General features: G+C 41.6%; 3 protein-coding genes across 7 annotated transcripts in view; 2 read left to right on the top strand and 1 right to left on the bottom strand.

The window, feature by feature from the left end:
- LOC121704798 (alpha-tectorin-like) overlaps positions 1-24,602 on the top strand; it is a 27,939-nt gene extending 3,337 nt beyond the window's left edge. For 3 of the 4 annotated variants that reach the window (XM_042085290.1, XM_042085287.1, XM_042085288.1), the window contains 27 exons: positions 2,483-2,532; positions 3,945-4,176; positions 4,438-4,866; positions 4,968-5,063; positions 6,129-6,247; positions 6,825-7,103; positions 7,293-7,388; positions 10,117-10,270; positions 11,024-11,280; positions 11,387-11,533; positions 11,880-12,459; positions 12,548-13,131; positions 13,261-13,822; positions 13,905-14,503; positions 14,697-15,261; positions 15,364-15,560; positions 15,670-15,879; positions 15,999-16,187; positions 16,316-16,605; positions 16,877-17,145; positions 17,676-17,795; positions 18,001-18,185; positions 18,515-18,675; positions 18,828-19,073; positions 19,240-19,402; positions 23,293-23,395; positions 23,732-24,602. In XM_042085290.1, the coding sequence (XP_041941224.1) occupies positions 2,483-2,532; positions 3,945-4,176; positions 4,438-4,866; positions 4,968-5,063; positions 6,129-6,247; positions 6,825-7,103; positions 7,293-7,388; positions 10,117-10,270; positions 11,024-11,280; positions 11,387-11,533; positions 11,880-12,459; positions 12,548-13,131; positions 13,261-13,822; positions 13,905-14,503; positions 14,697-15,261; positions 15,364-15,560; positions 15,670-15,879; positions 15,999-16,187; positions 16,316-16,605; positions 16,877-17,145; positions 17,676-17,795; positions 18,001-18,185; positions 18,515-18,675; positions 18,828-19,073; positions 19,240-19,402; positions 23,293-23,395; positions 23,732-23,847 (6,998 nt within the window). In that variant the 3' untranslated portion in view covers positions 23,848-24,602. The remainder of the gene's footprint in view (positions 1-2,482; positions 2,533-3,944; positions 4,177-4,437; positions 4,867-4,967; positions 5,064-6,128; positions 6,248-6,824; positions 7,104-7,292; positions 7,389-10,116; positions 10,271-11,023; positions 11,281-11,386; positions 11,534-11,879; positions 12,460-12,547; positions 13,132-13,260; positions 13,823-13,904; positions 14,504-14,696; positions 15,262-15,363; positions 15,561-15,669; positions 15,880-15,998; positions 16,188-16,315; positions 16,606-16,876; positions 17,146-17,675; positions 17,796-18,000; positions 18,186-18,514; positions 18,676-18,827; positions 19,074-19,239; positions 19,403-23,292; positions 23,396-23,731) is intronic. The other variant, XM_042085291.1, reaches the window with a different exon arrangement.
- An 8,394-nt stretch (positions 24,603-32,996) lies between these two features.
- Positions 32,997-36,484, top strand: zgc:158320 (uncharacterized protein LOC780837 homolog). 2 transcript variants are annotated; one of them, XM_042087610.1, is made up of 6 exons: positions 32,997-33,543; positions 34,152-34,696; positions 34,818-35,004; positions 35,391-35,512; positions 35,678-35,906; positions 36,338-36,484. In XM_042087610.1, exons 1-3 carry the CDS (start codon positions 33,151-33,153, stop codon positions 34,945-34,947), a joined length of 1,068 nt encoding a protein of 355 aa, XP_041943544.1. In that variant the 5' UTR covers positions 32,997-33,150; the 3' UTR covers positions 34,948-35,004; positions 35,391-35,512; positions 35,678-35,906; positions 36,338-36,484. The 2 variants fall into 2 exon arrangements, with proteins under 2 accessions (XP_041943544.1, XP_041943543.1); XM_042087609.1 differs by having other exon boundaries at positions 34,149-34,696.
- A 15,466-nt stretch (positions 36,485-51,950) lies between these two features.
- Positions 51,951-56,393, bottom strand: LOC121705280 (kallikrein-7-like). Its single transcript, XM_042086178.1, has 5 exons — positions 56,297-56,393; positions 54,187-54,481; positions 53,761-54,032; positions 53,543-53,643; positions 51,951-52,184 (listed from the first exon to the last, which is right to left on the bottom strand). The coding sequence occupies exons 1-5, from the start codon at positions 56,340-56,342 to the stop codon at positions 52,017-52,019; spliced, it is 882 nt and encodes a 293-aa protein (XP_041942112.1). The 5' UTR covers positions 56,343-56,393; the 3' UTR covers positions 51,951-52,016.
- Positions 56,394-71,895: the final 15,502 nt, after the last annotated feature.

The raw sequence follows: 71,895 nt of genomic DNA, 5'->3' as shown, positions 1-71,895 counted from the left end.
AATTTCTATAATACCAATTGGCTATTGGTAACAGGTAATAAGTTTGATAGTACACCCAAAAACAGCCCCCCAAAATTAAGATTCTTTAGCACTTTTACTCAATCTGATCTTAGCAAAATTATAACTCAGGCAGGCTCCTCAACATGTGATTTAGATCCAATAGGGCTTATTCGCAAACACCGCCGCAGCCATATTGTTGATATGACATTCCAATTTTATAGGCTAGTATATTTGACAATCGCCTGCAGCGCGTAGATTTGAGGTGAGCATAGCACAGTAACCCAACAGCTTCATCTCGTCAATATCAAGAGTAGATAAACTTAATCGTTGTGGACCCATATCTAATAGACTCAAGGATTAAGTAAAGATCCGTCATTATTGTCAGCTGTAACTTCCCCCGATATTCATACTGTCTTGTTCATAGAATTCATTGAATTTCCCCTGGGGATCAATAAAGTATCTATCTATCTATACATCGGCACACATACGCAGCTGAAGGCGTTCAAGTCGCTTGAGTCAAGGTCGGCGAACTAAATATTTGTTCCACCAATGACGTTGTCTATAACATTGCAATGATCACAGAGAATAAAGCTGCATCTCATTGGACTGCAGTTGTATCTTGCATTTGCCTGTTGCTTAGAACCTACACCCAAGGACTTTGCTAAAGTAGTTTAAAGTGGGTTAGCCAGTGATCGTTCTTGTCTGATAACTTCTAGGCTACAGGAGGATCTATGCAATGTTCTGGAGTCAGAAAAGGCTAACATATTTCTCTACATTTCCAAAATCCAAGTGAACAAAACACTATACAAATCAGAATTATCTACTGATATTTTGCGTATTTAACTTAATATAGTATTAATAGCCTAATACAAATATAACTAGATGTACCGCAGAGCGGTACAAAATATGACCGCTGCCCAGTCCAGCACATGTTTTCCACAAAAATAAGTCACGCTGAAAGGCATATATGATTCTAACTGTCTCACTGAATTGCATTATGCACACTCAATTCTCACTGGTATCTGCTAGACAACAAGTACCAAAACATGATTAGTTCTTATATTTCACATGTAATATACATTTTATACAACCCCACCCCCATCTTGCCAGTTCATAATTCTGAGAAATTCTTGAATTGTGTGCATGTGTGCGTGTACATGTTTATGTGTGTGTGGGTGTGTGTGTGTGCGTGCATGTGCATGCATGCGTATATATGTCTACTGTGTGAGTATGTGTCATACGTAGGATTACTGTGAATGTATGTGTGTGCGTGTGTATCTGTTTATGCACATGTGTGCATGTGGAATGGGTTTACATGACCCCTGGAGGCAAACATACGCAAAAAATTGGTCAACCTAGGCCCTACGGTTCTCAAGATATTCACAGAAAACTGTGTCTGCCCTACCCTCCTTTCGGGGGGTCCAGTCCAGCGGGGGGCCTACAGATCAAAACAAAAAGCGATGGTTCCATGCTATCCATGTGGGGTTACATGCCCACCAAGTTTCGTGTACCCCGGTCTTGCAGTGTCCCGGGAATACTTGTTGGTGTACGGTCACTAAATGTACACATAAATTATTTCATTGTAAGGCCCCCCATGAACGAAAGTCCACGAAACTTGGCATGCATTCGGAGGGTGTCTTAATGATCCTAATTTCGTGCAGTTTTGACCATGTCAGCCAGAGATATTGTGATGAAAACTCCTAATGTGTTGCTTTTTAATTTTTAACTACTAGGTGGCGCTATACATGAAATAAGTGGTAATGGGATAGGTTGACATGCCCCCTTAAGACCAACATACAAAAAAAAGGTGGACCTCCTAGGCCCTACGGTTCTCGAGATATTCACAGAAAACTGTCTCCGGCCACCTACAGGCCAGTTGGTGTATAGTAACATAAATTAATTTATTGTGTGGCCCCCCATGAACGGAATTCCACGAAACTTGGCGTGCATTTAGCTCCCTTTATTCTCAAGATAATAAATACCTAATTAGAGACAGGTATATTTCCGACTGCTTTTTAAACTGCTGTTGTGAAACCTTTACTTAAAAAGTCAAATCTCGACCATACTATCCTGAGTAACTACAGGCCTATATCAAACCTACCTTTCCTGAGCAAAGTACTTTAAAAAGTTGGTTGTAATCAGCTAAATACCTTCTTCAACGAAAACAGTATCCTTGAAAAATTCCAATCAGGGTTTAGATCAAATCACAGCACAGAAACGGTCCTAATAAAAATAATCAATGATCTTAGACTGGCTACTGACTCAAACCAAGTCTCAATCCTTATTCAGGATCAAAATCAGGGGCAAAAAGACTATGAAAACAATAGAATTGAACAAAAATGTTTTACTGGTACCTAAACATTGTGTTGACAAACTTTGAGGAAAATCGGAATCGGTGCTGCAACCATTTTCCTGGATTTTGTCTGATTTGACACGGAATGGCCCAAGAGTATGCAACAATTTGCCATATGTACTTTTGTAGGTTTCTCAACGATTGCAACATCTCCAGAACCAACAACAACAGCAGCTGAAGTCAAGTCAAGTCAAGTCAAGTCAAGTTTATTTATATAGCACATTTCATACACAGAGGTCATTCAATGTGCTTTACATAAACAAAACCAAACGATAATAACAAATAAAAGCATAGAAGGGCAATATAGTCAAAGAATAGTTAAAAGGTAAAGATCATAATAAAAAGAAAACATAAAACACAAGGTAAAATCATTTAAAAATAAAGAATAATTAGTAAGCAAAAACAAAGGCAAAAGTAGTAAAAAAAAGTAATAAAAGACAAAGTAGAATAATTATCGAGGCAGATTCAGAATTTGTAACTCGGCACAGTTAGCAGAAAGCGTCTGAGAACAGTTTGGTCTTAAGTCTAGATTTAAAACTGGCTACAGTTGGGGCCTTTTTAATGTCATCCGAAAGTTGGTTCCACAGCTGAGCCGCATAGCAGCTAAAAGCTGCTTCACCATGTTTAGTTCTAACTGTAGGTTTTACTAGCAGGTTTTTCACCTGGGACCTGAGAGGACGAGAAGGTGTGTACTGCTGAAGCATGTCTGACAAGTATTTAGGTCCTGCTCCATTTACTGATTTATAAACAAGCAATAGTGCTTTAAAGTCAATTCTGTGACTTACTGGAAGCCAGTGCAAGGACTTAAGAATTGGAGTAATGTGGTCAGTTCTTTTAGTTTTTGTTAGAGTCCTAGCTGCTGCATTTTGTATCACCTGAAGCTGTTTAATAGTCTTTTTAGGAAGGCCTGTGAACAGTCCATTGCAGTAATCAACCCTGCTGGAGATAAATGCATGAATGAGTTTTTCTAAGTCATGTTTTGACATCAGCCCTCTGAGTTTGACAATATTTTTGAGGTGGTAAAAAGCTGATTTAGTTATCGCTTTCATGTGGCTGTTGAAATTTAGATCACTGTCAATTAATACACCAAGATTTTTAACAGTATCCTTTGCCTTCAACCCTTTTGTGTCAAGGAGAGTGGCAACCCTAAGTCTTTCCTCATTTTTACCAAATATAATTACTTCAGTTTTTTCTTTGTTCAGCTGAAGAAAATTTTGAGACATCCAGGTGTTGATTTGTTCTATACACTGACACATAGATTCAAGAGGACCATAGTTGTTTGGTGATAGAGCTAAGTAAATTTGTGTGTCATCTGCATAGCTATGATATGAAATCAAATTATTTTGAATGATTTGTCCAAGTGGGAGCATATAGAGGTTGAATAATAGTGGCCCCAAGATCGACCCCTGGGGAACACCACAGGTCAAGGACGTTGGTGTTGAGGTACAGTTTCCGATGGCAACAAAGAAGCTCCTTTCTTGTAGATATGATTTTAGCCAGCTGATAACTATGCCTGTAAATCCAACCCAGTGTTCTAGTCTGTGTAGTAAAATATTGTGATCAACAGTGTCAAATGCTGCACTAAGCTGAAGAGACAACAACTGCTTCTATGTCAAATGCAATAGTATCATCAACAACTGCAACATCTCCATCAACAACTGCAAGATCTCCAACAAGTACGGCAACATCTCCATCAAGTACAACGCTAACTACGGCAGCATTTCCTGAACCAACAACAACCGAGGCAATGACCACTTCAGCATCAACAGCAGTAATATCAACGACTGCAACATCTCCAATGACTACCTCTACTGGCATGCCTGGTAACAGAACCGATTTTCACATCTTGATTGTGTTCACATTTGTTTGCATATGATTTATTTGTTAATAAATTTGATAAGTTATTCTAAGAAAAATTAATACTACTAGTTACTCTGGTACTGCTAAGTGTAAGTAAGTGTTTGTTAGTGCATTTTTCATGGCCAAAGTGCGACACTAAGCATATGTCTTCCGGTTACAAAAAACAAATATTTACTTACATTAAAAACTTCTCTAATGACTATGTATGAATATTTCAAACACAGGTTCACAAAGTGTACCCCTGAGTCCTGCATTTGATCCTTGTCATGCCTACACGGTGCTGGATGACGAATGGAGGGCTGCTAACAATACAATCCACGATAACTACAACATCTTAAGGTGTGATACTCAGTTCAGCTGGCAAGGCTGGTATCGCATGTTTTACAGGGGAACTGATGCCCATATGCCAGAGTATTGTGTGAGAATGAACCGCTGTGGAGCCCATGCTCCTTTGTGGCTAAATGGAACGCACCCTCGAGTGGGAGAGGGTATTGTGACACGGCAGGTCTGTGGGCACTGGAAGTGGGGATCATCCAATCCAGATGACTGCTGTAAATTCGCCAACCCACCTGTTCGAATCAAAGCGTGCCCTGGAAATTACTATGTGTATGAATTTGTTAGACCATTCACCTGCTACCTGGCCTACTGCACAGGTGAGAGACTATTCACTAGTTGTTAACCCTTGAGATAGCCAGAGTCCGTTTACTGCAGTGCTTTTTCATTCATGTCCATGTTCAACTTTGACCTTTTCCAGATGTTGGTGATACTGATTTAAACAGGATAGCCCCAGATCCAACATTAGGACCAACCCCCCAACCCATCACTGGCACGACAGCAAGCCTCCCTGCAGGTAAGTCACATTAAGTGACAGACAGTGTAGAGCTGACTTCTTCAACAATGTTCTGACTCGAGTAGTATTGTGTCAAAAAAGTGAAATGATTTATTTCCACAAATCTTCCATGAATATTACAGTAACTATCCACCAAAACGGGAATAAAATACAACCCGAATTCCGAAAAAGTTGGCATGCTTTGTGAAATGTGAATAAAAAAATGCTATGATTTACAAATCATGTCAACCCTGTATTTATTTGAGAATAGTTCAAAGACAACATATCAACTGTTGAAGAGGAGAAATTTGCCCATGTCATAGAAAATAGAGCCACATTTTGAATTTGATACCAGCAACACATGTTGGGACAGGGCAACAAAAGGCTGGAAAATTGTGGAGGTGCATTAGTGCCTATGGCATGGGCATTTTGCACAACTGGCAAGGTAGAAGTAGATTCTTAATTATGTAGACAGGTTTTGAGCAATGTAAAAAACACAACACATTTTTTTTCTTCAACAGTTGATGTGTTGTATTTGAACTGCAGTCTATTTTATTCACATTTTACAAAGCGTCTCAACTTCGGAATTCGGGTTGTAGGAGTAGGGCCATAATTTGTTCTAACTATTCACCTAATTCAGGCGGCGGCCATTGAGTTAACCCATATGAGGCCACCGGGTACACTGACTATATCATTAATGCATTTTAGCCACCTACTGGCGAATGCATAGAACATACCAATCCCATGGTTTGTGTACCCTGTAGCCTCAGTTTGGTTTACAACCACAAAGGACAGAAAAGGTGTTGCTCCCATCTCCATGATGTCCCTCCTCTCTTCTTCACATTAGCTTTACTCAGCCCCTGTTACCTATTCCGCCTGATACTGCCCCCTATAGGCCTGAGGTTATTACAGCATTTTACAGCAACTTTAACCTGCCACTTACAGACAGTGTCAATAAAAGAGGTGGAAGAGTGGGGACAACTGAATTATCCTTCTAAATAAATGAGTCAATTTCGGTACCACACAGCTGCAAACAAGATGGTGAGCTGAGAAACCATGAATCTCTAACTTTCCAACTCCTTCCAGGTGTTTTTTACCCATTTGGAGCAGGGGATTCATATACCAGTCGTTCCGATGATGACTCTACATATGTTGGCATAGCACAATCATTCCACTATTTCAGGCAGACATTAAACCAGATATATGTAAGTAAATATGTTCAGTGATGAATTACTTCTCAAAACAGTTCTCAATTGTCCAGTTTCACTGTTCATCTTTTTTATTTTCAAGGGGTTTTATCATCAAGTGCCTTAGTTAAACTTAAATTGGTACTTTAAACTTAGCTAAACTGTCAGAAATATGTTTCTTGTCAGCCATTTTTAAGTGAAGATGTTTGTTATTCTAAATAAAATAAATTTGTTTAATACTGATGCAAAAGTGCCTCAACGGTACTCCTCTGTCTGTCATTGTGTAAAGCCCATAACCCCATATCACATATAACAGTGGTGATCAGCCCGGTCGATTTTTTGAATGAAGTTGGAGCCGAATTGAACTGCTAGAGCAGACGAAATCAGATCTCAGGTCTGCCTAGTTGCCAGATTAGGAATCCAAGGTGAAAATGCTTCCATGGAAATGTCAACCTATGAGTCTAGGCCTAGGACAATTAAGGTAGACCTATGAAAATCATTTGAAAAGAATCCAGAAAGGGCCAGCAAACCTTACAATTTTTCTATTGGACCTTATTTGAAATTTCCTCCACTGATGAATCAATTTTCACTTCAGGTCAATAACAACGGATTTCTCACTTTTGATTCTGGATGGCGAGGATGGAGTCCATACCAATTTCCTGCTTATGCACACCGCAACATCATTGCCCCATTCTGGACAGACATCGACAACACCCGCAGAGGCTACATATCCTACCAGCAGTACACCAGTGGCAGTGTTCTTCAGCAAGCCACTACAGACATTAACCAGTATTTCCCTGGGTTGAGCTTCTCAGCTTCCTGGGTCTTTGTTGCAACATGGGACAAAGTGGAATATTATGAGAAGTCAGGAACAGTTAGTATTTTTCCTGCACTTTTTTAGCCTATACATTGTGGTCTTCAAATGTCATCAGTTCATCATATGGGATAAAAGGGACATTAGGCCTACTTGTAAAAGAACTGTCTTTGAAATTATTTGAAAAATGTAATTACTTGATGATATCAATAACCTCTTCACCATCTTACTGTTGTCTCATTATCCAAGGAAACCTCATTCCAAGTGGTCCTTATCTCAGGAGGTCAACGTTCATTTGCTCTGATGAATTATGGTGCCATTGCTTCAACGCGCCATCTAGTTCAGGTGAGCAGACCACACATGCAAAAATGTCACAAAGATCAAAAAACCTCTAGAAAAGGCAAGACCTAGAACAGAAGTTACACACAGGGTCCACATAAGCATCAAATTCAATTAACTTTCCAGACCCAACTTTGTCATATTTAAGAGTGCAATTCGCCATACTTTGGAACATAAATCAAGGTTAATGATTAATGATGAATGTTAGAATGCAGGGGATTTCAGCTAACTATCAGGTAACCACTGAAAAAAGAGAGAAGCTTGAATATGTGAACACTTCCTAGCATTTGTCAACTGTGCTGTGATGTGATCTTTTGCCTTTTCTAACACCAATATCTAAATTCAAGCACTGTCAAATTCAAATATTTTCAAAACCTTTAAATGCCTCATTTATTTTTGTCATTTTCCCTATCAAATTCTAAGTGGTCAAGGATATAAAAGCGGTCCTCAAACACCGGGCCGCGGGACATTCCTAACCGGGCCGTAGCCTACGACATGAGTTTAAAAAGAAATGCATGCAAACTAAACTCAATTTAATTCGCAATAATGTCACGTTTTTACATGACATAGGCCTATATGCAGTTGTTTGATTGCACGCATGTTTGCATTTTGCAAGGCCTATTTTCTTACCTCTGTCTGTCCCGCCTTCAACACTTTACATATTGCCTTCAGCGCTGCGCAGCCTGGCGAACGGTAGTGTCACACGAAGTTAGCTAAACTGCTAGAATGAGCAACAAAAAACAAACAGGTCACTGGCCAGAGTGTTTGAGTTGCGAGAGCCGCTGCAGAGATTTCTTATTCTTATCATGGACGTGCACAGGGTGGTTGCTCAGGTTGCCCGGGCAACTGCCCACATGCCCTTCTTGACTCATGTTGCCCTTCCAATAGGGAAAATAAATCGTACAATGGATGCAGAATTTCGCGTAGGCCTAGATAAAAAAAAAAATCGCAAAGCCTCATTCAATTCCATTCGGGCACCGAAAGTGAAAGTCAGGGGAAGGGCAAACTCTGTGGCTGCAGCGCTGCACGCGACCGGCACCTGAGCTGAGCCTGCATAAGCGGCCCTATGGAGATTGTCGCGGTTGTCGTATGAGACGACTCAACGTTGTCGGAAAAGGTGAGTTTGTGATGTATAACAAACGAATGATCATCGTCATCAAGTTTTATGAAATTTATTAACATCTTCATAAATCCAGGCTGAGTTTGCCGCGTTTAGCCTAAATAATCAGACAGATAGCTTGCAGAGAAGCAGCCCGTTATCACATAGCCTATACTATTTTTTTGGTAGGCATTAGGCGAACTAAGCTACATGTCTGATGAGTTAGTTTCTCACATTTCGTTTTAGCAAGAAGAATGAATGATGGAAGTAATGCATCACATTGATTATTTTATTCAAAATGGTTAAATGCCTAAATCCTATCACTAGTATTTTGGGTATTGTTTGAAGCCAAGATGCCCACTGAAAAGAGTCAGATTCAGGAGAGGGAGAGACAATTCAGGGAGGCAGCAATCACTGCAGGGTTGGCTGCGAAAAAGCCAACCAGCAGGTGAGACAGAGACTTTGCACTGTGATAAAGATGACATGACACTGGGTAGACGAATTGATTAATTAATCACTCATATTTTAGCCTAGCCTACTAATGGCAATGTTTCATAATTACATTATACATTTAAGATGAGGAGCAGTCATAAGCCTCCAGACTACTGTATGTGAGGAAAATGTGGACCAGGAGGAGGCACAGAGGACAGTAAGGCCTAAGTGATGATCACGAGATGAGATGAGAGGACCATGCTAGAAAGTACAGGATTAAAGAGCTGCATGCTAAATAATTGTAATCTAAAAAAACATAGGCTATTTAAAAGGTCATTTCAAAGATCTTGCCTGAGCAGAACATAAATACCACTAGTGGGCATGAAAATAATAATGATAAGTTAAGGTGATTGAGTGATGTATCTCAGTGTTTTACTTCTTTGTGTATATATTTTAAAAAAGACGCTGTTATTCTCAGTCCTGCATATAGCCCGTGAGTTTTTTTTTTTTTTTTTTGGGGGGGGGGGGGGGGGGGTGCCCTTTTTTCAGGTCAGAGCAACTGCCCCTCAAAATTCCTGTGCACGTCCCTGATTCTTACAGAAAAAAAGTCACCGTTAGATGTACATTTTAGTGATGAGGACTGGGTGTCAAAACTCGCTTACCTGTGTGACATATTCGGGTTGTTTAATGACCTCAACCTGTCACTCCAGGGGAGAATGACGACTGTCTTTAAACTGGCAGATAAAGTCGCTGCATTTAAAGCCAAGCTTGATTTGTGGGGACGACGAGTGGACCGGGGTGTATTTGATATGTTCCAAACAGTAGTGGGGGTTTTGGGAGAGACTGAGGCAGGGCCCTTTCTCTCGCAGCTGGTGCGCGATCACCTTGTTGCGCTTTCAAATGAGTTTGAGTGTTACTTCCCATCCTCCAAAGATCCACGGCAAACCAATGAGTGGGTCCGCAACCCATTTGTCATAACTGGAGTTAGTTCTTTTCAAGTAATGCATGCACAACACATATGGAACATTGAACCCCCGAAACCCCCCCCCCCGCCGGTCCGTGAAAAAAAAATGGGAATCAAACCGGTCCATGGTACATAAAAGGTTGGGGACCCCTGCTATAAAAGACACATGAGAATCCTGAATAATAAAACGTTTAAATTGGTGTACTGTTCTCCTCATCTCTTTCCTTCTTGATGAACAGGCTGGCTATGACACCATCAACTCAGAACATCATTTCTCAATCCCTGGGTCCTTCAAGAGCAACATCACCAATCTAAGACACACTAGCAATGTCAACAGGCCAGGCCGCTGGGCCTTCCGTATTGATGATGGACCACAAGGCTGCCAATACAATGGTAATTTGAAAATCTATCATTGCAATCTAGCATTATTTTCACTGTGGATTTACCTATTCCAAACAGGAGCTTCACCTAAACAATAGTCATGCATTCATATCTAAAAACAAATAGCAAAAGCCAGTTGTTTTTTATGGGGTGCCAAGGTCTGGAAAAATGTTGGATGAGAATAAGCCAGTCAGAACTGTTCCATTAATGACATGAAGAAGGGAAGTTTGTTCAATTGGGGGCAGCCATGGCCTACTGGTTAGCGCTTCGGACTTGTAACCAGAGAATTGCCAGTTGCCAGAGTCACTGCGTCGGGATTAGTGTGTGCTTCACCTCACTGTGTGTTCACTGTGTGCTGAGTATGTTTCACTAATTCACGAATTGGGATAAATGCAGAGACCAAATTTCCCTCACGGGATCAAAAGAGTATATATACAGTACTTACTTATATACAATAAGACCACTTCAATTTTACCTACCTGGACCAAGTTTGCACTAACAACTGAAAAACGAAAGTGTGAAAGTTTGCTTCTGTCTCACAAGCTCAGGACCTGTTACTAAAATATCAAAGCAAAGCCATTGTGCAATATTGTGCCCACAACAAACAACACGCACACAAACAGGACACTTTGAACAGGTTTTTTCGAACAGAGTTGAAAACGATATTGTGATGTTATTGTTGTGTGGATCTTCCTTTTGGTATTTTGACCAACACAGAATACAAAATGAGACTCTTAACAAAACTAATGCAGAGACGTCTCTTAGGTTTACCTGTGCAGGTAGGGGACTCTTTCTGGAGAGATGCCACCTGTCAGCAGAGATGCACCTGCGTCAGTGGAGGCCTCCTCCAGTGCCAGCAGCAGCCCTGCAGCTACTCCCAGGCGTGTCGTCCAGCACCCTTCCAGTACTCCTGCCAGAATATTCAGCGCGGCACCTGCACCATCTCTGGAGACCCCCACTACTACACCTTTGACGGGAGTGTCTTTCACTTCCAGGGAACCTGCACATACGTCCTGTCAGAGGTATTATACTTTTATTGCCTTTAAACATATGGGTTTATTACGTTTCTTTATTAATATGTTTGTTTGGGGGCTTAAGACTTAATATTTTCACTGAAATGTCTGTTAGGCTTGTGGCAATGGACTGCCGTACTACCGGATTGAAGGGAAGAATGAACATCGGGGCAGCACACATGTGTCTTGGACTCGTCTTGTAAGAGTGTGGGTTTATGATGAGGAAATTGAACTTGTCAAAGGCAATCAGTACCAAGCAATGGTAAGTACAACAAGAATACCAGAACAAAGAAAATGTGGTAACACTTTATTTGACAGTATCAACATAAGAGTGACATGACGCTGTCATGACACATAAACCCTAACCCTAATCCTAACCTCTAACCCTAATCCTAACCCTAATTCTAACCCTCACTTGTTATGACAAAAACCAAATGTCACTTAATAACAGAAGCGTTATGTCATGAAAGTATGACTTGTTTATGACACATTCATGACAGTGTCATTCACTCTTGTTCCCAGGCATCAAATTCACAATTTTCAAACAAAGTTCAAACTGTTATTCTCCAATTGGCCCAGTGTTAATGTTAGCAATCTCCTTCCTTCAGGTGAATGGTAGCTTTGTAACGACCCCATTTACCCTCCGACACGGGTCCATCCGAGTCTACCAATCAGGTTTCTCTGTGGCTGTCAGTACAGATTTTGGCCTGCTGGTCACCTACGATGCCAATCACTATGTCAGAATCTCAGTACCCTATGAGTACCAGAATGCAACCTGTGGCCTGTGTGGCAACTTCAACTTCCAACCTAACGATGACTTCCGAACCCGCGGTGGGCAGCTTGTGAGCTCAGACGTGGAGTTTGCTAACAGCTGGAAGGCAGAAGGGGACACTGACCCTGGCTGCCAGGACGTGCGATGTGCAGGACTTGCTTGTGCTTCCTGTACCCATAGCCAAAGGACTCTTTATGGAAACACAGCCCACTGTGGTATCTTAAGCAACAGTGTCGGTCCATTTGCCTCCTGTCACTCAAGGCTGTCTTCACAGACCTTTATAGAAAACTGCGTATATGATCTTTGTGTGGGCGATGGCTACCAGCCCATTCTCTGCCAAGCACTGAATGTGTACGCTGCCCAGTGCCAACAAGAGGGCATCCAGTTGGGCCAGTGGAGAAGCCAGGGATTCTGTGGTGGGTGCTGCTTCTGTATCCAGTAAACAATTCATGTTGGAAAAGCTGTTTTCACAGGCATTCAATACACTCATATTTGCTTCCACAGAAATCCCCTGTCCAGCCAACAGTCACTTTGAGTCTCAAGGAACTGGATGCCCTGCAACCTGCAGCAACCCCAACGCCCCCCAGAATTGCCCTCTGCCCAGCCAGGAGAGCTGCATCTGCAATGCTGGCTATGTCCGAAGCGGTGGGGAGTGCGTTCGGCAGAGTGACTGTGGCTGCACCTTTGAGGGGCGGTACTACACAGCTGGGGAGACAGTGGTGCTAGACCAGGACTGTGGGAGACGTTGCAACTGTACTCAAGGGTCAATGATCTGCCAGGCACACAGCTGCAGTGAGCTTGAGGTGTGTGGGGTCCACGGTGGGGTGCGGGGCTGCAGACCTGTCAGCTTCTCCACCTGCTGGGTGGAGAGCTTTGGGTCCTACCGCACTTTTGATGGACAGACCTTCCACTACCCAGGTGCATGTAGTCTGACGCTGGCTAGGGTCAGGGGACAATCTGAATTACCTCACTTTCAAGTAACTGTTGAGAAAGTTCCCACAGGCCCAAGAGATTTTGACAGACATCTGAAGTTTGAAGCAGAAGATACACAAGTCTCGGTGGAGATGGGAGAGGGAGCCACAACTAAGGTACAGGATCTATTTTTACCCACTTAAAAGAAATAGAGATACCCAAATAGTGTATCTGATACAGCTACTGATTACAGTTCCAATACCATGATACACATCTGTAAGTATAAACCTAATGTTCTCCTTTAGGTGGATGGGCAAACAGTGGGCCTTCCGTTCAGCGTCAGCCCCGGTCATATTAGCATCTACCACAGCAGTGTAAAGGGTGTTGTCATAGAGACCAACTTTGGAGTGCTGGTGAGAGCTGACTGGCCAAACGTCATCCGCATCACCGCTCCAGGCAACTACAACGGCACTCTGGGAGGCCTGTGTGGAAATCTGAATGGAGACCTTCGTGATGACTTCCTCTCCCCCACTGGAATTCCCCTCAACGACTCTCAGCAGTTTGGGGACAGCTGGAGAGATGGCTCCCTGTCAGCACACTGTGTAGAACCTCAGGTATGGGAACCTGGACACTACCAGAACACCAGCCAGTTCAGGGAGCTCTGTGGCATTATGGGATGGGGACATGGGCCTTTTGGCCAGTGCCAAGCAAGTCTTGACCCCTGGAGCCGAATTGAAGACTGTGTCCAGACTCTAGTGAGGACGCAAGGTGCTCGAGAGGGACTGTGTGAGGCACTGCGTGGCTACGCCCTGCTTTGCCAACAGAGTGGCATCACAGTAGGGGAATGGAGGAACATCACTAACTGTGGTAAGTGTGATGACATATTATAATAAATATATGGGAAAAGAAACTGTTTGAAATGGAACTGACCTGTCATTCCTTTTTATAGAGGCAACTTGCCCATCTAACAGCCATTATGAGCTATGTGGTACGTCCTGCCCAGCTTCCTGCCCAAGCCTGTCTTTCCCCTTCTTGTGTACCCAGCAGTGCCAGGAGGGGTGCCAGTGTAATGACGGGTTCCTCCTGAGTGGGGATCGCTGTGTGCCACCCACAGGTTGTGGCTGCCACCACGGTGGGCATTACAGACAGAGTGGAGAGCGCTACTGGTACGGCGAGGAGTGCCAGTTCCTGTGCCAGTGTAATGGCATTACTGGGCAGTCGCATTGCACCACCTCTTCTTGTAGTGCTCAGGAGTCTTGTCGAATTGTGGAAGGACAGTATGGCTGCCATCCCAAACCTGAGGCCACCTGCTCGGCCTCTGGAGACCCACACTACACCTCCTTTGACAGACGCACCTTTGACTTCCAGGGCACTTGTCGTTACGTCCTGGCATCAGTGTGCAATGGAACACAAGGCCTACCTCACTTTCAGGTGGAGGCCAGGAATGAGGCATGGAATGGTCTGCAGGTCTCCATCACTGTGGCTGTTTATGTCAATGTGTCTGGACATCTCGTGTACATCTCAAAATACAACCAGGGAACCGTGCAGGTAAGGATCAAATTCAGTATATATATATATATAAGCCCAGTGGAACAATAGATTCTCTGCTTGCTTTGTAATTTACCACCAGCATCTCTTTGGTATTTAACTCTTTTCAAGTGAAATTTTAAAGACAGAAAATGAAAAGAAATACATAGAATTTACTTAAATCCTGTCTCACAAAAGATAACTCTGACTTCAGGTGAATGGCGAGACAAGAAACTTGCCGATCGTTCTTGATCAGGGAAGAGTGTCAGTGTATGCCAACGGGCTTCACACATTTGTGAAAACAGACTTTGGTCTAACTGTCAGTTATGACGGCCAGTGGGTGTTGGACATCACAGTACCATCCAACTACAGTGGAGCTACATGCGGCTTGTGTGGCAACTTCAACGGTTTCCAGGGTGATGACTTTACGGTCCATAACGGCAGTTCAGGCTCTGTTGCCCTCTCTGTTTCTGAGTTTGGAGACTACTGGAAGGTTGATGACGGCATTCCCTGTACTGGAGGATGTGGAAACTCCTGCCCAGTGTGTCGAGATGACTGGAGAGCCCGTGCCATGTGTGAGCTACTCAGAGCTAGCAATGGACCACTGAGCTTCTGCCATTCCCATGTGGACCCCCAGCCATTCTTCAACGACTGTGTCTTTGACGTGTGCTTGTCTGGTGACAGAAGCGAAGTCCTCTGCCGTGCAATGGAAGCATATGTCAGCGCATGCCAAGAGAAAAATGTCATTGTCTACCCCTGGAGACAAAACTCCACCTGCCGTAAGTTTCCAGGACCTGATTTGCACTCATTACCTTTGTGGTTTGATTCTGTTGGTTGATTGAAATGTCTGAAAAGTAATAAAACCATACCCCTGTCAACAGAAATGGAGTGTCCAGAAAACAGCCACTACGATCTGTGTGGCACAGAGTGTGGGCACACCTGTGCCAGCAGCATTGATGCCAGCTGTGACAGGACGTGTGCTGAGGGCTGTTTCTGCAATGATGGATTTGTGAGGAGCGGGGGGCGCTGTGTGCCTGTGGAGCAGTGTGGCTGTCTTTATGATGGCTTCTACTTTGATGTAAGCAGAATTTGACCAAGAGGATGAGGTGTCTCTCACACACAGTAATTCTATTACCTCATAACCATTAGCAAGTAAATTAAATCTCAGTGTTATTTGTGTTTGTTAGATCGGAGAACAGTTCTGGACACAGGACTGTTCACAGCGCTGTGAGTGTTTTGCCCCCAATGACCTTCGCTGTATCCAGTCCTCTTGCCCTCCAAGTCAGGAATGCTCTGTCAAAGATGGCCGCCGGGGTTGCTATGGGCACCTGTCAGCCTGCACGGTCTGGGGAGACCCCCACTACTTCACCTTTGATGGGGCTGTGGCTCACTTTCAGGTAGGACAGGCAGTACAAAAATCTCAAATTGAAACCGAAAGTGAGATCTTAAATCCTGGAGGAGGTGTTTCCACCAACTCAACACAAGTTTTAAACATATTTCAAATATCTATTTCCAGGGCACCTGTGCTTATGAGATTACCCACACCTGTGGCAACATGAGTGATGATGCCTTGACCTTCCGCATAGTAGCCGCTAACAGTCACCGTGGCAACTTAATTGTGTCTTTTGTGTCCACTGTGGATGTGTGGCTCTCTCAGGGAGGAGTTCAAAGCCACATCAGCATTGGACAGAACAGGAGAGTCAAGGTACCTCCAAACTATGGACCTTCTCTGATTGGGCACTAAAGGGTCAAGTCATTGAGGACATGTGTCTTGTAGTTCAGTATGCAAACATGTCTGTCCCACCTCCTGTAGCTGTCTTCTGTTTTTTACAGATTGATGGCCAAGATAACAATGCAAACAGCATTCACATTGGCTCCCTGGCACAGTTGACTCGTGAGTCTGGATTTGTGGTTGTGAATGCCTCAGGGGAGTTGGTGGTCCAGTTTGATGGTCGTAGTAGACTTCTAGTCAGACTGAGTCCAGATTATCACCAATCTGTGTGTGGAATGTGTGGCAATCACAATGGCAACCCAGCAGACGACAAAGTTCTGCCCAATGGCACTCTGGCCCAGACTGACAGGGAATTCGGTGAAAGTTGGAAATCAGATGCAAGCAGTCCTGGGTGAGTTGGGATTATTGGAAAAGACACACGATACATTAGGTGACATTTCCAAACTATAGGATTAAATGACAATGAATAGATTATTTGCATGCTCAGAAATGTGTAGAATATGTCAGCTGTTTGGTACACTGCCCTATTGATCAGTTAACGATGTAGAAGTAAGAAATCCTGGTAATTCTGATCTGTTGTCCCATCATTTTAAAGTGCACTGCTTTAAAATTCACACACGCAACACGTCTGATACTTATTTCTTTCTCCTCGTCCTCCCTAGATGTGGAGCCAGTGACCGAATTGGTGACGACACGTGTGTATTTGAAGCAGAATACACAGATCTGTGCAGCATCATCACCAACAGCAGTGGCCCATTCCAGCAGTGCAACCTGCATGTTGACCCACAGGCGTACTTCACTTCCTGTGTGTACGATCTCTGTGCCTACACACCAGCCAATGGCATGCTGTGCTCAGCAGTGGAGGCCTATGAGACAGCTTGCAATGTGCTGGGGCTCCAAACACCAGAATGGCGTTCTGCACTGCATTGCTGTGAGTATATCAAGTTCACATTATCACTGCCTGCCTCACTGACACAGCCTCATCTAATATGAAGTTTTATGTTACACACAGTGAATATTCTGATCTACAGTGCGTTTAAAAGTATTTACATATACAGCTAATATATATAGCTATATATATATATATATATATATATATATATATATATATATATATATATATATATAAACATGGATAATGATAGAACTGGCATAATACAAACTCATATGTCAAATAGGATTAGGTTTATAATAGCAGTTATACAACAATTGGGTTCTATTGAACTATTTTGTCAAGCGAACCACATACTGTACATTTGTGTGGGAAAATAACCTGACTGCCTTCCAAGCTGCAATACCAGCTTATGGCAACTTACTTTCCTATCATTATTGAGTGTTTATGTGCTTCATCCATACATACCACAGGGGGACCTTATGATAGAAATTATGTTTCTGCCTATGTCTTCGTGTAATAATTCTACACATACGCTACATTTGGAGTCTTCATGTGTTTTTGAACAGCTGCAGTTGACCCTTGTGAAGAGCTGGACTGCACTGAGGAGGAGTGGTGTGGCCAAAAAGATGGAGTCTACGGCTGCTTCTGCAATGAGGATCACCCGAGACCTCAACCTGAGTGCTATGGTAAGGTTTTGTATGATCTACTAATGCTACTGTTATGGACACTGCATGTTATTATATTCCTCCTTCATCCTCTTTATTTTCCCTCTGTTCCCTCTCACCTATTCATGTCTTCCCCCACTATCTCCATCTCTCTCTCCATCTCCCTCTCTCACCTATTCATGTCTTCCCCCCACTATCTCCATCTCTCTCTCCATCTCTCTCTCAGACTCTGTTGAGTTCTGTTCCAGCAGCACAGGCACCATGTCTTTGTCTCGCTGCCAGCTGTTTGAGGCAGGCTTCTCGTCTGACACCCTCCGCCTCAACGACCCCAGCTGCAACGGCACACTCCAAGATGGCAGAGTGGAGTTCCTCTTCGACAATGACAACCACGTTTGTGGAACCTCGCTAAGGGTACAACAGCTTTCCCTTCTCACTGGTCTAGTATTCTTCCTAAATTTGAAAGAAAACATGTTTTTTATGTGTAAGAATAATTACTGGTCTTGGTGATAGTCAGCACACTAAGCAATTACATACAGAGCTCTTCTTTGGTGATACATTTTATCTTTAGGTATTGTTCTGTGAGCAAAGCCAAAAGACCTTTACCCCTCTGGAAGTCTTCCAAAGAACAGCCTAAATATCTTTACTGACAACTCACCCCAGAACATAGATGAAACTATTTGGTAGAACATCATGGTTGTCATGGACATTTACCCCTGCATGTGCTGTGTGTTGGCCAACAGAGCAACAGCACCCACTTCATCTATGAGAACTCCATCCATGGGGAGGCCAACTCAGCCAGCGGTCCCATCAGCAGAGAGAGACGGATAAACCTGCTCTTTTGCTGTGTCTACCCCCTCACACAGACCCTCTCCATGAATATAGAAATCAACCCACTGGAGAGGTTTGTTCTTCCCTCTATCATAGAGACTATCATGTCCATTGTCCACGCTTTAATTCATGTTAATTTGCAGAGCCCTTACTGCAGTGACCAAACACAATCATAAGACTTCATATGAACTGAATTCAGTCATCTATATGTGTTTGTTTCTTCAGCCGTATTACTAAGAAGCTACCAGGAGGGGAAGGAAGCTACCATGTCCGTATGATTCCCTATGAAGATGCAGGATTCTCCCATGCGTTCTCTGGGAGGGTGAATGTGGCGGTGAATCAGCAGATCTATGTGGCTGTCCAAGTGGACGGAGTCGATAGCCGTCAGATTGCCATGGTGATCGACTCCTGCTGGGCCACTCCAGTCAATCAGCCAAACTACCACATCCGATGGGACCTCATCAGAAACAGGTAAGAAGTGCAGACCGTCAACACACCTACTACTAGACCATCACCTGTTAATTTCCCTGTTCCTTATCACCTGTTCTACCCTACTATTAAACTACCTAACAACCTAGAACACATTTTTTGTGCTGCTTGCTGTTGTCATCACTTAGATGTGTATCTCTCTTTCTAGGTGTGCTAACCCCAATGACAATACAGTGGAGCTGGTGGAGAATGGGGTCAGTACAACAGGCCGATTCTCCTTCAGGATGTTCACCTTCAATGCAAACTCCTCCAAGGTTTACCTGCACTGCAGCATCCACCTGTGCTTGGTGGCAAACAATGACTGCACAGCCGTAAGTTCAACACATGTAAACTACAGCAGTGGGAAGTTATGGTGATAAATCGGAAGTTATAGTGGCTAAGGAGCCGGTCTAGCAAGTAGTAACTAGAAAAGAAAAATCCCTGGCTTCCTGGTCCGGTATCATCAAATCAGCGGGTACGTTCGATCTTGCAGCGCTGCACAGATCTGGCTGAACGTAAGGCATGTTTGCATTGTAGCTAGGATGCAATTCATGAAAATTGGGCACTTCTGGACAAGTTTTTGATTTTTGGCAGGGTGTTAGGTATAGGCCTAAGGTTTTCAAAAATCCATGGATACAAGTTGGATACAGTTATCCATAAAATCCAAAATGGCCCCCGCCGAAAAGAGAAAAGGTTATATCTCAGCTTCCTTTAGTCTTAAATTGTTGTATAATGTATTTTCTCTACTTTGTTTGATACAAGGAATCCAATTTTGATATGTTCTTCTTATTTTAAGTCCATTTCCATGTAGTATTATAGTCATATATAGCTCATAAACTGTCAATATCTCTGAAAAAGTCACATTGAAATACTCAGGTCCCTAGACCCATATTTTTACCTCCAAGGTATGCTTTTCTTTGTTGATTGGACTGGTCACTATCACTATAGTGTCAAAAATCACATGTTGTGACCAAAAGGACCATTGTTGAGGACCCATACAGGCTACCACACAGCTACAGTAGAGGAGTGAGCATCCCTTGTGTAGCGGACCGCTCCATATTCTTTATAATAAAAATGTATTACTTTAGGCTTATCCAACCGGGTTGCTTAAACGACAATTAGGTTAACGTCACGCAGTCAGCTGACGATAAAAGGCTGCTTGGCCTAACCTGCGGGGAGAGAGCGCTAATTACAGGAAGCTCTATCGGAGAGAGTGATTACCGAGGGCATGTGAGACATGGCGGGAGCATTTTAAAGAGAGATTTCACACTGGATAGTTACATTGGATTCCTCTGGATCGTACGTACCCTTGTGGATTAATCCCTTTGAGGAATTACTATGAAGCAGCGCGGATCCTGAGCAAAATAGGACCGGCTCAAACTACTTTGTGTTGTGCACGACGGAATGGATCGGCAACATGGCAAGATGTTTTCCTTTCTCTTGTCGAGGTGTTGCGAAGATCCCTGGTTCAAGTCGTAGGCCTACTCTGCAGTTCCCCAGGCTAGTTTCCCGCTGGTAACTCCACACTCATCTCCGAGTTCACGTTTCCCTTCCACCAGTATACAACTAATTCCACAACTCACTTTCCTTCAGTGACTCAGACTCTTTCATACTTTCCCTTTTTGTTTAAATAGCATTTTTGTTTTTGATTGTACAGTATGGAGGGATATTGATTATTTAAGTTGGGTATGAATATTTTTGGTTTAATTTAAACTATCACAATATATGATTTGAAACTTATAAAACGTGTTTGTGTTGTTTGATTTGTGTGATAGTTTCGCTCTAACTGTGACTACATTTGAATTGGCAGCAAATACTGCCTGGCACCCCAGAGACAATTGAATCTCTAAATTTAAAAATAAAAGATTCAGATTAGTCACGTTACACTTGCTGGCATCTAGATAGATAGATAGATACTTTATTGATCCCCAAGGGGAAATTCAAGATCTGTCTTCTGTCAAGCATCTTCCAGATCTGTCCAATATGGCACCCAGACTTTGGTTCTGTCATTCCATTCCCAACCCCACTCACTGGGGTCTGAAATCTCTGGAATTTTGGAGAGGACTCCGTCAGACCCGTCAACCTGACTCCACCAGATAGATTGCTTCGCATTTGCTCCACATATCCATCTGGGAACTTTCCGTTGGAGAATGTTTGGGAAAGGGGCGAAAATACTGGTTAGCTGATTGGATAAACCATCTGTCTATCACCACCTATGTTGGACAGTCCAAATCAACCAATCAGATAAATGAAGCGTTCACATGATGTGACGTTGTATCAGTAAGTTGGCAAAAAAAAGCATGGATTGCGTGGGCAGCTACCCAGAAGTCACCGACACCCTCATTCTGATCACCAAGACCCAACCAGCTGGGTCCTCACACTGGAATCAGTGCACATGCAAGTTCTCAAATGCTGGACTGTACTCATGTATAGTAAGAACTGCGGTGTCGAGTCAGTCAATGAAACCCGGAAGCTTCTTTTCACTCATGGCCTCAAGTCCCTGGATTCAATCCCCCCGACCCATCATGCCTTATTCCAGCATGGAAAGCGTGCCCTGCACACTGCAGCTTTTGTCTGGAAGCAGTCCCTCTCCAAAACTCCAGAGATTCCAGACCCCAGTGAGTAGGGTTGGGAATGGAATGACAGAACCAAAGTCTGGGTGCCATATTGGACAGATTTGGAAGATGCCAGCAAGGGATGCTCACTCCTCCTCAACTGTGGCTGTGTGGTTGCCTGTATGGGCAACTGTAAGTGCCACCGAGCTGGACTTTGCTGTACCACATTGTGCAAGTGTGAGGGAAGCTGTACTAATAATGATGATGAGTGAAACCAAAAATCTTTGAATAAATACATGATGTTTAAGCAAAGTCCTTTTAGGCAAGTCCCTCCACTCGGCGGCCATATTGCAACGCCTTTTGGGCACTTATCGGGCATCCATTTCGGCAGAAATGCGCGTGTGCAAGGCTTCACGACACCAATCTTGCTCCAGCGGTGAGATCACAACACATGATTGGCACGATGTCTTCACAACACACCACATTATTGGCTCAATGTATTCACAACACAGCACATGATTGGCTCAATGTATTCACATGTCAACATTTTGCCGCGGAAGGGGTGTGATTTGCGTAGACAACTGCCATATTGCCGTTACAAACTAAGCTCATGCATTTCTATGGAGGATTTTTTGAGTGCTGTGTCTCCTCATTAGAAAGTCTATGGTTTAAGTATGAATTGTTTTTTTGTGTTATTTGACTAAAATATAATATTGATCCTTAACATGGTGAAAAGCCTATACTGTAACTTTTCACTGTGGCATAATTCTGAATTTGTGTTTATTTAAGGCCTCAACAATGGTCCTTTTGGTCACAACATGTGATTTTTGACACTATAGTGATAATGACCTGTCCAATCAACAAAGAAAAGCATACCTTGGAGGTAAAATATGGGTCTAGGGACCTGAGTAATATTTCAATGTAATTTTTTTCAGATATTTTCAGAGATATTGACAGTTTATGAGCTAAATATGACTATGATACTAGATTTAAATGGACTTAAAATAAGAACATATCAAAATTGGATTCCTTGTATCAAACAAAGTAGAGAAAATACATTATACAACAATTTAAGACTAAAGGAAGCTGAGATATAACCTTTTCTCTTTTCGGCGGGGGCCATTTTGGATTTTATGGATAACTGCCACTAGGGGGGCCACCCCAACTTGTATCCATGGATTTTTGAAAACCTTAGGCCTATAGGCTACCTAACACCCTGCCAAAAATCAAAAACTTGTCCAGAAGTGCCCAATCTTCATGATTTTTCACATATTCCTTCCCAGCTATTGTAAGATTCCAGGACCAGGAACCCAGGGAATTTTCTTCCTGCTGGTACAGGTCTTGTTATAACCTCTCTATACACTTCTAAAAGAAGAGACCCTCACCACACTACCACAGATGTGTAATTATATTTTGAGCATTGTCGGTAGTATAAAATAGCGCTTGTTTTTTGACGTGCTCCCTGCCCCCTTAGCCTTCACTGTAAGCTCATTCAGTGATAATGCAAATAAACGGTCTTGCTCAAAACTCCACCAATTAACGTAATTTTGCTCTCAAACAAGTTTGAAGTTGTTAACTACCATAAAAAGACCCTACAGTAGGTTGTAAAAAGGACATCTATTCTCAGCTGGTCCGGCAACATTTCCTCTTTCTCTTCCTGTTTACAGCACTGTTACCCAGGTTACCATCAGAGGCATCGACGTTCTGTTGATTTCCATGACAGCGCCTCCATCTCACTGGGGCCTCTGGTTTTGGCCAATGGCAATGAAGGTAAACAAAGATGATTCAACACTGACTGTTTGTCATTTACTGTAGTTGTTCCAAATGTAATTCAGCAATGCATGACAACATCCATAACTTTAACAGCTGAGAAAACAGCATCTTTGTCATCACTGTGACACTAGTTTTGCTGGTGTTGTTGCAGTTTGTCAGTTTGTTTACCTGAAAAAAATTGTCTTTGTTATTGATACTTAAAGATTTCACTTCACACTGCTCTCTTACTGACTGCCTCCATAACTGGAATAGGCTACCAGCAAGCGTGCCTCTTATTAGCAACATTTGACATTCTTCTATCAATCATCTCATTTGTTTTTTCTCTTTTTCCAGAGGGAAGAAACATGTTTGTCCCACAGCCTGTGAGGGTGTCTAAGGCCTCGGGTCTGACTGCATCTCTGATGGTCCTGCTCCTCTCTGTTCTCCCTCTCAAGGCTCTGCTCATCTAACACACAACACAACACAACACAACACACAGCTCAGCTATATAAACAGCTACACAACACAACACACAGCACAGCTACACAACAGCAACACAACACAACACGACACGACACAACACAGCTAACAGCAACACAACACACAGCATAGCACAGCTATATAAACAGCTACACAACACAACACATAGCAAAGCACAGCAGGGCTATATACAGCTATATAAACAGCTACACAACACACAGCACAGTTATACAACAGCAACACAACGCAACACAACACACAGCACAGCTACACAATACAACATAACACACAGCACAGCTGCACAACAGCTACACAACCACCTGGTCTGACACACACACACACACACACACACACATTCAAAAATGAAAGGACAAGAATTTCACACATATAATTTACATTATGGCCCTTTGTGTGTATGGAAAATATATTGGTTCATTCAACAGTGATCTTACTGTGACAAGAATGCACAATTGTATTCAGTGTCTTTATAAAGGACTGTTGTGACACTCAGTGAACAGTAACCACAGTAATGGGAATAGGTGAACAGACATATGGAAGGACCCACAGAGAAAGTGTAAAGAGTTTCCTGACACTTTTATATGGGTACGTTTCAACATTTGAAGATTTAAAAATACTGTGATGATATATGGGCTGTATGCAGTGTTTTAGAACCCTAGGCTTTTTTCAGGACAATTTTATAATGGCTTTGATTTTTAAGCTCTTATTTTGGTCATTATAAGGGCCATCTTTGTATGCTATATCAGATATGTTTTTAGGACAGTCTAGGCTCCCCAAATCCGACATGTAGCCTATGTGTAATACTTATATGATGTAATAAAATGTGTAAGGGATAATGTATAGAACGCCAGTCATTATCGGAAAATAAGTCCCGACAGCGCAAACAACGCCCTGAAGGACTTATTTTCCGATAATGACCGGCATTCTATATACATTATCCCACTTATTACACGGCTACTTGCCTAAACGAAAAAATAAACTCCATGATATGACTCTTTACATTTATTTGCTACCGTTTCATCATGGTTTTTGCTGAGAAACAAATAGTTTGCAACACATGCTGAACTTGAATTAAACATTCTTTAGAACACAGCTGATAAACTGTCTGCTTTCACTTATGAATGAAGTTCCGTTATTGCTACACAACACAACACAATACAGCTACACAACATAACAACAGCTACACAACACATCACAGCTATCTACAAAACACAGCAAAGCTAAATAACACAACACAGATGCACAACAGCCACACAACACAGCTACACAACCACCTGGATCTGACAACCACACATTCACAGCATTCATAGCACACAACCAGGCCAATCAAGACGGTCACTGCGATACAGACTACATTTGAACCCTGAATACCTGCACATTGCCTATTTACCTCAATTAATTTAGCACCAGCTCCTCTCTGTGGTAATGTACAGGAGAGAAAAGCTAGAAACTCATGTGGCAACTCCGTGTCTCAACCAGGAGGATCTGAACAGGGCAGGGCGGTGGTAGTGTAGTGGTTAAGGAGCTGGGCTAGTGTGCAGTAGCCAGAAAGTTGTCGGTTCAATTCCCGGCTTCCACCGTTGTGCCCTTGAGCAAGGCACTTAACCCCAAGTTGCTCCGGGGACAATGTGATCCCTTGTAATATAGCTGACATATGTAAGTCACTTTGGTCAAGAAGTGTCTGCTAAATGTAATGTAATGAACAGCGTTGTAGGAGCAGGCAGGGTCAATTAGGAGATGTATATTGGAGATGAGGCAGAGGGGACAGGGATGCATACAAGCCATAGAGCTGTTATTGCTACACTCTGGGGGCATGTTCATGAGCCCAGAGCCCATGTCCAAGCCCCCAGAGTGTAGCACTGTAGCTGTTGGCTGCATAACTCAAGCTAAGTAGAAGCGATTGGGTTTTTGTTTTCCGTACTGACAGTACTGGGTGACCTTGAGAAACAGAGATCTATGTGAAAAATCATTGGAATTCTCGTTTAAGACGCTGTTGATACTGGGCTGGGTCGGAGGCAGAGCTATCACTCACTTCAGGGAAAGAATGTGGGTCTCTGTGTCAGTGACGGGAAAGGCTGCAAATCACCTGACACGGCAACATCCATTATTTACTGTAAGTCTAAGCTGAAAAACAAAATGTGAAGCTGGCCTTGTGACTACAGGCAACTCAGTTATGATTATGGTTATGGTATTTGGCAGATACTTCTGTCTAAAGCCACTTACTAGTATATGAACACTACATTAGTTAAAAATAATAGTTTCAAATTAAGTTGAAAAGCCTGTATTAAGCATAATAGTAATATCATTAATAATAACAATATCAAATAATTAAAAAAAGAGTTTCAATATAAAAAAAACATAAACACTCTGGTTTTGGTTTTTCATATTACTGTAAGCTCAAAAAGGGAGTTTAACACCATTCCAGTGCTCAACTAAAACACCTCAATTACTCTGTGTGTGAGTGTGTGTGTGTGTGTGCAAGTGTGTTTGTAAGATGACACTGTGGGCTTGTGTATGTGGTAGTGATGATATGGTCAGTTGTAGGCTGCTTGTTCATAGCTTGGAAAGCCAAACTCATTCACGATCACGGTTCAGAGTTTATACTTTTTCTAAACTCTTAACACAGACTCACACCTACAAAACACAATTGGCCAAATGGATAATTTTCTTCTCAAAAACACATTTTGTTAAATATATTAACACTAACTTTACCAAAACACTGGAAATCTGACTCAAAATGAAATTATTCTGTCAAAAAATAACACTTGTTTTCACTTCACAAGGTACATGCAGTCAATCAAAGTACACCAGGTTTCAAAATACTGGCTATTGTTGACATTACAAAAACAGCATAGACTTTTATGTTTCAGTTTTACAGGTATTTGCATGCCATTTTTACACTAAATTTCTTTGAGAACTGTATGTCTACATGTTATGTTCACATTCAAAAGCATTCCAGTAAAAAGCAAATCAGTTTTTTTCCCTTTATACTGTTTACTACAGGAGGTACAGTAGAAATACTGTTTACAGTATGATAGAACAGAAAAGGTTTTACAGTATTGCTTACAGTGAACAAAATATCCATGAAACACACAAGAGCATTCTGAACAAAAAAACAACAGCAAAAAACAAAAAAGCCAGATAAAAAGGGGGGGAACTAAAAAAAAAAAACACAAAATTACTGTATCTAATCTCTGCGATCTTCAGGGTTAGGCCACATGTTTTCCTCAACATTGCATTGGTTACATGGTCAATGATAGTGGCACGAATTTCATTACTGATAACTGTTCTTGCAGCCTTTGGAATGCCACCACCACGCATTCTTACACCTCTACCTTGCCCTCTCTTTGGACCTGCTCTTCTCCCTGACCCTGCTACTCTCACTGCTCCTGCATCTCTCACTGCATCTCTCACTGCTCCTGCACCTCTAACTGCACCTCTCACTGGGCCTGCTCTTCTCCCTGGGCCCCTTGCTCTTGCTCTTCCTCGTCCAGACATTACAGTGTTTGTCTTTTTCTTTTTCTGTTTCTACCTCAAAGTCCTCCTTTTACTGTATAAGTGTCAATGTAATAGAAAAAATAACCCCTGCCACTGAGTCTAAGCCAGACTGGAATCAGCTGTGGTTGGCCCAATTTACCCAACATAAATCAGTTGTGTGTCAATTATTCAATTGTTTGTTTATTATCAGCTGAGATATATTGTTTTTGAACTGATATCATTGCAGAAGCAGAGGTTTTTATACTGTATCTAAGGTTTGGAATATTGTCTTTGCTATTGTGGGATGTTGTGTGTTAACATTCGTAAATACTGCAAAAACAATCCATAATTTTGTTGGGAGGTGTAGCTTGTTTTTTAAGAAAATGTAAGCATTGTGGAAATGTGTTCACTGACTGCATATCGTGTGAAAACGACATGAAATATGTGAATGGTATGGCCACAAAAGACCGATGCTGTGCTAATTGTATTTAGAGTTTTGAAAATGTGACAACTGGTTGGACAAACGCTTGTTAGCGACTGAAAAAAACTGTAATAAAACCATATGCCAGGGTGAGATCACGGTTGAGAGTAACGCATTATTTTGAGCGCGGGTACTTTTTAGGATATTGTAGAAGGATAGATCGATGAAGGTGGCTTAAATTATATATTTTTGGAATGCTTGCAGTGTGCAGGTGTGATTTAAGCTATAATAAGCTATATTCCACCCTTCTGTGTGCTTAATAAAACCATATGCCAGGATGAGATCACGGTTTAGAGTGATGCATTATTTTGAGCGCGGGTACTTTTTATTGTAGAAGGATAGATCCATGTGGGTAGCCTAGAAACATCTTTATTTGCATTCACAGCTCTCAAAATTATTCATATAATACCTACCAAGCCTTTTCATGACTCCTTCATGACCACACCTTTTTAACAACAATCTGGGTTTTCAGTCAGAAACAATTATTTGCCATCAGTCTGGCCTTGGGCTCACTTTTTTTCTAAAAGTAAACGGTAACACTAAAGTAAGAGGCTACATTAAAATTTGGAGGAAAAGATCAGGCAGTGTGCCAAGAGACTTGCCCCATTAGGTGGCATTTTGACCATTAAACCACACAATGATCCAAAACATATAGCCAAACAAGGCAAGAAATGGTTTACAGAGAACAATATCAACATTTTAGAGTGGCCCAGGCATAGTCCAGACCTCAATCTGTCAAAAAAAAGTTAGCACAAGGCCAGAGTGATGGCAAATGAACGTTCCTGCCTCAAAACCCGGATTGCTGCTAAAAAGATATGGTTTAGAATCATTGTGGAGACATGAAGAGGCTTGGTATTGTATTATATGAACCATTTTGAGAGCTCTGATGGCAAATAAATATGTTTCCAGTGATTGTTTAAAACGGGTATGAATAATTTTGGACAAACCATTTTTCATAAAAATGTTAAAAGATAAAAACGCTTGATTTTTTATTCCATCACATTGTCTTACAACCTTTTGGCATGTGGCAGTGTCCGTTTCAGTCAGAACAAACATATTGGTCAAGAGAAAATCAACATTAAATCAATATTTGTTAGGGGTATGAATATTTTGTTCTAACTGTATCTCTTTTGTACTTTGAGACAGTTTGTGCTCCTCTTCTTCAGGGCCAGGCTCCACAGATTGTGTTTTGGCTGGATGAAGCACAATTAAGGTGTAACAATGTGTAAATATTCAAATACTACAATACAAAAAATATATATAACCAACTGTCAACACTGCAGTTTTGGAAGAATATGTGCAATTCAAATGCAGGAAAATACAGTACTTTGGACAAGGAAAAAACTTCATTGCACGTAATGCAATATTTTGAACACTGAAATGTTAGTGTAGGCCTACTGCATTCTACTTCAGAAAAATGGCAGTAGTCGTTTTTGTCCTTTGAATGCAGATATTTTTTGTACAGGAAGACCCAAAATATTTAAACAAATAGGCTAGCAATATGACTGATGTAATGCCAAACATAACACATAACTGTAAAAGTCAAACATTATGGGGCGCCAAATGTAACATGCCTTATTTCGTGGACAGAATGACTTTCGTGTGACGAAATACATATATTCATTACGAAACCATGTTACATCGTAACGCCTTTTGTCCAAGGAATGCACAAATTGGTTTGCATTGTGTCCACGAAACACTGAAGAGAGCACATCATTTCGTGGACGAAATTGACTGGTGGCCTTTTCCTTTCGTGGACATAATGCTGAATGCAGTATTCACTGTCGTAGACGAAATGTTTGGTCAAAAGTAATTCTGTCTACGTGAATATGGCATGCACCTACACGCATCGTGCATCCTATTTCAATTTCGTCCACAGAATTAGTGTTGTGTGTTACAGAAGGCATTCCGTCCACGCAACAGTAACTTTAACAACTTACGAAATGCATTCAGTGACATATGCTTGTTGGAAAGACACTTTAAGTAGAATGCTAATAGAATGTTTTTTGTGTGTTTTCTGTTATCATGCATGACGTAATCTGTCAGTTGGGTTTTGATTTGAATTTAAATGTCCAATTAAGCTGTAACCGTCACTCCCGTTTTGGATGTATGTGAAGTGCAGGTGTGCTTTAAGTAAAGGGGCTTTTTCTTCATTTTAACCCTCTACGAGAGTCATCTCATTATTATTATAACCAGTAGGTTATGGGTCCAGGACATGCTGAGAAGAAGCCGTAAGAATTCTTTGAGAAAACTTTAAAAGAAAGAAGAAGGATGGCGGAATTGAAAGTTTCAATTATTCCGCTGAACGGCTCTAACTATCCGACGTGGAGAGTGCAATGTCAGATGGCTTAGTGAGAGAGGGCCTGTGGGGAATTGTGAAAGGCGAGGTATAGGCCTACAGCCCTAGTCGATCAGAGAAAGAAGAATTTGCGAAGTTTATTTCGAAGAGAGATCGCGCTCTGTCTACGATTGTGCTGTCAATCCAACCATCTCTGCTTTACCTAAACGGAGAGCCTACGGATACCTCCGTTGTCTGGCGCAAGCTCGCGGATCAGTTTCAAGCAAGAACGTGGGCAAACAGACTGGCACTGAGGCGAAAACTTCATGCTCTACGCCTGATGGATGGTGAGTCAGTTCAAGATCATATTAAGAGTATGATTGAAACGTTTGACGCACTGTCAGTTATTGGAGATCTGATAGATGAAGATGACCGTGTAGTTTGTCTGCTCGCAAGTCTGCCTGAGTCATTTAACATGACAGTGACAGCGTTAGAGGCAAGTGTGGATATGCCGAAAATGGAAGTTGTGACTGAGCGTTTGCTGCATGAGGAGCGCAAAATGAAGCAACGTGACACTGATACAAGCAGTGATGCAAAAGCAATGACCAGTAAGCAGAAATTTAAAGAGAAAGGTCCAAAATGTCACCACTGTGGAAAGTTTGGCCACATCAAACGAAATTGTAGAGATTTGTTGAAAAATGAACAAAATGGAGATAAACGAAGTCAAAAGGGATCAAAGCATAAATTAAACAAGGCTGAAGTGAAAAGAGCAAATGACAATGAAGACAATGAGTGTGTTGGTCTAGTAGTGAGTCATGCATTATCAGTGAAATCTGCTGGAAAAAGTAATAGCTGGATTGTGGACTCTGGAGCTACCTGTCACATGTCTAATGATAACAAGATGTTCATTAAATTCAATAGCTTACAGCCAACACAAGAAGTCACTAGGTGATGGCTATTCAGTTGAAGCAACAGGTCGTGGTGTTGTTATGCTGGAAATGATTCTTGCTGACACAACTAAAAAATGCAAGCTGAACAATGTGCTGTATGTACCACGCCTGTCATACAACCTGTTGAGCGTGTCCATGGCAACACAGTCTGGGAAGATTGTGAAGTTCATTGAAAATGAGTGTAGTTTAATGGATGTGAATGGAAAGCAAATTGCAGTTGCAAAGAAAGTGGATAGCCTGTACTACATTCATTGCCAAGAACAATTGCCAAGAAAAGCTAATTCAGTTGCTACGGAGAGTGTGCACAAGGAGAGAAAAGAAATCATTTGGCATCGTCGTTTTGGTCACCTTGGACTGCAAAATTTGAAGAGGCTGGCTAAAGAGCAGTTAGTGGAAGGATTGGACTACGATGTCCTGAAAGATACTGACTTCTGTGAGTCGTGCGTTGAAGGAAAACATCATCGTGGCAAATTTCCAACTGATGGCAGAAAAAGAGCTAACGAACCACTTGGCTTAGTGCACAGTGATGTTTGTGGAAAAATAAATGAGAAGTCACTGAGTGGAGCAGAATATTTTCTAACATTCATTGATGACAAGACTCATTATGTGTGGATGTATGTCCTGAAACGCAAAGATGAAGTCTTCAAAAAGTTTGTTCAGTGGAAAGCAGAAGTGGAAACATACACTGGGAGAAAACTAAAAGTTCTTCGCACAGATAATGGAGGAGAATACACTTCGAAGGAGTTTGAAGCGTTTCTGAAAGCAGAAGGAGTGCGACATGAACTAGCCGTGCCAAAGACCCCTGAACAGAATGGTGTTGCAGAGAGGATGAACAGAACACTGGTTGAAACGGTGAGATCAATGCTGGTTGATGCAAAGCTGTCTCAGAGGTTCTGGGCAGAAGCTCTCGCAACCGCAGTATACCTGAGGAATCGAAGTCCAACAAAAGCAGTAGCAGACATGACTCCATTTGAAGCCTGGGCTGGAGAGAAACCTACTGTGAGTCATCTACGTGTATTTGGATGTGATGCCTATGCCCACATACCAAAGGATGAAAGAAAGAAATTGGACTCAAAGGCAAGAAAATGTGTTCTGCTGGGCTATGGAACAGAAACAAAAGGATATAGATTGTATGACATAAAACAGGCAAAAGTCTTCTACAGCCGAGACGTGATATTCAACGAATCAGTCTGTGGTGCTGAGACATCTGACTTATGTGAAGAAAACATTGAGCACAGTTTGGTGGAATTCGACTGCATTAACAGTGAAGAACCAGATATCACTGAGACAGCTGAGCCTGAGACACTAAGGCCAGAAAGAACTCGAAAACCGCCTGATCACTACGGAGAGTGGGTGACAGTTGCTAACACTGACCTGCGTGAACCTGAAACTGTGTGTGATGCGCTTACCAGTCCTGAGAAATCTAAGTGGAAAGAAGCAATGCAGAAAGAGATGGAGTCTCTATATGCAAATGAAGTGTGGGACCTTGTGGAATTACCTGAGAACAAGAAAGCCGTAGGGAGCAAGTGGGTCTTCAAAGTCAAAGTCGACGCTGATGGAGAAATCGAAAGACACAAAGCTCGCCTGGTGGCTCAAGGTTTTTCTCAGAGATGTGGATCTGACTATGATGAGACATTCAGTCCAGTGGTCAGGTTTGAGTCTGTCCGCACAGTTGTTGCACTTGCAGCGCAACATGGACTGAAGCTGCATCAACTGGATGTAAAGACTGCCTTCTTGAATGGTGAACTTAAAGGGGAATTGAACTCAAGACATTCTAGCCTGTTATCACGGGTAATTTATTTCTATTTTGCATTTTACTTGAGAAAAAAAACTAAATTTGCATTATTTCGATACATTAAATTAGATAGTGTGTTGAAGCAGAATTTTCGGAACTGTTTTGATGGACTCATTTAACCAGAATGCACTGCGCAAAACTAAGTCAGTAGCTCCACCCACTAACCACGGAATGACGCGACGTTCAGCTTCGTTTACCGCCGCTCTCAACTCAAGTCAACTTGAACTTTAGCCAGCAGACGAAACCAAACCAAACTCCGTTTTTACACTCTCACCAAAAACCGTCGATAAAAAAATGACTAGAACCTGTACAGTATGTGGATGTAAGGACAACAAATTCAGGCCACCGGGAGTTCGTTTTTATAGTTTATCTCAACGCGACCCTCAGCTCTGCACCCAGTGGCTAACTGCATTAAATTTGTTAGTTGACACACCGCCAACAGATTACTCTAAAATCAGAATATGCAGCCAGCACTTTCGTCAGGAGGACTTCGAATACTGTTTTTCAGCCCAGTTTTTAGGAAGTGCGGTGTCACAGGCCAAAAAATTGAAGCCAGGTGCGTTACCAAGGAACATTGCAGTTAGCAACTCAACCCTGACTGAGTCTCCATCATCCACCCCTGGCTTCGACATCGATATGGAAGAGATGCCGACCACCTCCACGCCTCAGAGTGTCCCGCGGAGTCAGGTAATGTCAAACTATCTAAAACATCATTTGACTTAGTTGTTGCTTGTTTTGTGTAACTACGGTAAACATACTACGTAGAAAGAAGTTATTTATCATGTTATTATGAACACGAGCAAAGCAAGCTAACGTTAGCTCATCCTGTGCAGCTGTCACCTAGCTTGTGACATAGCTAACCTAAGCTAGGTAGCACTAGTCTAGGTACCGCGATGACTGGGTACAGAGAGCATAACACTGAGAGAATAAGAAAATGTTGAAGATGGACATTAAGAGCAAAAAATCCATAAAGGCATGAAGCTTGGTTGACTGCCTCCATGTAGATGGGTCAGTGGCTACTGACTAATATGGATACTAAAAGTTGTTAAAAGATTGGCTCATCATTGCAATGACATTATTAATTCATACCAAATGCAAAACACAACTATACTTAATTCAGTACATTTACACTAATCATGTGTCATGGAATAAAAGGACAATGATTTAAATTCATTACTTTCTTTTAACAATAAAAAATGTTTAGACAGGCTATATCATGTCATTGACCCAGATGTACGTAGCCTTTATTTATTTCTTTGGTATGTAGTGTTAACGGTGTTGTCTTTCTGCAGCAGAGAACCACTGGACCTTCAAGAAACCCAGCACTTACAGAAGATATGGATACAAGCTTTTCCACTATCGAAACTTTAGAAGCCACACAAACCACCTACAAACCAGACACAGACTGTACTTCTTCTGCCAGCAGTGTCACAGACGAGGGAACAGCACAGATGTGCTGGCAGGAGAAAAAAGTTGTAGTCTCAGAGTCTAAGGTACTAGAACTGTTCAGATTCTGCCAAACATGTGCCACCATCATAGAAAAAAGAGAAGTGTCCTATGTTGGGTCCCAGATGAGGGTCAAGTGGGAGTGTGCAGAAGGTCACAGTGGAACTTGGACGTCATGTCCCTCTGAACGTGGAATGCCACAGTCTAACCTCCTCCTTGCTGCTGCCATACTATTTACGGGAAGCACATTCACCAAGTTGGAAGAGTGGGCCAAACTCCTCAATCTTCAGATCTTTAGCAGCAGCACATTCTATGACATACAAAACTCCTACTTGCATCCAGTCATTCAGGCTGAATTCCCGGCAGGGAAATTGTCCATTCAGAGTTGGTCCAGGTACGTCACATGAATCAAAATTCAATCAATAATAATAATAAGAATAATAATAAGAATAATATATTTTATTTGTATGTGTTAAAACTTTGTCATTTCTATCTCTTATTATGCCCCTTTTTAGGCGACTGAGACCACAAGCTCAGGGGCTATGGAGACTGTTGCCCTCAGGCGCGGATTGGACCATCTACTTGACAACAGCCTACATGTGGAGGTCTTGGCAACTGATCGTTCCACAAGTGTCAAGAAAATAATGCGCGAGGAATATGAAGAGGTCGATCATCAATTTGATATTTGGCACACTGCGAAGAGTGAGTACAATCTGCCACTATAAGTTAAAGCTTGTGATGGGTATGTCAGTATAGCTGTTAACCACATTCCTGGTTAAAATCATGACATTAGATGTGCAGTACACAACAATTTAATCACTGACTTTAGACGGGTACTTTCACTACCAGCATGAGTGCATAGTGTCAAACAGTGTGTTGGAGTGGACATCAGGTTAAAGCGACTTTTCTGCGTTATTGAACTCCTAGCCCTTTCACGAGTTCAATAAGTGACAAGAAAGTGCCTTTGTTTACATGTCCACTCAAACACATTGTTTGACATTATGCGCTTACCCTGGTTGTGAAAGTACCCAGATGTTGGTTGCAAGTGGTCATGCTTTTACTCGTAACATTGTCTTGTGTTTACCCAGATATCCAAAGCAAATTGATATCCAAGTCCAAGAAGAGGGGATGTGCAGCATTGAAACCTTGGATCCACTCAGTCCGGAACCATCTCTGGTACTCTGCTGCCAAGGCAAAAGGAAATGTAGAGGTATGTAGACCACTTTAAGGTCTTCTGTACTCAACTGCCTCACTATGGAAATGTCATCCAATCTGAGTAGCTTATCTCAGTAGTCCCATCTCATTGGCAAGACTAAACTGTACATAGTGTTTGGCCACGTTCTTGAAAATGTTTTGTTATATTTATTCTTATAAGACACTGAAGTCGACGTGGAATTCAATTCTGCACCACATAATCGACGAACATACATGGACTGAAGGAGGGACTGAGCGTAGCTGTCATCACCCACCTCTCACCGATGAAGACCGGGAGAAAAAAATGTGGCTGTGTAAGGACAGTGAAGCATATCAGGAGCTGGCTAGAATAGTCCTGAACACAACACTCCAGAAGGACCTAGAAAACATGGGGCGTTTCAAACACACAGGTCAGTGGTTTTGTGTGCTTGTCTCCCTCACTTGTCTAAGGGGTGTAACCATCCCTTATAAACATTGCCGTAGCAAGGTTTGCTATTTTAAGGGTTTATAATTTGATGCAGTGGATGGGAGATATTTGTAATGATGAGTCAGATTGTAAGAAATTCAACCAGTAATTTTGGATTGATATGCAACATCCTAAATTATGTGGGCCAGAAGAGGTGAGTCTGTCTTATTAACAGTGTAGATAGAATATAGTTATCTACAGTAGATGGAAACAGGCATTAAACATGTACCAGCTTCCCCAATGCTATGGACAGCACTAATGTATTTCTGTTGTAGTTTGATTTCACCTAATCTCTTTCAAGGATGAGTCAGGGCACCCTTTTATTTGTTGACAGTAAAGGTAATCTAATATATTACATCTCTGCTGAACAACCAGGTGCCTTGGAAGTATTCCACAGTTCCCTCTTGAAATATGCTCCAAAGAGACAGTGCTTTTCCTACCAGAGTATGAAGCAGAGAACAAACTTGGCCATCATGCATCACAATGAGAACCTGACTCAGAAACCAAAGCTGGACTCAGAAGGTCAGTGTTAGAATTGCATTTGTGTGTGTGAATAATATATGCCTGCTCTACCTGTCAACAAGAACAAGACCTGACATAGCATTTGCTGTAAGCAATATAGCCAGTTTCTGTTCTGACCCAACTAAGCAGCACTGGACAGCTGTGAAGCGAATCCTAGAGATATTTGAATGGAACACAGACACTAGGTCTACTCTACAGCAAGAACAAAGAGAAAGAGTGCATTGGATACTCCGATGCAGATTGGGCTGGAGACCTAGATGATCGAAAATCTGTGTCAGGATACATGTTCAAGATGAGTGGCGCAGCAGTAAGCTGGAAGAGTAAGAAACAGTCATGTGTTGCTCTCTCTACAGCAGAGGCTGAGTACCCAGCAAACACATAACCTTTAGGGAAGGTTCCCTTAAGGTAATATATATATGGCATTAGCCAGTGCTGCACAAGAAGCAGTCTGGATGCGACTGCTGCTTTCAGATCTAAAGAACTGTCCTGCAGGAGCAACAGTAATCTATGAAGACAACCAGTCAGCTATCTGCGTGGCCAGGAATCCACAATTCCATGGGCGTGCGAAACACATCGACATAAAGCATCATTTCATTCGAGATCAAGTTGCGAGTGGAGCCGTGGATCTAAAGTATTGCAAAACTGATGACATGATTGCTGACAGGCCTAACTCAAGTAAAGTTCATAAAGCTGAGAGAAATGGCTGGACTGAAACCATTAGACTAGTTTGGACCTAGATGGATATTCTACCTGCAAGTGAGAAGGAGTGTTGGAAAGACACTTTAAGTAGAATGCTAATAGAATGGTTTTTGTGTGTTTTCTGTTATCATGCATGACGTAATCTGTCAGTTGGGTTTTGATTTGAATTTAAATGTCCAATTAAGCTGTAACCGTCACTCCCGTTTTGGATGTATGTGCAGGTGTGCAAGTGCAGGTGTGCTTTAAGTAAAGGGGCTTTTTCTTCATTTTAACCCTCCACGAGAGTCATCTCATTATTATTATTATAACCAGTAATGCTTTCATTCTGTGGACGAAATGCATAATAGAATCACGTACAATACATTTCCTGAGTCAGCAGTTTACGAAATGAATTATGTGTCACAATAATTTCATTACGTGGACGAAATGCATAACAGAATCACGAAATCAGTTTGTGACCTGCTGCAATACATTTCGTGAGTCAGCAGTTTACGGAATGAATTATGTCATGATAATTCCATTATGTGGACGAAATGCATAATAGAATCAGTTTTGTGACCTGCTAAAATACAGGTTGAACTATAGGTCTGCACGGGACTGATTTTTCCCGCCCCGCCCGCCCGCATCTGTAACATGATGTCCCGCTCCCGCCCGCTAAAGCCCGCATGCAGGAGGGATAGCCTATTCAGCTTTTCTTTCTGTCTCACGAAAGGAGCACACACACCTGAGAAAGACTCCAGATGTCAGTTTCTTGGTTCTGAATGTAAGCTAACAACTGAAGTAGGCCTAGCCTGGTGCCCTCTGTCATGCTTTCGATTTCGAGTTTTGACAATGAGCAGCAGGAACAAATCGAACCCACTTAAACGACAATATAGGCTATAGGCCTGCTATCCATCAGTTATGCTACCAAGGTGAAGTTAGTTTGATATTTGATATTCGGATATAGGACAGATATTCTTTTTTTTTTTAATGCGGCCGGTTTCACCCCGTGTTTGCAGACAATGTACAAACAGATGACCTGTCTACTTACTCCCAGCCGACCTACTAAGGGACCGTCTATAAAGTACCTTCTGAATTACCTTCATGGTCTTTTTTGTCAATAGCTCTGACATCATGACATCAGTTGCTATAAAAAGAGGTGTGTCTGATGAGTCCCATATAGGATAACTATTCTGCATTGGTTGGGAGTCCCTAGGTCACATGGCTTGGGAGGTATTGAAAAAAGGAGACTGTTTCTTATTGGACATAATGTATTTTCTTTAAAATATTCCTATAAAATACAGTGTGAACATAGTCGCTATAAAAAGAGGTGTGTCTGATGAGTCCCATATAGGATAACTATTTTGCATTGGTTTGGAATCACTAGGACATATGGCTTGGGAGGTATTGAAAAAAAGGAGTCTGTTTCTTATATGAAATAATGCATGAAGGTAATTCAGAAGGTACTTTGTAGACGGTCCCTAAGTAGGTCGGCTGGGAGCAAGTAGACAGGTCATCTGTTCGTACATTGTCTACAAACACGGGGTGAAACCGGCTGCATTAAAAAAAAAAAAAGAATATCTGTCGAATATCAAATATCAAACTAACTTAACCTCGGTAGTTATGCTTAAACCACGATATTTAATGCTGCCTAACAGAACATCCAGCTGAACTATAGTTATGAACACTACTTTAATCATTTCCATATTTAATTTTACGCACTTATTTAATTTGCGGGAGTGCAGTGAATCATCGGTTTGTCCCGCACCCGCCCGCTCCCGCAAAGTGCAGAGCTCTACATTGAACAGTAGCAGAGCCCGTCTACGGAGAGCCTGGCCACTCCGTATTAAGTCCCATTGTACCGAATTTTGGTTGCAGTTCCACCAGAGTTCCACTGGGAGCGATCGCCATGAGTGCAAAATGAATGGGAGTCAATGGAGCTAGACGGCTAAATTGGTCTCTTTCACCTGATTGTCGTTGACAAATCTCCAGTGTTGAGGAGTAACGGAATACATGTAGGCCTACCGGCGTTACGTATTCAGAATACAAATTATGAGTAACTGTATTCCGATTTAGTATTTGGTATTTAGAATGCAGTTACATTGTTGAAATCAATGGATTACATGACGATACTTCTCTGTTTCATAAGTTTATTCACTCTCTAAATAAATTAAGGCAACTCCATTTCCCAGAAGCTCCTGAAAGCAATCTATGATAAAATTGTTTCCATGTTTAAATCCAAGCCCCGCCGTCTTGCACTTGCCTTAAAACGCAGTCAGCACGCATTATGGACGCGTCATCGGAGACCCTGAAATGACTGTTTGCACAGCAAATTAGGAGTAAAGTAAGTGGAGGTAACTCCTGTTCCTCACTGATCGTGGTTCCTGATGTCTGTTCAAAGGATATTTTCCCAAGTATTACCAGCTCAAGCTACTTTGGCCAATCGGTTACACAGTTTGCTAATCAATAAACAAAGCCTAGTTCACGTGTTGATTTAGACCTAGGCCTACAATCAAACCAATCTCTAAAATAGGCACTGCATTCTAAGTTTTTTATTTTAACTTAAAATAGATTTATGGATTATTTTTTTTCTAATTAGATCTACATTTATGTTTTAAAAAGAATTATATGGTGCAGCCTCTGAAGAATTATTCTTGCGAGTAGCATATTAACATGCGGTTTTTGATTGTCATTACGCGATCACGTTCATTTTGAGAGCCCTGATATACAGTAGCCTATAGTGTTTACATTTACAGGTCATTTGCGTTCCACCTGTCATATGCGCCCCTCACTTGTACTGGGTTGATACCACCGAAAAATCTCACAGGCACATCTTAATTATAATTTCTGGCTACGCCCTTAAAGTAGCCTATTTATTTTGTTTGTTTTAATTAGCCTAGTCGCCTGCTGTAGTTTTAGTGGTCACCTTGCTATTTTAAAGTTGTATCAGGTAGCTTAGTTGGCTTTACATTCTCCTATGTGGGCCTAACACTTCAGCCATTTGGAACAGACGAACACACCAGAATAGGCCTGTTTAGTAGGCCTAAGCAGGATTTGATGGCCGCATTCCTACATTTATAAAATGCAATTCAATGAGGAAGTAATCTAAGTATTCAGAATACGTTACTCAGATTGAGTAACGTAACGGAATACGTTACAAATTACATTTTTGGGCATGTATTCTGTATTCTGTAACGGAATACGTTTTGAAAGTAACCCTCCCAACACTGCAAATCTCAGATTTGATTATAGTTTGTATAACTTCAACATGAGTTATAGGTCAAAAGTTGAATGAACGAGTACTTATGTCTTTTTGATTTCTTACAGGTTGGGTCGTTGTTGCCCATAACACGCTAGCATTGTGCTAATGAATGACGTCATTGACACGTTTGAAAGGCTTTTTAGAACAATTAAGTGACTTTAAAAAATATAATACTCAACCAAGTGTATTTTCTTTGCCTCCCCTTTCGAATACAATATTCAATTACTTGAAAAAAAATTATATCCCGAGAAAAGTGGATTTTGAGGGGTACAGCTCCATAGACCTCCATGCATTCTGCACTCGTGGACGAGCGCCCTCATGTGGAACCTGCAACCAGTTCAGAAACCGGAAGTTTTCCGAGAGTGGCAGTTCTCCCCTTATTAGACATTCTCTGACAGTAGCCTATTTAATGTATTCTAATCCATTGTCAATCACTTCCTGGAACTTTTTGAAGTTTACATGAACCACATGACCTTAACGAATTTTGAACACCCATTGTCGCAACTCTACCTTTATATGCCTCTGGTTAAGTCTATGGGGAAATTTTGAGTAGTTTTTAATTAATAGTTTAAAAAGTATAAAAGTTACAAAGATGAAAAATACAAAGCCCAGATGTCCTAAGTAAGACCTAGGTAACATAGTTTGAATGAAGTGTCTATGTTAAACGGTTGAAGCTGCATTAACTGCGTTAGAAGAAGAAGAAGACTTCGGATAACAGAACAGTGCATTTCCATGCACTGTAATAATAAGCTTTATTTACTGTATACATACAGGGTCCTTTTCTTTATTTATACCTGAAGTCATACTCATTAAACAGCTACATATTTCACAAATATGTAGAGAGAACATGGGAAAAATAAAATCAAGAAGCCAATAACAACTTTTTATTGAGCTTACTAATCCTCTCTCTCTCTTTCTCCCACTGTCACACAGGAGTCTTCACAGCTCCAGTCAAAGGGGCCTACCATTTTGTTTAATTTATACATGGCCATGCTTCAAGAATTGTAGTAGCCACTCTGTATAAAAATGAAGAGGGGATTGTCAGTCCTTACAGCTACACAAGTGGAAGTACGACTCCCTCTAATGGAGCTTCTGTTCCGCTGGAGGTGGGAGATGTGGTCCAGGTGAAGCTGTGGGCCAATGCGTGGCTCTATGATAATACAGCCCACCACACCTCCTTCTCTGGCCACCTGCTCTTCCCCTTGTGAGGAGTCGGTCCTGAAGTGAATCAGACCTGTAATATTCCATTACTGTCCACACAATGGCCTGCCTTATAGAAGCACAAATCTCAGAGAAATATCTGCTAGACAGTTGGTGTCTTTACCTTTCTTAACATGTTCATTACTGTTTATTATTGTTATTTCTGAGTAAGAGACTAAGATACTTATAGATTATGATTTCAAAGGGCTTATTTTAATTGAAGTTATATTCAACTTAATAATAATAATAATAATAATAATAATAATAATAATAATAAAGTCTGTGTAATGTTTAGTGTCTGTGTCCATGACCAGAGTCCATGAATCAGACATATGTCTTACAAACAGTAATGGCTTCCATCCAGGTGATTCTGTGAATGTGAAGATATTAAGTTCTTCAAGTCAAGTCGGCTTTTATTGTCAATTTCTTTACATGCACTGGTCATACAAAGAATTGAAATTTCGTTTCTTACTTTCCCATGCAGACATAGACATGCTTTAAATACAGACATAGACATACTATGGACATAGCCATAGACAATAAACATTAAATTAAAGTGCAAGACTGAAATATAGAACATGTATGTATCAAAATAGAAATATAGGACATATATATATATAAAAAAAAAGAGGTAGTTGTGTTGTATATTTCTATAGTCTTAACAGTTACATGAAGTTTAAACTTGTGCTTGTGTGACCTGTATATTTACATTGATATGCAGTATGTAGTAATTCAAGTATATCAGGCTTGATGTGAAGCAGCAACACGATTGGCTGCGCAGTCACAGTGCAGTTCCACATGGCGGTGTTGGGGGGGGGGGGGGGGGTTTGGTAGACAGGATCCTAGTTTCCTAGGTTCCTGGTTGGCTGGTGGGTGGGGGGGGGCTGTCAGTGATGGGAGAGTGGGTAGAGTGTTCAGCATCCTGATTGCTTGGTGGATGAAGCTACTTGCCAGTCTGGTGGTGCGGGAGCGGAGGCTCCTGTACCGCTTTCCAGAGGGCAGGAGGCTGAACAGTTCGTGTGCAGGGTGGGTTGTATCCTTGACAATCATTAGTGCTTTGCGGGTGAGGCGGGTGGTGTAAATGTCCTGCAGGGAGGGGAGTGGTGCTCCAATGATCCTCTTAGCTGTGTTAACAGTGCGCTGGAGGGTCTTCCTGTTCTGATCTGTGCAGCTTCCGCCCCACACTGTGATGCTGCTGGAGACGATGCTCTCGATGGTCCCTCTGTAGAATGTAGTCATGACAGGAGGCGTGGCACTTGCCTTCTTCAATTTGCGCAAGAAGTAGAGGCGCTGCTGGGCTTTCTTCACCAGTGATGCTGTGTTGGTGGTCCAGGAGAGGTCGTCGCTGATGTGCACCCCCAGAAATGTTGTGCTGCTCACTCTCTCCACAGCATCTCCGTCGATGGACAGTGGTGGCAGTTGTTTGTGGCCTCTCTGAAAGTTGACAACAATCTCCTTGGTCTTGCTGACATTTAGCAGGAGGTTGTTGTCTTTGCACCATTTAGCCAGCAGGTCTACTTCTTCTCTGTAGTGAGCCTCATCGCCCTTAGTGATGAGGCCCACCAGTGTTGTGTCGTCCGCAAACTTCACCAGATGGTTGGAGCTGTGAGTGGTTGTACAGTCATGTGTTAGCAGTGTGAAGAGCAGGGGGCTGAGCACACACCCTTGAGGGGCCCCCGTGCTTCTTCTTCTTTTGGCAGTTGCCAAACAGCTTTAGGTGCATTACCGCCAATTTCTGAATAGGATTGTGGGTCTGAATTCTACATCTCTAAATTCTATGGAATAATGTTGTTGTTTTCAAGCAATAAAAAATACATCTAAAACATTGTTCCCCAGAATTTCTTTGCAATATATTGGTAACAATCAGATTTATCTTTACTTCTGCTAGCTGTTCTATAAGTGTTTGTCGTTCCTGATTGTAGGGCAATGTTCTATACCATCTTCTATAGTTTCTTGATTGCCACACTCACAGTAACAAACATGTACTCGCACGCATGCACAAACACACACACACAAAAAAATACTTACATGCAGGCAAGCAGGCACACCCACACAACATTACCCCCCCGCACACACACTCACAATCGAAAACTCACACACAGAGAAGCACACATATACACAAAAGCAAACGCACACATGCACACACTCATTTACATACACAAAAGTTGCAAGAGTAGGGGATGAAGTTAGCCTGGCCTTGGCCTGTCTACGTACTTCCGGTCAATTTCTTTTCCCTACAGTACTCCGTCTGGAATAGGTTGATTCACGCTCGTTTACTTCGGCAGCTGGGCAGCCGACCAACCAGCGAACAGAGGGCGTCCCTGAGAGCGATTACGTACCCAGGCATGGTGTTTCAATTACTACGTCCCCGCCCCTGAAGCAGATCGCTTGGAATACATCAACGTAGGGAGCGAAAAGGACTTATACTTATGAAATCTTTGAGCAAATGTAAATAATAGTTAAGCCTATTAACAGGAGTGTCATGAACGAAGTCACAGTGGAGTAGGATGTTATATCGTCAGCTAAACATTAGTCATAGATTTTGTCACTTGAAATAGGCTACGAACATACCCGAGTCAAACTGTAGTTTAGTAGGCTACATGGTCGGGTCAAAATCGCTATTTTTCAAACACTAAGAAGGCTCGACATAACTTAAAACTTTGATCGGAGCATCATCAGCGTCTCTACATATGAACTCGAGCATTAAGAACATTGTTTGTGTACACATAGTTTACTAAAAAGAAAGATTTTGGACAACTCACTCGTTGTGTCAAGCCTTCATAGTATTTGAAAAATAGCGATTTTGACGCGATTGTATCAAAAAAGTAGTAGCCCTATAGGAATCCCATTCAAAAGGTCATTTCACCCGAAAACGACAACGCATACAAGCTTAAAAGTGGTGCTTTGGAGGTACTTATGCATTTATATGAAAGTTTGACTTGGGTACATTCACAAAACACTATATGATGCATTTTGGCGAGAGTTACGCAGATGAAACGTCTGATTGTTTGCTGATAAGATGCACCCGTGCTTGTTATGGGCGTGCTGCAGAGAAACTTCTCTGTATGACCATAGCCCGTCAACGGAGAGTCTTGCCACTCCGTATTAAGTCCCATTGTACCGAATTTTGGATGCAGTTCCACCAGAGTTCCACTGGGGGCGATCGCCATGAGTGCAGAATGAATGGGAGTCAATGGAGCTAGACAGCTAAATTTGTCTCTTTCACCTGATTGTCGTTGACAAATCTCAGATTTGATTGTAGTTTGTATAACTTCAACATGGGTTATAGGTCAAAAGTTGAATGAACGAGTACTTATGTCCTTTTGATTTCTTACAGGTTGGGTCGTTGTTGCACATAACACGCTAGCATTGTGCTAATGAATGACATCATTGACACATTTGAAAGGCTTTTTAGAACAATTAAGTGACTATATAAAATAAAATACTCAACCAAGTGTATTTTCTTTGCCTCCCCTTTCAAATGCAATACTCAAATTACTTGAAAAAAAATTATATCCCAAGAAAAGTGGATTTTGAGGGGTACAGCTCCATAGACCTCCATGCATTCTGCACTCGTGGACGAGCGCCCTCATGTGGAACCACAGAAGGAACTGCAACCAGTTCAGTGGCAGTTCTCCCCTTATTAGACATTCTCTGGTATGACGAAACGCCGGTTGTTAGTGATTGGTTCAAAGCGGTTCAACCTCAAACTGTGCCCTCCCACCCGGAAATAAACGAACGCCTATGGATCTAGGCCAGACTCTGTGCGAAGTCAGAGAGTCTGGTTTCCAGGCTAGGATGAAGTAGGAGATTGAGAAATGTTGAAATGACAAATTGAGAAATGTGATTTATTTCATTACATCTAGTTACACACAATATTATACACTATGTATAGCGCAACTTAAGTTTTCTAATTGAATGATTTGCAAATCAGGATAGCAAAAGAGTGTCAATCGACGTTAATTGTTGGTCACATTTATCAGTTTCCGTCAGACACCCAAAATTCAACATCGATGCCATGAGCAGAGGTTGGTCTCTCAAAGTAGAGCGTCGAAAGGGTTCTATCTTGGAAGAGTTCTCTTGGTAAAGATGGGCTAAAAGACTGTAGACTGACGGAAATGTAAGCTACGAAACATCAAGTTATATTCATGCACAAGCCAACTAAGCTATGATAGGAAGACATTAAAGGGAATTTGTTCATGTAGCTCAGGGGTCGGCAGCCTTTTTTGCCTGGAGAGCCACTTTTACCAATTTTTTTTTAATCTCAGAAGAGCCACATAAAGACGGTTACAAAAAAAAGTTTGGATATTTAACGTACAGTTACTTTCATTCAACAGAGGATTTTTAAATACATTTTCTACTCGTTTTAAAAGTAGGCCTAATGTGCAAGTAACTTGAAATGTAAAGTGGAATGACAGAAGTATAGGCCTTAGGCTTCCCATGTACTGTAGGCTAAACACCACCCCCTATTTTTCCAGTGTCCTTTGGTATGCAAAGTAACATCATAGTTAACAATACAACACTCAATTTTCGTTGACATGTCATTGGCGAAATTGAACATTAGGCATACCAGATATTAGATTTGGTGATGGCCTTGGAGTCTGGCTGGCTCATATTCAGTGAGGTGAAGTTTCATGCAAGAATTGAGGCTGTCACCATTTAAGGGCAACTCCACTCAAAACTGTCATATCCATAACGGCAACTAAATACCATGGCATTGTGTTGGTGTTATGGATGTGACAGTTTTGCGCGAAATTTCCCTAAAACGTGAGCGCAGGTTTGTCTTTATATTTTTCATATGTGAGAGATTTCTTACATGCAAGTGGAACCGAACAGGGTTAACACAGCAATACTAACTCGTTGCAGTGTGCGATATATAACGGGCAGTTCATTTCGCATTTTCAGAATCAGTCTTCGGATGGAAACTTTCCCATTTCAGCCCGCTTGTGTTCGCGCTCGCAAGCTGTGGTCGCTGACGTTTCCTTTTTGACATTTTCCTTATCTAGCCTACAGCAAGCGCACACATCAACAATAACAAAGTGTTCTCGTTGACTGAAATGGAGGGAAATCGGTGATTTTGTTTGATATTGACTTGGCAACAAATCAAAGATCCGCGGGTTGCCGACCCCAGCTGTACATTACATCGACGTAACCGTGAACCAGAGGTGGGACCAAGTCACTGTTTGGCAAGTCACAAGTAAGTCCCAAGTCTTAGCACTCAAGTCCAAGTCAAGTCCCAAGTAAATACAGAGAAGGGCAAGTCGAGTCCAAGTCCAAGTCTCATCAAAGCCAAGTCGAGTCCAAGTCCAAGTCCCAATCCTTTTCAAGTCCTGAACAAGTCATCAGGTACTCTTCACTTAATAATGGCATTATTAGACTATCGATCATAATTTTAACACTTCCATCTAATCCACAGAATTTATTTTTATAAATACAGATTAAAATATGTTCAATGTTTCTGTCTTGAAATCTTTTACGATATATGCATGCGCATACAATATACACATGTGCATACCTGAGTAATCTGTACAAAACGGATAGCTACATGACAAATAAAAATATTGTTTTTCCAAATTTCGGAGCCCACTGTAAGGATGAGTAATAATTTGACTGATGGCATTTCACTGCGCTAGACCACAGATTTGCCTGCAAACAATTTATTAGGCTGCCAGTGGCGACTCATAAGGGAAGCCAAGGTCAACACTTTTATATTATTTAAAAGATAATAATGACACAGTAATTTTGTTTTAAAGTATTCATTTCTTAAGAAATACTACACATGTGATGCTGTTTATCTCATTTGTAAATGGTGCACTGTCACTTTAAGCCCATTGTGTGCCACTGTCCACACATTCTCATAATGATCTTTTTTTTACCAGCTCCATTCCTATGGCTACTGTAGTCCACAAACTCAAACATTGTTTGTGCCACATGAATAGCACAATATTAACAATGATAAGCATTATATTAAGTTGGCACAAACAGCTTTCATTCCTTTGGAAATAGATGCATGTATGACATGATGCTTGCTTGCATGTATGACATGATGCTTGCTTGACATTTTCTGTTTGCAATTAAATGTGAATTATGAGCCTGGTAGCCAGTAGCCACCTAGCTAGCTGAGTGGAATGCGTTTCAATTGGCATATCAATGTGCTTCATGTAAACAAATTATTGAATAGGCCTACTTCAAGACTCACCATTTCCATTAAACAAAGGCAAAGACAACTCTTCATATTCTTGTCCACTTTCCAAATCACAGTGAGTGCAGCCTATGTCATAGTGACCTGGATCTCATAGTTTATAACAGTAGTGAGAACCGGATAAATCTGCAATTTCCCCTAATCTCGTATTTGTTGCCTTCATGATTTCCTTTTATACGTTTCTTATATTTAAAAGAAAATATCAATCATCATCAACAATGACAAGCCAGCTGGAACCTGCCACTCGTTTTCTCTCCCTCTCGTGCGTGCTTAGATGGGGTTCTCAATTAAATGGAGTAGGCTAGCATAAGTTCAAGTTGGATCTTAATGGAGAGGACTCGAAAAGTATCATCTTTATGTAACATGCTGTTGGTGCATTTTGACATTGTAAACGTTCTCTAACAAGAGTGCAAATCAGTTTGCAGTAAAGCTACTAGTTATTAGCTAAATGTTGGTCGTTTCTCTGTCTTTTGGTGCCCTACACACAGTGCGTAACGCATGTGGGGGTAGCGGCAGCACTGAACTGTGCTCTGGACTGGCCGCTTGTCTCCGCTATTTTATTTTTTTTTAGTCGCGGAGGGAAAGCATCTCTGGGGTGACTGGTCCACGATCAGGAAATTTAGTTTTTGACTCGAGACATGTCAAGTCGTCACAAGTCAAAGAGGCAAAGTCCGAGTCAAGTCTCGAGTGAATAGTATTCAAGTCCAAGTCGAGTCGCAAGTCATGCCGAATTTTATCAAGTCAAGTCTGAAGTCATTAAAATCATAACTCGAGTCTGACTCGAGTCCAAGTCATGTGACTCGAGTCCACATGTCTGCCGTGAACGATACCAAAATTATGACTTCGATACGATACCTGCCATAAATATCACGATGCTCGATACTGAAACGATACTACGGCGAAATCCTAAGATATCTGGAAAAGAAAGGACTCATACCTCCTCCAAGTGTATTGAGTCATTTGTGTTGAATTCGGTGCACTTTTGTAGTGTGCAGGTCAATTCTGGGTTTTAAACTTCCTACATAATTATTATTTTTATAGTCAGTAAAATAGTAGGCCTACTTTGTGTAAGTCCTTCATTTTTTGTTATAGTTCATTTACATTGTGTTGTGTTTTGCCAATAAAGTAGCTTTAAATAGCCAAACTAGGCTAGATCAAGGTCAGTGTTGAAATTACTGCATGCAAATCACTGAATGCTATGCAGAGGGGTCTAATCTTTAGGCCATCTGATGTACAGTATAGGCTTCCCTAGGCCTTCCCGTGTTCATGGGATTTCTTTGACAGTTGCAAAGGGAAAAATGTGAGGATAGTCTTCTTTGCGCCCAGTGTACAAGTACGACGTTCCAACCACTCAGGTCTTCGTCAGATAGGCCTACACCATTACCTGTACCTACACCATTGTCTGTGTGCATTCCTACATTAGCCTACGTCTATTTCTTTGATAACATGATTTGCTACCACGTAACAATAAGCCGCTATTATTATTAGGACTCAACACGCTTTGGTGGTATTGTATGCTGTGGGCTTTAATTAGCGCATTTCGGGTAGCCTATCCTACATCTGGGCAATACTTATTGAACAAATTGCAGTCTACATGCCATGACAAATATTACCAGTGGTACTGACCGAACATGAAATAGATTGTTTACAAGTTATGGTAATGTTATTCTGGCGTGAACTTTGCACTTTCATCACGTTAGCACCCTATGATTACAGCTCGTTATGTCTCGTCAAAATGATTACAGCTCGTTATGTCTTGTCAAAATTCATTGATGAAGGAAGGTTCGCTTTATCCCAGAGAACCATACTCGTTTCACTTAGGCTAGACTAAAACAGAAGAGAAGAACTTGGCACTAACCATGTAGTCGTGTTTTCTATAGCATATTCGTTAACCTGTCGTTCTTTGAACAAAAATGTTGGGCTATGTCTGCGAGGTGTTTAGCCAAGTTCCATGCGTAGCCTACTGCTTTTAAATGACTTTGAAACATATTTCACAAACGGGCCTCTGTGTACCTGATGGCTTGCCTTCACTATTCGCGATGTATCCGAAAAAGTTGAAGATTTCACTTCACCTTTTGTTTTATCCACAAGGCCGAGGACGGTCGGCAAAGAACTACTGTATGTTGACGTTGGCTGCGCACTCACTCACTCACTCAGAGCTGGCTGCTTGACACGCCCACATGCCTAGATGCGTGCAAGGAGTAGTGAGAGCAGCCGTTCACGCAGACACAGAACGTTAATTTTAATAAAGTATCGATTCTAAAAACATCGGAAATCGTATCGTTTTTTGCGTGAAGGCATCGTGATACCTTTTTAGTATCGATACACCGTGCAACACTACACAGCACTCAAAAAATACTCCATAGAAATGCATGGGGCTAGTTTGTCACGCCAATATGGCCGTTGTCTACACATATCCCACCCCTTCCTCGGCAAAACGTTGACATGTGAATACATTGAGCCAATCATGTGGTGTGATGTGAATACATTGAGCCAATCATATGGTGTGTTGTGAAGACATCGTGCCAATCATGTGTTGTGATCTCGCCGCTGGAGCAAGATTGGTGTCGTGAAGCCTTGCGCACGCGCAGTTCGACCCAAAGACTGTGTCCGATGAGTGCCCATAAAACGTTGGTATAAAGGACTTTGATTAAACTACGTGAACATATATTATATTTCGAACAGTATTTTAACATTTTGATTTCAGTAGGTCCATTTTTAATTTAATACAGTACCAAAATTATTCATGACTTATTGAGTAAACAAATGGCAGGTTTGTCCGAGAGCCAGATGCAGTTCCCAAAAGAGCCACATATGGCTCGCGAGCCATAGGTTCCCGACCCCTGATGTAGCTGTACTATTCTAAAATGTACCAGCAATGTAGGTAGGTAGTATAGCATAACATATTTCCAACAAACAAAGTTGCCATGTTTATTTTGTGTTGTTTCAGTTGTCCTATTGTGATAACAATCTAGGTAATTTAGCTCTTTACACATAGGCTTCAGTTATTTTTGGGGGCTGCTATAAATTGAGCATAGTAAATGTAGCCTATTGAATTATTTGAAATGATACTTTGAATTCAAGCAGAAACTCTTCTTTCATAGTTGCTTGTATAGCCTACTTGAATATGGAGATCATGTGCTCCATGGCTACCTCTGATCAGTCAGAATGGTGGCCAAAGAGGCCTACATTTGCCCACTTTCAGTGCTTCACGGCGCTTAGTTGAAAATATATGCATATTTCAGGGTAATGCACAACCAATGCAAGGATTTTGTATTTAATTAGGTGTGCCCGACCGATAAATACGGATTTTGTATTTAATTAGGTGTGCCCGACCGATAAATACGGATTTTGTATTTATTTGTATTTAATTAGGTGTGCCCGACCGATAAATACGGATTTTGTATTTAATTAGGTGTGCCCGATAAATACGGATTTTGTGTTTAATTAGGTGTGCCCGACCGATAAATACGGATTTTGTGTTTAGTTAGGTGTGCCCGACCGATAAATACGGATTTTGTATTTAGTTAGGTGTGCCCGACCGATTTGAGGGCCGCTTGGGCCATTTTTTGGGCCACTCCGTCCCTGAAGAACGGTGCCCCAACAAATCTAGCGGAATCGTGAAACATTATCTTGTCAGTAGATATAGCTCTTTGGAGATAAGTCACTAACCAATTCGTCTGCTGCAACTCAACCTTGTTCCTGGAAGTTAGCCTACGGGGACTATTTTCAGGTGCTGCATGATATCATTGTGCTACTGTGCCCATGGAGTTCCTTGATTATTATGCCGGAATTAGATTATGGTTCCATGCATGTCAAATCAGCCTAGAAAATCACCACATTTAATTTTCTGTTGGTCTTATTACACTTTCTAACTTGAGAGGAGAGAAGCTTTAAATAGGAAAATTACCGGAAATCTTAGTTGCTATCAAAATGCTAATGGTCTCATCCGGTTCAATGATCTATGCTAGGCTGAAGCTAAAAGTGGTATCGCCAGACTCAGAGAACGGCTGGATGAACTGGAGAAAGGTCATGTTAAGTCTAACATGTCAAACATGGACCAATCATAGCCTCGTTGCTACTGCATCAACAGAATGAAGAAAAATAGTGAAGATATTTGTGCATCATTTTGAGTTCTTTATTCTTCATTATCATCAAACAAAGCACCTTTTGAAATTACCTTTGTAATTTCAAAATATGTTTTTGTACCATTTAGAATTCTTTTCCATTATCTTATTGATCCACTTCTGGTAGAAACAGATACTTGAGTACTTGATTGAGCAAGAAGTCTTTTTCTCTTTGGCACTGACTACTCCATAGAGCAGTCCATCATAGATAAGTGCACCGCCAGAATCCCCCTGTGTAGAGAGAGAGAGAGAGAGAGATTAAATACATGTTGTAAGATAGAACCTTAAAAGAAAAAGAGCAATTAGATGTAGACACGACTAGTCATTAATAATATGATACAGTACAGTGAGTAGAACTTTCTCAGTATCTCTGTGGCAATGTACTGCATGTTTCAGCATTCCTCTGTGTGTCTTCCATGCAACAGTGGACAGTTTAGAGAATGACATTTATCCCGGTGCATTTTCAAAAGTTCTGTCTACTACACAGAAAGGCAAAATAGAGAGAAAACTGCAACTTATAGCCTACAACTAACATATTGGACAAGATCCTAAAATGGTTTATTTGTGGAATCGAGGAATGGGTTTGGGCAATGTGAAAATGTGGTCTGGCTTCTACTTCTGCAAAGTGAATGTACTTTTATTACCCTTGCTAAACGTTTAGGGCCCTAATTTGTTTGTCAACATGTAGCATGTGGGAGAAATGTGTTAAATTAGCATTGAGCTGACTCATTTATATTTGTGGTTAAAGTCTTGCCCATGGTGTTAAATTAGCATTGAGCAGACTCATCAGTGTTTGTGGTTAAAGTCTTGCCCATGGTGTTAAATTAGCATTGAGCTGACTCATTTATATTTGTGGTTAAAGTCTTGCCCATGGTGTTAAATTAGCATTGAGCTGACTCATTTATATTTGTGGTTAAAGTCTTGCCCATGGTGTTAAATTAGCATTGAGCTGACTCATCAATATTTGTGTGACCATAATAGCGCATTTATTTGTGGTTAAGGTTTTTCCCATGGTGTGTCCATATCAGCACCTTTTCCCATGGTGTGTCCATATCAGCACCTTTATTTTGCCGAGTTACTAAATGACCTTTGGTTAGACTTAAGACGGCACTGCCCATCATTCAAACAAGGGCCATTAATATTACTTCATATTCAACTAATCAAGCTCTTTGGTCACTTCCCAGAGAAAAACACAAATTAGAACTGAGAACTCCCCTTTGTTTACACTACTTCTCCAAGTCGCAGTTAAGCTCAATTTAATATCAATATGAGATTTTGCCCATTATCTCTCCAACTTCAGAGAAATAGCTTTTAGAGATTTAGTTTTTAGGCACACGAGGCTACTTAGAAATAGAACAAAATTGGCTGATTGCAAGAACTGTTTTTAGATCAGCACTACAATTACATCATGTGTTTGTATCTCAGTGTCTAGACCTGTTTCTGTGTGTGTGTGTGTGTGTGTGTGCGTGTGCGTGTGCGTGCATGTGTGCATGCCTGTGTGTGTGCATGCCCGTGTGTGTGTGTGTGCGTGCATATGTGTGTGTGTGTATGTGTGTGTGTGTGTGTGTTAAGAGGTGAAGGCCACTTACACTACAGGCATTGCTGTCGTCACCCTCAGTGCAGAGTAGTTCAGGCGAAGTCCCACATTTCGTCACCTTCAGGTCCCCACACATGGCAAAGGGTAACCTGTCTGTGGAGGGTTGGGCAGAGCTAGGCATCAGCATTTACATGTGTGTCAACAGCCATTGGATCAAGAACAATATCATTAGGGATCACAAGATTTTGTGTGTGTATATGATTTCTTAACCTTTATTTAGTGCTCCACCCTGTCTTTGGACATTGGTGGCTTCCTTCCAGCCAATGAGATGTATATTGTTGTCGGGCGCCGGGTTGGTGCACGCCCCCTTGGCTGGCATGCTGATGAGCGGGTATTTTTTTAGCCGTTCGAGCAGGGGGTTGTCCAGTTGCAGCAACATGATGTTGTGACTACCAGGCTGATCGTAGGTATACTTTCCCTTGATCTTGTACACGACCCGTTTCTCCAGCTTGAGGTCTTTACCAAGCACAGCCACCAGATCACTGCATTTGGCAAGAAGAAAAATAGTTATTCCCTTTGCTGCCTGTCAGTCAAAGCACCTTGACATACATAGGACATATACTGTATTACAGCAACCAACAGTTTGCCCCCCCCCCCAACCCCACCACACACACACCCCCCCCCCAGGCTCCTTACGGATGGTCACAGCTGGCAGCGGTCAGCACCCAGTATCGGTCAACGAGGCTTCCGCTGCAGCGGATCTGGCTCGGGGTCTTGCTTTTGGGAAGCTGTGTCATCAACAGCACCTGGTGACTGGACTTCTTGGTGGTGCACTCTGTCCTGGCTCCACCTGGCTTCGCCTGGCCTCCATCGCCCCAACCTCCTCCACCCTGAGACTCTTCACCACCACCACCACCGTCTCCCCCCTGGCCTTCATCTCCCCCCTGCTCCTCGTTCTCCTCCTCTCCCAAGACAACTCCTAGCTGCCAGCCTTTGGAAGGAGGCAGGGAGAGACCGCATAGACAAGAAGCAATTTAATTTGATTTACAATGAAACGTTACATTTAGTTTAAATCTATTAAACATGGCAACAATCAATGGTTTTGGTTGTTGTTATGGCTGTTTAAGATGAAGTTTCTTTGTTGGATATGGGCTTAAGTAACAAAGTATGAGGCATACTAGGTATACTATAATGTTAATTATGCTTGTCTTTATATCTACATCTTTATTATACAATACAGTACAGAAATTATGGAGGCCTGGAGGTGTTATTGCAAGATTGTTTTGTATATTGAGAGAATGTGAGCTCATTTTACTAAATTGTGCTCTTAATGTAGTAAATAATGTGCTAATTTTACTCAATTGTACTCTCAATTCACTAAAATCGTGGTTAAGATGACTGCCTCTCAGTCCTCTGGGTCTGAACCTGTCAGATCTAATCTTGTCTCACGTTTCTCTCCTCCCTAGCTGCCGGTCCCTTGTGCAGTCATTCCTACTCTCCCCTCCCTCTGTGTACAGCCAGTATGCATATGGAAGTGGGTTGTTGTCAAGAAAGGAAAAACAGCTTGTTACGCTGGTGCCACTTGTCACTGATTGGATGATTCCAAACTGTGCATCCTAATCTATGGGTGCGATGTAAATTGCCCCTCCGAGTGCTCCGAGCATACCTGAAAACTTTTCAACCGTCTCTTCAGAGTGTCAGATTGAATTGACAAACGTACCCCGATTTGTTAAACCATGCTCAAAATTAAGTGGTGCAACATAGCTCGAATTCAATTTAAACCTATCTACAAATCCTAGATTAGACTTAAACCAAGATTAATTTAATACTTGTTGGTGGAACCCACCCTGGATGCTTCATGGATTATTGGAATGCTGTGGTGAATATTACATACTGTGAACACAATTGTTTACTTTATTTTATTAGACAAGCAAAACAGATTTAATGATGGTTCTCAGAAAAGAAGTTCTCCCAAAACACCTTTTCCTTTTTTAGCTTCATCAGCAAGTGTAGTTGTACAAAAGTAAGACTTATAATTGCAGTTGCACTATCTACACTGCCTAAACATGCTTTAAGAATCAACGCCAAATGTGTGTGTGTATTTTTCACTTCAGTGCACATGACGCATCGTGTTCATTGGCTGAAATTCTTTATTCTTTATTTAAAGACAATCGCAGTGAGTTTAGTATCCACTCAATGCCTTTTCTTGTCATTCTTTCCTTAACCTCACATCTCTCTCTTTCTCTATTCACTTCCTTCTCTCTTTTCATCCAACCCCTCCTCACTCACACCATTCCTCTTCTCTGTTCAGTAACAATTTACTTGACAGTATCGACATAAGAGTGACATGACACTGTCATGACACATGAAACCTAACCCTAATCTCTAACCCTAACCTTAAATTGGTATGACAAAAACCGAATGTCACTTAATAACAGAAGCGTTATGTCATAAACGTTTATGACTTATTTATGACACATTCATGACAGTGTCATGTCACTCTTACGTCGACACTGTCAAGTAAAGTGTAACCCTCCATTCTCTTTATAGATGGTCGCACTTGACAACAGCCAGCATCTTCTCCCTCCTCACTATTTTCATCCCTCCATCTCTCCCTCCTCACTCTTTTCATCCCTCCATCTCTCCATCTTCACTCTTTTCATCCCTCCATCTTTCCATCCTTACTCTTTTCATCCCTCCATCTCTCCATCCTCACTCTTTTCATCCCTCCATTTCTCCATCCTTCTCACCGGCAAAACCCCTAAAGTAGTTCATCCTCTAAACAGAAGATTAAAATGGTTCTCACCTGCCAGCACCAAAACCAAGAAAACACAAGTCTTCAATGAAGCCATGATGGACTTGCTTGCATCCGATGATGATGTAGGTTCACAGTGTCAGGACACTGTGAATTTGTAGACCACAATATCGGTCACCCCAATCACTGTCCAATCAGATTTACGCAAGTCAGCCCTAGTTTCATCTCTCATTTGCTGGGCAAGTACACGTTGACACCTCTATTTTTGAGAAGCCATTGGGTACAGTATACAGCCCACGTTGATGATGTCATTTTGCTCTGTACGATTGCTAACGTTCAATCACATAGGACACACCCACAACGTTTCCAAAAGGATATTATCTAGTAGGTGTCTGTGTGGCCCTGAAGCTATGACAAAAGGCCTTTGCACACCAAACTCTATATTTGTTGTATGCGCCCATAAGAATATGTCAAATAAAGAACTTGCAGTAGGAAACCTTGTTACCTTTGCTGACAACATATGGATGTGGAAAAATGCAAAATTCTAAACTGCTCCAAAAGCCTTGTTGACGAACAAACATTCTAACATTGAGCGACACAGTATGAGGCTGTAATCATTTTTAACATTGCGACAATTTCAGCAGAAATATACAGACTTAGAATACAGTGGCATTAGGTGAAAGAAGGCAATCTTCATTATGAGGCTGTTAACCCCTCTTCCTCCAAACCTAGTTGGAATTGAATTAGGTTGTTAATGTACATAGTCACAGTCACCTGACAGAGTCAGCTAGGCTACACCTATTCCTTCATAACCATTGTGTCAGTAAACACATTGAATCTCCTGTGATTGTGAATTAAAAACTAGAGTGGGATTGCTACTGGTCTTACATACTGAAATCAATGATTTGGTTTTAGTTTGTTTCCCCTAAAAAGGGACATGGTGCTGAGAGCTTTCTTTGTATGACTATTGCCGGTCCAATGTAGGCCTATCAGATTCACACATTTGACTATGCTCTCTCCTCACATTGTTTGAAATATGATACCTTAAATATTTTCTGATAACGGGGGTTGCAACTGTAAGGGATGACACAGACGCTCCTCAGGATGAGAATTGCATTGGCCATCAAAGGTTTAAACGTGTATTAAACTATAGGACAGACTGGTCAAGTTGTGGTAAATATTACGAAAAACAATGATTAATCATCTGACCCCATAATCAGAATTTGTATTGGCCAAGTATACTGTACTAACCATGCACAAGGAGTTTGACTTCGGTAGGTGTTAGCTCTCTATACATTCAACAAATAGACATGTAGTGGTATACATTCGGTAGACAAATAGTAAAATAGACATATACCGTACAATAGAGACAGCAATATACATATAGGCACACATTTTGACCTAGAATAGAAGAGAAGAGAAGAGAAAAGGCAAAAGTGAGAAGCATCAGTGTTCTTCCGCTTATATATAAAAACAACTTAACATATTAACATATAGATGCCATTCGTCTAGAAACCCCTGAATCACCAGGGCATCTCTGTTATTTGAGACCAAGGGGTGTGGCCGCATCTCATCAGAGAATGCATCAAATATCCCAGGTTACAGAAACATCATATGCATATACCGGTACTGTTTTACAGCTGAAAATACAGTATTTCTCACATGGAGACTTTAAAAATGATATCCAAAGGCCTTATCAAACATGCAGAATGTGCTCACCGCTAGCCAATCAGGCTGCCCCCTCCTCAGTCAGTGCTCACCGCTGGCCAATCAGGCTGCCCCCTCTTCAGTCAGTTCTCACCGCTGGCCAATCAGGCTGCCCCCTCTTCACGTTGACACCTCTATTTTTGAGAAGCCATTGGGTACAGTATACAGCCCACGTTGATGATGTCATTTTGCTCTGTACGACCGCTAACGTTCAATCACATAGGACACACCCACAACCTTTCCAAAAGGATATTATCTAGTAGGTGTCTGTGTGGCCCTGAAGCTATGACAAAAGGCCTTTGCACACCAAACTCTATATTTGTTGTATGCGCCCATAAGAATATGTCAAATAAAGAACTTGCAGTAGGAAACCTTGTTATCTTTGCTGACAACATATGGATGTGGAAAAATGCAAAATTCTAAACTGCTCCAAAAGCCTTGTTGACGAACAAACATTCTAACATTGAGCGACACAGTATGAGGCTGTAATCATTTTTAACATTGCGACAATTTCAGCAGAAATATACAGACTTAGAATACAGTGGCATTAGGTGAAAGAAGGCAATCTTCATTATGAGGCTGTTAACCCCTCTTCCTCCAAACCTAGTTGGAATTGAATTAGCTTGTTAATGTACATATCACAGTCACCTGACAGAGTCAGCTAGGCTACACCTATTCTTTCATAACCATTGTGTCAGTAAACAGATTGAATCTCCTGTGATTGTGAATTAAAAACTAGAGTGGGATTGCTACTGGTCTTACATACTGAAATCAATGATTTGGTTTTAGTTTGTTTCCCCTAAAAAGGGACATGGCACTGAGAGCTTTCTCTGTATGACTATTGCCGGTCCAATGTAGGCCTATCAGATTCACACATTTGACTATGCTCTCTCCTCACATTGTTTGAAATATGATACCTTAAATATTTTCTGATAACGGGGGTTGCAACTGTAAGGGATGACACAGACACTCCTCAGGATGAGAATTGCATTGGCCATCAAAGGTTTAAACGTGTATTAAACAATAGGACAGACTGGTCAAGTTGTGGTAAATATTACGAGAAACAATGATTAATCATCTGACCCCATAATCAGAATTTGTATTGACCAAGTATACTGTACTAACCATGCACAAGGAGTTTGACTTCGGTAGGTGTTAGCTCTCTATACATTCAACAAATAGACATGTAGTGGTATACATTCAGTAGACAAATAGTAAAATAGACATATACCGTACAATAGAGACAGCAATATACATATAGGCACACATTTTGACCTAGAATAGAAGAGAAGAGAAAAGGCAAAAGTGAGAAGCATCAGTGTTCTTCCGCTTATATATAAAAACAACTTAACATATTAACATATAGATGCCATTCGTCTAGAAACCCCTGAATCACCAGGGCATCTCTGTTATTTGAGACCAAGGGGTGTGGCCGCATCTCATCAGAGAATGCATCAAATATCTCAGGTTACAGAAACATCATATGCATATACTGTTCTACAGCTGAAAATACAGTATTTCTCGCATGGAGACTTTAAAAATGATATCCAAAGGCCTTATCAAACATGCAGAATGTGCTCACCGCTAGCCAATCAGGCTGCCCCCTCCTCAGTCAGTGCTCACCGCTGGCCAATTAGGCTGCCCCCTCCTCAGTCAGTGCTCACCGCTGGCCAATCAGACTGCCCCCTCTTCAGTCAGTTCTCACCGCTAGCCAATCAGGCTGCCCCCTCTTCAGTCAGTGCTCACCGCTAGCCAATCAGGCTGCCCCCTCCTCAGTCAGTGCTCACCGCTGGCCAATCAGACTGCCCCCTCTTCAGTCAGTTCTCACCGCTAGCCAATCAGGCTGCCCCCTCTTCAGTCAGTGCTCACCGCTAGCCAATCAGGCTGCCCCCTCTTCAGTCAGTTCTCACCGCTAGCCAATCAGGCTGCCCCCTCCTCAGTCAGTGCTCACCGCTCCCATTGCTTTGGAGACGGTTCTTTGACATGCTCCCATTCATGTGTTTCACATATTGAAATACTGTGTGATAAAGGGGTTGCAACACTTAATATGATGCATTATTGCCATATAACAGCTAAGGCAGCTAAATGGCTCACTGCCAGACAGATGATGGGGCAATTCCACGGAAAATTGACTTTTTGTCACATCCATAACGCCAGTGAAATGCCTTGGCATTTGTATGATGTGAATGATAACATAATTTTTTTGTGCATTTCCTTCTCATGTACATTCTTCAGCCAAAAATAGCAAATGCTCAAATTTCATGTAATCATTCACATCATACCATACCATCACATTTTATTGGCGTTATGGATGTTACAAAAAACGTAATTTTCCATGGAATTGCCCATAGGCAAATGTGCTCATAGCGGCAGGCTCTACACTTGGGCCCTTATCAAATATATTTGAATAACCAACAGACATCTTTATTTTTTCTGGGTAGTGGAACTCTTACTCTGTTGGAAATATTGAAATATTATGTGATAACGGTGTTACTACACTTATAGTAAGTGTTCATTGGTTAACCAATGCCTACAATGTAAGACTTCAACAACAACAACACACACACACACAATGAGGATTCTGAAGGTAGTCTGTTATAGAATGAGGAACTGGAGGGCATTTTGATTGTCTTTTGCTTGCCATGACACAAACACACGCACACACACACACACACACACTCCAGTGGTTGCCATGAGAAGCACTGAGACTGGTTGTTACGGTCTCGTAGATGCTAGGTAGACAGGAAAGGTTGAACTATTAGGGGTGTGCACGGCGTGTCATCAGATCACAGCAATTTACCGATGTACAGCTCCCATTGACTTCCATTCAACACATCAAAACAAGAGGCCTACGTCAATTATGTGCTCAAACTAACGCCACTGACTTATGCCAGCAACCATCACTTAAAGTAGGCTTACATTTTGGTACAACATATATATATACTGTATATATATATACAGCAGGAATAACAGAATTTGGCTGAAGCAGTGAGGAAAAATTATACACCGGTTTCCCGTTTACCAACAAAACTAGATGCGCACGCAGCCGTGGGGCAGAAGACGCTTGGTGGCCGTCCACAACGTTATAAACTTAACCTAAATAGTCGGCTGCTGTAAGCTACAATCTGATTTTATTGTATATCCCTGTTGTCTCAATGATAATAACATCTCATTTCAGACTATATTTCAAAGTTTGCCGTTCATTTGCATTATTAATATAACATCGTATTTTGTCATTTTTGGCGAAGACATGCATTCCGTTAGAGATATTGAACATATTTAACATTCTCTAACCATCGTGATTTCGAATTGGTGCAGTTTTCAGCACAAAAACTAATTTTATTCTTGTGCTCTTTTGCATTGCTCTATGCTGTTTTATGGTGCTTTCTGCCTCTTGGTTGCGCACGCATGTTTTCCTGACATTGCATAGAATCCATGTATATGCAAAGTGTCAGCCTCTAAGACTGTGCCCACTGCTCAAATTTATGGTCGTGTAATGTCGAATGTCAGAGTAATTACATTCAAGAACATAAGAAGAGTTCAGATGCAAAACCAGCTAAACGCCACCTCCGTGAAAATGAGATAACGTTGGTTACTGAATGCTCTCCGAACTTAAAATACGTTAATCAAATCATTTTGCTTCAAACCCCGCTAAATCCATAGGCAAAAAATATGTAAAAGATGTAGTAAAAGATATGGACAGAGTCATCACGTAGACGTCAATCGAGGCGGGTGAAGCAAATTTCAACCGTTTCCTATTGGTCGACGAGGCTTTCTGCGCAGGCTCAGGGGACGTAAATGTAACGTACTGTAGGCACGTAGTCTGACTTGTGTAACTCTTGTGATAGCTGCACCGAGAGATTGGGTATGTAGCCACTTACTTCGTTACCACCATGTCTACATTACTGTTCTAAATGTCCTAGTTGTTCATAGATAAATGTGATTTCATATAAACAGCACTCGCCACATTCATAGCCTAGGCTACTGTCAATCCATCAAAACTTCGCAGAAATGTGCTCCGATGCTTTCGTTCTTATCCAGAGAATACGGTTATTTTGCTCCTGTGCGACGCTTTCACCCGCTCTGGTTGTATGCTCATTACATCACTTTAGCATTGATTTCAGAAAAAAGTTTATTACTCAGCCGTTAAGTCAGTTACGAGGTTATGACGGCAATTACACAATGTTGTATTACTCTGAAAATAGAAAAAGTTCATATAAAGGCTTAAAACGCTTCAGCTGTAACGTTATTTGATGTCAAAGTGGCGCCAAAATTGAATGGGCTTCAATGGGATGGCTAGGTGAACTGGGGGCCTGTACTACGAAGCGGGGTTACTGGCTTATCTGGGTAACTTCGAGAGTAACTTGATCACGTGTGGCATAACTTCCCGATTAACCCGTACTACAAAAGGTGGATATGTTTTAACCTAGGTATGCTGCCATGGCAATTTACCCTGCATCTCAAACCTGCTCCGACCAGGTTATGTTCTTGGTTAACCCGAGGTTTCCGTTAACCACACCCTTTATAAGTACCACCCCTCCACTAACAATTCGAGACAATGTCGGCGTACCTGGATGATCCATACCACATTGGAGCACAAATCGTGAGGGGCTCTCTTCGCAGGGCGAGGGGTTTTAGAGACCGCCATATATAGACTATATCCTATATATACATATATACCCGGACAATATTCTCTATGAAGATATAGATTGTCAGCCGAAGGAATTTGTTATCTTTGTCATATGATCTAGGCAGAAGTCTTTAATGTCACCCGTCATAGCAATACCCTTACGTGGACATTCATGTATTCCATCTAATCGGTGATGCTGGACATAGATAGATAGATAGATGGATAGATAGATACTTTATTGATCCTCAAGGGGAAATTCAAGGGTCTCAGTAGCATACAGACATCACACAACATGCACTTACAGCAGAAATGGTAAACATAAGTATAAGTATAAACATATAACTAAACTCCACTGTACAATAAAGACAGTAGAAGATAAGAAAAATAAGAAAACTAACAAAACTAAATACTAAATACACTATATAAATTAAATTAAGAAAGTCCAATGTGCTTGAGGGTGATCAAGCATAAGACGCTTGTAGTGACAGGGCCGGGACTGGTGAGGTGCTAAAGGGAGTGAGTGTCATGGTGAAGGTGCAAACAGTAGTCCAACCATGTGTGCCTGGCAAGATGCTCAAGAGAGTGAGTGTCATGGTGAAGGTGCAAAAAGTAGTCCAACATTAGTCCAACAGTGCAAGAGTAAGGTCTAGAGACCAGCATAAATAATATGGACAAATAGGAGAGTAAAGTATAATGTAGACAAGGTAAAAAAAAAACTATTTCAGTGCAAGAACAGGTTGAGGTAATAGGGTTATAGCCATTCATTCATTCAGTATTGTAGCAGAAGCCTGACCTCAGCCATTGATCATGTGTGCAAATATAGAATGAAAAACAGTGTAGCAGTAAAACAGTAGTGAAAACATTAGGCTGTGTACATTAGTAAAACAGTAGTAAGCAGTAGTGGGCAGTCAGTACTCAAAAAACATGGACATGGAGAGGGTGGAGAGGCAGACAGACTAAGCAGAGAAGTCTATCTCTCCTCTTCCCTTTAGTGATTGAATTGAGTGATTGAGTTTGCACCACTGCACAAAGTCCTCCACCAAGCTCCTGTACTTCTCCTCTTGCTCATCCCTGATACACCCCACAATTGCAGTATCATCAGAAAACCTCTGCATGTGGCAGGACTCGGTGTTGTAGCAGAAGTCAGATGTGTACAGGGTGAACAGGACTGGAGAGAGCACAGTTCCCTGTGGCGCTCCGGTATTGCTGATCACAGTGTCAGAGAGGCAGTTCTTCAGTCTGACGAACTGTGGTCGCTCGGTCAGGTAATCTGTAATCCAGGTTACCAGGTGAGCGTCCACACCGATCTGCAAGAGCTTGTCTCCCAGTCTGAGGGGTTGGATGGTGTTAAAAGCACTTGAGAAATCAAAGAACATGATTCTCACAGCACTTTTCCCCTTGTCTAGGTGAGAATGTGTCCTGTGTAAAAGATAAGTGATGGCATCGTCCACGCCCACTTTCTCCTGGTATGCAAACTGTAACTGGTCTAGTGCATGGCGTATCTGGGGTCTGAGCATACCTAAGACCAGCCGCTCCATTGTTTTCATCACATGTGATGTTAAAGCGACAGGCCTGAAGTCATTAAGCTCGCTGGGGTGTGGTTTCTTGGGAACGGGGGTGAGACATGATGTCTTCCACAGTGTTGGAACTTGTCCGAGACGTAGACTCCAGTTGAAGATGTGCTTCAGTGGCTCCCCCAGTTCAGCAGCACAGGCCTTGAGCAGCCTTGGATACAGTCTGTCAGGCCCGGCTGCCTTACGAGGATGGAGTTTTTTTTAAAAGATAACTTACTTGATCCGCTGTAATGATGGGGGGGATGAGGGGAGTGGAGGGTGAGGAGGAGGGCTGCTTCTGTGAGGGTTGTCGTGTGGCTAGAGACTGATGGCCATTGGCTGAAGCCATTGTTGCCGCACTACTCGTGGTCACCATGTGGGGGAGAGGTGCGATAGCCTGATCAGCAGTGATGATGGAGGGGGGGAGGGGAGGGGAGGGGGGCAGCATCTGGGGTCTGTGTGTCTGATGACTGTTGACTGAGATCGTTGTCACCTCGTTGTTCGTGGTCGCCATGTGGGGGAGGGGTGCAATATCCAGTGATGGTGGGGGTGAGTGTTGCACTGGTAATGAGGTGGGGTGGGGGATGGGCAATCAAACCTGTTGTAAAAGTGGTTCAGCTGGTTCGCCCTGTCCAGGTCTCCCTCCACAGAGCTGCTGTTCTTCTTAAGGCCAGTGATAGATTTCATACAGTCCCACACCTCCTTCATGTTGTTATCTTGCAGCTTCTGTTCCATCTTCCTTCTGTAGTCCTCCTTAGCCTCTTTCAGCTTATTCTTGAGTTCCCCCTGTACTCGCCTCAGCTCTGCCATGACCCCCTCCTTAAACGCCATCTTTTTCCTATTGAGAAGGGTCTTGACATTACTGGTTATCCAAGGCTTGTTATTTGGATAGCAGCGTACAGTCCTTGTGGGAACAACAATGTCCATACAGAAGTTCAGATAGTCAGTAGTGCAATGTGTGACCTCCTCTAAGTCCCCTCCATTCAGTAGCACACTCCAGTCAGTGGACTCAAAGCAGTCTCTCAAAGCCTCATCCACTTCCGGTGTCCACTTCCTGAAGGTGCGCGTGGCAACTGGTAGCCTCTGAACTTTTGGCTTGTACATTGGCTGCAAATGAATGAGGTTATGGTTCGACTTCCCCAGCGGGGGAAGGGGGGTGCCACTGTAAGCATCCCTCACGTTTGCATACATGAGATCTATTGTCCTGTTTTTCCTAGTTGGGCAGTCGACAAACTGGTAAAAGTTTGTGAGGGTGGAATGCAGTGTAATGTGGTTGAAGTCACCAGAGAGAGCAAAGAAGGCATCACTGTGCTGAGTTTGGAGCCTAGCGACTGTAGAGTGAATGACGTCACACGCTGTGTCCGGGAGGCCGACATCTGAGCAAGATGTCGCCGACATCTGAGCAAGAATACTGTATGTCCGAAAATAAATCGGACATAGGCCTAGCCTAGCCTACAGTATGCTGAACAATAAATACTAGGCCTAATAAATTTCACCATTTTAACAAACTTGTTGAATTGAATGTCATATTACTGTACCCTGCACATAAAGGCTACACATTTCCACAGCACCAGAATCCACAATCGGCCTTCCACTATTATTTGTGATGGCCAACTCCTCTGCTACTGTAAAACACTCCTTACGCCTAGGCCTAATAGCCAACTCCTGTGCTAGTGTAAAACACTCCTTACGATGGCCAACTCCTCTGCTACTGTAAAACACTCCTCACGCCTAGGCCTAATAAATTTCACCATTTTAACAAACTTGTTGAATTGAATGTCATATTACTGTACCCTGCACATAAAGGCTACACATTTCCACAGCACCAGAATCCACAATCGGCCTTCCACTATTATTTGTGATGGCCAACTCCTCTGCTACTGTAAAACACTCCTTACAGTAGTGTTCAAAGACACCTTTTTCTTGTTAGCTGTAAAACAGAGGCCAAGTGAAGGCTATAAGCATACTAGGCCTACATGTTTTCATAATTAAGAAATATTAATGCAAGCTATAACTATATAAACCTACTATTCTGAATAATGTGTTTGTGTTTCATTTTCACCTGCTGCCATGTGCGTTTGGCAATGGTGTTGCATCTGAAATGTTCACAGGATTAGGCTTACACTAAATCAGTCAATGGGGGCTACTTAAACATTGAATTATCCTATTACTGTAATCTATATGCCCACTTCTAAATTGTATTGCATCTGTAGGCATTTCTATGAACTCAAAATAGGCAATTTAATTATTTCAACTCATTTCAGACATTCCGCAAGCTATTAATCCTCCGTAACACATATTTGAAGAACATGTGGAAATAAAACTTTACTTTTAGGCATTTAGGCTACGCGATCTGCAATACGTTGCCAACAGCCTTGCCTTGCTTTTTTCACTGCCGACGTATTTGATTTTTGTCGTAGAGTGGGTTTTAATTCCTCATAACTTGGCATAATAATTGTGCATTCCTCATCCGTAAAATAAGGTGATCGCGTCATCATTGAAAGTGGTGACTTGCGCTGCAACCCGCCTCTTTTATGTGAACGCGCACAAACTCCAATTAGGTTAACCCCGGCTCAACAAATCAACTTCATAATCAGCATCGTAGTACCGATTAACACCACTTAAAGGATAATTCCGGTGTGATTTTGACCTAAAGTGTGTTGAAACATGATACCGAGTGTGAATGTATGTCTCATAGCTCACCTCAGCTTGTCCCCTGCACTCAGAAATCTGGCGCTAGTTAGCCAACGCTACCAACACAGTGTTTCGTTGTGGTGCCTCGGGCATCGGCCTAGCCATGCAAATAAATCACTGTTTTACACCATTTACGAGGCTCAAAGTAGCTCCATACTTCATTGGTAGACTTCCGAGGGCCTTGACATTTAAAACGAGACATAGAGAACTTTGAAAAAGCACTGGTAGTTTATTTACAAGACGATTTATACAGACAGTACCTTAAGGAATTTTACCGTTCGACGCCATCTTGAATTTAGGCACGATAAGTCGAGCGACGAGTACGAACCAACAAGTATGATAAGGGATCAGATTCCAAAAATAATTCAGTGGAAATGCATTTCTACTGAATTATTTTTGGAATCTGATCCCTTACCTGTTCGTTCGTACTCGTCGCTCAACTTAAACATTGCTTTGGTGTGGGATATTTTGAGGCATTTTAGTTGAAAATTGATAGTTTTAGTGATGGAGTACGATGAAATGGACGAACCTGACCTAGTGACAATAAATGGAAGGAAAAGACGTCGCCGGCCTCTCGACTCTGCTCGTTGTAAGGCAAAAGAAAATAGATACAGCGGAAATGGCTTGGTCGCAAGCATAGCTTGCAACCATAATAGTTTGTCTTGTGCTGCTGCTAGTTTAACGGCAACAGACCTAACTTACATCAAGGAGCAGCTCTATTCAACAACCGAAAAGGTTAAACAAGATGCCATCCTGCTGTCTCATATGGATGTCAAGCCGTGAAAACGAAGGAGGCATCAAGTCGAAGATGAGGAGAAGAGACGCCGGAGGGACGTGTCAATGAAGTACGCGGTTTTAAAAGAAGATAAGACAAAAGTTCCTGTCTGTCAGGCTTCCTTCCTGAGCATTTTCTGTAAGTACTTGTTTTGATTTGGTGTGGCTTTTACTGGTCATAGGTTTTCTTCAACCAGTGGCACAAGATATTATCGGTAGCCTAGTAGACTATCTGATGATATGCCTGATGCTGATCTGATGATGAGTAAGGGTTAGTCATGATCACTCATGGCCATAGCGTACCTAAATTAAACGTGTGTTATTCATGTTGTGAAATTGTGTGGGTGAATTAATGAATTCTTCATGGAAAGTCTAAGATAGATACATAACTTAGATAGATACTTTATTCATCCCAGAGGGAAATTTTAGACATCCAGTAGCTTATAAATAGCCTACACACACATACACACATAACTCACACACAGAAGGAATGTAATCACTCACAGGTATATAAAAGTAAAGGGTAGAGTGCAGAGTAAATGTGATTACTAGGCCTGATAAAGAATGATTCTTGACCATGATAAGGTGCTATGGTGGAGAAGTATGTGCAGTGGTGGTAGTGAAAAAGTAAACAGTGCAGGGACATAAATAGTGCAAGTATTGCCTGTTGTTAAATATAAAAGGAATATATATATATCTGTAATATAGAATAAAAAATAGAAGTATAAATATGGAACACAAGAGTATGAACATGAATTGGACATGAATGAACATGAAATGTCTAGAATTATATACGTTAGGAACAATGATGATAAATAGGTGAAGAAAGATTGCAAAGCCAGCATGGTTCATGACTACAGTCCAGATAGGGCCAAAAAAGCCTGACAGTTGTAGAGAGTGAAAGAGAGACCTATGCTGAGAAGTCCATTTCTCTTCTCCCTCTTTGTGAGTTATTGAACAGCTTGACAGACAAGGATACGAATTACCTTAGCCTGTCCGTTTTGTATGGCATTGACAGAAGTCTGTTGATGAAAATGCTCTTCTGTTTGTTGAATGTGTTGTATGGTGGGTGACAGTCATTATGGTCAGATGGCCAGCATCCTGTTCAGTGTCCTTTTCTCTGTTATTGAAGTGTATAGTATAGGTGCATGATAGAAATGGATGGGTGAATGGATCGATAGCTAGATAGATACATGGATACATTAAATAAAAATGTTTAATTTCTAACCATGATTCTGTAGCATGCTTCTTTCCCAGCTCTGTGATCTGACTATTAAATGTTCCCATTTATTTTCATTTTAGGTGTCAAGAAAAACAGTCCAGGGTGTTGGCAAGTACTGGCTGGAGCACGGCAAAGCAGGGCCTGAAAATCGTGGTGGTTTAAGACAAAATGACCAACTTAATGAAAAGAAGCTCATGGTTCGAAATCACATTCAGTCGTTCAATTGTAGAGCGAGCCACTATGCCCGACGTGGTGCACCTGGAAGAAAGCGACCTGAGCGTTTCCTACCTAGCGACCTGAGTGTTTCCAAGATGCATCAAATGTTTCTCGAGCAAAATCATCAGCAGGTGTCCTACTCTCTCTACTGGAGCATCTTTGTGTACGATTTTAACCTGGCCTTTGGACACCCTTCACCGTCGCCGTGCCCGTCAGTTTTATAACATACTAAATGATGTGGGAGATACTTTCACGGTCTGCTTTGACATCATGGAAAACCTGGTCCTTCCCAAGTCTGCTATTGGACAAACATATTACTCCCGGCAGTTGTACATGTATGTATTTGGTGTTGTTCGTCACCGTGGCCTAGGAGCACCCCAGAGTAGGCACGATATCAATCTTTACACATGGCTGGAATATGAGAACAGTAAAGACAGTAACATCGTCGCCTCTGCTCTCCATCACTACTTCACCACAGTTATTGGAGCGGACTTAGGCCATTGTTCGCACATGCGCTTGTTCTCCGACTCTTGCTATGGCCAGAACAAGAACATCAATGTCCTATCAATGTTGTTTGCCCTTCGTTCACAGCTGTACCCTCAGCTCGACATATCCTACTTCTTTCCTATTCGAGGTCATAGTTTCATAGAGTTTTTGGAAGAATAGAACAAGATTTTCGTAAGCAGCCAAAGTTGTTCCCGGACGAGTACAGGGAGATTCTGCGGAGGCATGGCACTGTCCACCAATACGGAAATGATTGGCAGTGTTCTGACTTTAAAGCAGAAGCAGCCCTGTTCACAGCAACGATCTTTCAAGATCAGTGAGACAAGAGTGCTGAAAATCTCGGGGAATAAGCTGGCTTTTAAGCCGGTGTTTGCGTGGGAATTTTACCAGCACTCTGTGCTGAAGAGGGGGAAAACTAAAAGGTGGTCTCAGTTCAAGCCCAGTTCTCTTCCTGACGTGAACTGTGTCAAGGAAGTCAAAAAGAACGACGTCTTGAAGCTGCTGGCTGAGATGGGTGTCCCCAGAGCTGTGAAAGACTTTTACAACAATGTCCTTTCAACTGCTGGTTACAGAGACATTGTACAAGACCTTGAGGATGAGTGAGGTGTCTTTTTCACAGCAGTGAATACAGTGATTATACACTACACTATTTGAATTTAATGTGTTTTTTATACTTGAGTCTTCATAAAAATGCTTTGCACTTTGTTTACATACTTGCTTATACACTACAATATGTGAATCTAATAAGCTTTTTATACCAGAGTTTTTATCAAATTATTTTGCAACGTTCTCGCATACTTTGAATCTAATGTGTTATTTATACTTAAGTCTTCGGCAATGTTTTGCACTTTGTTTACATACTTGCTTATACACTACATTACAATATGTGAATCTAATAAGCTTTTTATACCAGAGTTTTTAATCAAATTATTTTGCAATGTTCTCGCATACTTTGAATCTAATGTGTTATTTATACTTAAGTCTTCAGCAATGTTTTGCACTTTGTTTACATACTTGCTTATACGCGACAATATGCAAATCTAATAAGCTTTTTATACCAGGGTTTTATCAAGTTATTTTGCAATGTTCTCGCATACTTTGAATGTAATGTGTTTTTTATACTTAAGTCTTCATCAATGTTTTGCACTTTGTCTACATACTTGGTCATACACTACAATATATGCATCTAATAAGCTTTTTACACCAATTTTTATCAGATCATTTTGCAATGTCATACTTACCGTGATTACACACTACTGCTGTATTTGAAAGTAATGTGTTTTTTATACTTGAGTCTTCATAACAATGTTTTGCACTGTTTTCTTTTATACATAATTTATATTAAATATTGAATGTGTGATCTTTACCCATTTTCAGTGTTTCCTAATGCATCTTAAGTGATTTTGCAATGTTCTACTATGTATTGTACAAAAATGTGGATTTAGAGGTTTTTGCTAAAAAAGGACTGGTGGATTTAGCTGGTTTTGACGCAAAAGAAAATCTAATTTGTTAAAAAAATAGTAAATAAATTTACATTTTTAAGAAATATATAGTTTATTCATTAACTAATAACAGTATCATCTTTAAAATTAAATTACTTAACTTGAACATAGAAGCCTGGTAAAAAAAATGCTAATTTAACAGAAAAGTGGTCAGACGGATTTAGCTGGTTTTGCATTTGAACTCTTATTAACTTAATGATACACCACAATTTATAAAGGAACGAAGTAAAAATAAAAACACAATATATCAGATAAATTACACAAATAATAATCAACGGCCACTTCTTCTAATAAATATAGTGGGCTATATTAAATATTTTAGGCCACCAGATGGAGGTATGGCACTGCACTTTGGGCCTTTTTTGGATGTAAAAGCAAGCAGTGAAATGGCGCTATCTGGTGGCTGTGCAGCGCAATAGCGCCATGACATTTAATTTAAACATCGGGCAGATGGTGAAACAAGGTGTTCCTAGGTTTCTTAATCAGTCATAGGTGTGTTTTGGGCATAACATCATTTAAACCAATGAGAATGACATTTGTCATTCTCTTTAACAATGAGCAGCGCAGCTTTAAATAGCGCATCGGTATTTTGATAGTCAGCGGCGCATTTGAAGTAATCTGCTTGCACACCAGTATAGAACAGTCCATATGGAACAGCCCCCCCCCCCCCCACCCTGAAAAACTGAAAAGACTAAATGTATTGAATAAAAATGAATTGTATTCATCCCTCCCAAGTAACTGTCATTGACATTTAACACCTACAGTAAGCACCTAGACAAAACACATTTAATTGAACTACAACTTGCCATTTTTCATTGAAATAGACCAACAGTAAACACCTGGACTTG

The sequence above is a fragment of the Alosa sapidissima genome, chromosome 3 (assembly GCF_018492685.1).
Source record: "Alosa sapidissima isolate fAloSap1 chromosome 3, fAloSap1.pri, whole genome shotgun sequence".
Taxonomy (NCBI): Eukaryota; Metazoa; Chordata; class Actinopteri; order Clupeiformes; family Clupeidae; genus Alosa; species Alosa sapidissima.
This window is presented reverse-complemented; position numbering and strand designations above follow the sequence as displayed.

What these genes read in the sequence shown, in the direction of transcription:
- zgc:158320 (XM_042087609.1), top strand. Translation starts at nt 33,151, where the DNA reads ATGACTAGAACCTGTACAGTATGTGGATGTAAGGACAACAAATTCAGG. An exon ending in AGAGTGTCCCGCGGAGTCAG is followed by an intron (nt 33,544 to 34,148) that starts GTAATGTCAAAC and finishes GTCTTTCTGCAG; the next exon opens with CAGAGAACCACTGGACCTTC. An exon ending in TCCATTCAGAGTTGGTCCAG is followed by an intron (nt 34,697 to 34,817) that starts GTACGTCACATG and finishes GCCCCTTTTTAG; the next exon opens with GCGACTGAGACCACAAGCTC.
- LOC121705280 (XM_042086178.1), bottom strand. Translation starts at nt 56,342, where the DNA reads ATGGCTTCATTGAAGACTTGTGTTTTCTTGGTTTTGGTGCTGGCAG. An exon ending in GGGTGGAGCACTAAATAAAG is followed by an intron (nt 53,644 to 53,760) that starts GTTAAGAAATCA and finishes AACCCTCCACAG; the next exon opens with ACAGGTTACCCTTTGCCATG. An exon ending in ACGACAGCAATGCCTGTAGT is followed by an intron (nt 52,185 to 53,542) that starts GTAAGTGGCCTT and finishes CTCTCTACACAG; the next exon opens with GGGGATTCTGGCGGTGCACT.